This window comes from Pleurodeles waltl, chromosome 4_1 (genome assembly GCF_031143425.1).
Source record: "Pleurodeles waltl isolate 20211129_DDA chromosome 4_1, aPleWal1.hap1.20221129, whole genome shotgun sequence".
Taxonomy (NCBI): Eukaryota; Metazoa; Chordata; class Amphibia; order Caudata; family Salamandridae; genus Pleurodeles; species Pleurodeles waltl.
The window spans coordinates 566,447,051-566,519,139 of NC_090442.1; the positions used below are offsets into that span (position 1 = coordinate 566,447,051).

General features: G+C 45.6%; 1 protein-coding gene across 2 annotated transcripts; it reads left to right on the plus strand.

The window, feature by feature from the left end:
- Positions 1-24,205: 24,205 nt before the first annotated feature.
- On the plus strand, positions 24,206-47,741 carry SMIM30 (small integral membrane protein 30). 2 transcript variants are annotated; one of them, XM_069228954.1, is made up of 3 exons: positions 24,242-24,332; positions 33,752-33,832; positions 45,833-47,741. In XM_069228954.1, exon 3 carries the CDS (start codon positions 45,903-45,905, stop codon positions 46,092-46,094), a length of 192 nt encoding a protein of 63 aa, XP_069085055.1. In that variant the 5' UTR covers positions 24,242-24,332; positions 33,752-33,832; positions 45,833-45,902; the 3' UTR covers positions 46,095-47,741. The 2 variants fall into 2 exon arrangements, with proteins under 2 accessions (XP_069085054.1, XP_069085055.1); XM_069228953.1 differs by lacking the exon at positions 33,752-33,832 and having other exon boundaries at positions 24,206-24,332.
- Positions 47,742-72,089: the final 24,348 nt, after the last annotated feature.

Sequence of the window (72,089 nt, forward strand, 5' to 3'; positions counted from 1 at the left end):
TATTACCCTTTGGGCTACATGGGGCTCCGGCCACCTTTCAGAGATTAATTGATATTGTGTTGCGGCCCTATCAGGATTATGCGGCAGCATAGCTAGACGATTGTAATATACAATAAGACCTGGGAGGACCATTTAAATCACTTATCAGATATACTAAAAGCACTTCAACAGGCTGGCTTAACAGCTAACCCGGATTATTTGCAAAATAGCTCAGACTACAATCAATTATTTAGGTTATGTAATTGAAAACAGAACACTCAAACCACAGATAAAGTAGAAACCATCACACAAATACCTGTCCCAAAGAATAAAAAAGATATCAGAGCCTTCCTGGGTATGGTAGGTTATTATAGGTGATTTATTCAACACTTTTCTGACATAGCCGCTCCTCTTACGGCTCTGCTCGAGAAGAGATGACCACATCAAATAGCCCAGTTGACCGAACTAGAGAGGCAACGGTTCTTTCACCTAAAGTCCTTACTAACCACTGAACCCTTACATTGTCTAAATTTTCATAAACCCTTCCCATTACAAACCGATGCTTCCGACCTGGGATCAGGAGCAGTGCTATCCCAAGAAGGAGAAAACGGACAATATCATCCAATTGTATATCAGTAGAAAACCCCTATGTGAGAAACTAGGGCTGATTGCAGAGGCCCCATAACTTTTTGCCCCCATTTTCCACTTTATGCTGGTGTTTTCCTGACTCTGATGGTGCCCTGGGTACTGCTAACCAGTCCCAGGGCCTGTGCTCTGTGTAAAATGGATATGCAAATTAGGCTAATTATAATTGGCTAAGTTAACCTACCTATAAGTCCCTAGTATATGGTAGGGCATGTAGGTTTAGGGACCACAGCATAGGTGGTGCACACCTAGGTGCATTGCTGAGGTGCCCAGTGTCATTTTAAAAGCAAGCCTGCCTTGCTGGCTGCTTTTAAATTAAAGTTATATGCAAATTCGACTTTGGAATTAAAGGTACTTCCAAAGTCTTAAACTACCTTATTTTTACATATAAGTCACCCCTAAGGTGTGCCCTATGTGCCCCTAGGGCTGGGTGCCATGTAACTATAAGCAGGGACTTTATAAAAATTGATTTATAAGCCCTGGTGAGGTAAAAACAGCCAAATTCGTTTTTCCCTCATTGAAGTAAATGGCCTTCATAGGCTAGAATGGGCAGACTTTATTTTAAATTTTAAAGTCTCCTTAAATGTTACATACCAAGAATTTGGTATCAAATTGATTGTTATAATAAATCCCACAACTTCCAGTTGTTGGATTTAATATAACTAGTTCAGGTAAAAAGTTTAGACTTTACCTAAAAAGTTGCCAATTTCAGCTCTGCATTGTTTTTGCTGCTGTGCTCTGATTGGCCAGCCTGCAGCAGCTTCTGCCAGGCTACTTTAATGAGGTGTGAAGTGGCCTGGCTTCACACAAAGGAATGTGCTTGGGGGAGAGAATCTCCCCTCAGCAGATGGTGAGGCAGGAAGGGGGAGGGCTGCCAAACTGGTCTTCAAAGGCAGAGAAGGACATCTGGAGCACCCAGCAACACCCCCACATCCTGCAACCCCAGACAGCTAGGTGCCCCCTTGATTAGATTAGGAGAGGGCAGGAGAGGGGTGTGTTTATGATTTTTAGCCACACCAGTGGGTGGGCTCAGCCAGATCTCTCCTCCAAAAATCAGATTCATCCATGTTGGATTTTTAGAGACTGTTGCCTTCTGGGATGGATTTTTGCCACACTTCCCAGGAAGTGGTCATCACAGGGGGACGACCCTGTCCCTGATTAGAGAACCAGGGCCCCCCTGCTTTTCACCCAGGAGCAAGGATAAAACTGGCAGACCTGCACCCACGCCTCAGATCCCCTCCAGAATTCAACAAGAAAGGAACTAAAGAAGAAGAAGGACTGCCCTGCTGGACCCCTGGCCTGCACCTGGACCCTGCACTCAGAAAGACTGCACCAGCTGCACACTTGGGCTTCACCACAAGAAGGACTTTGCCTGGCTTCAACTGGTTCAAGGAGGGACTCCCTGTTTGCTACAGGTGAAAAATTGCTAAACCAGAGTCCCCTGCACCAACTCCTGAAGAAAGCAACCAGCTGACCACTGTCCAGTGGCCAAAAAGGAGTTTGCGCCAGGTGCATTCTGGGAGTTGAAGTCCGCACTTCCCAAGGACCATCACAGAACTTCTGGACCCTTGGGGTGAGCTGTGGACCCCAAAAGAACCTTGAAAGAACATCTGGGTGAAGCCCCAGAAGTTTGGAAAAGATTGGAGAATTTTTTAAAAAAAGCTCCATAAAGTGACCGACCCGACGCGGAAATTCTAGCCGGCTTGCCTCAACCGCGACCCGGCCTGACTTCGTGGTTCGTCCCGGTAAAGAAAAACATCCAAAAAAGAGACTAAGTCCGAACGTAAAAAGTTGACCGGGACCTCCCAGCCATCGTATCCGAGAAGGGCTCCATGGACGTCGGATCAAGATCCAGGTTTACCCCGGTCGAAGTATTTTCATCTCGAAAAAACGACTAAGTCCGAAGGTAAAAATCACCACCGAGGAAACCGACTTCGCGTATCCGGACAAGGGCTCCAGGAGGTCGGATTCAACTGGCAGGTTCGTCCCGGTGAAGAAAAACTTCAAAATAAAGACTAAGTCAGAAGGTAACTTTTTAACCGAGGCCTCCCGCGACTTGTAGCCGAGCAGGGCTCCATCGCGGTCGGCCTGAAAGTTTGACTTTGCCCCGGTCCTGGTGCAACCAGATGACCCGATTGGCGCTTTTTGTTTCTAAGCGCTAGAAAATAATAATACTTTAAAAATTCATATCTCCGGTTCCCCTGAACCGATTTTAATCATTTTTGTGTCATTTTAAAGATAAAAATATAAGCTATTTTTATAAATTGGTTTTGGATTTTTAAACTGTTTCCTGTGTTTTATTTAATTACTGTTTTGTGATATTTGAATGCTTTACACTTTGTCTCCTAAGTTAAGCCTTGACGCTCGATGCCAAGCTACCAAGGGTAGAGCTGGGATTAATTTACTGAGACCTAACTGTACCTATGTGGAGGTTAGTGGCTTGTTGCTAGGTGTAGGTACCTACCTGCCCTACCAATAACCCATTTTCCAACACCCTACCTAGAGAAAAACATTACCCCACTGTTGAAAAAGAATGTCTTGCAATAAAATGGGCAATTTAATCTCTTCGATACTATCTCTTAGGAAGATCCTTTATTCTCCTTATGGACCACGCCCCACTAACTTGGCTATCTAAACACAAGGATACGAATTCCCGAGTACTCAGAGGGTTTTTATCATTGCAACCTTTTTTATTTCAGGTACAACACTCCCCAGGATCCCTTCTTTCCAATGCTGACTTTCTGTCTAGATATCCATCCAATGGGTGGCTCCAACAGCCACTCTCAAGGGAGAGTGAATGAGATAGAGCGCAAGGTTTGAGGCCGGACGGGAAGTACCCCATGGGCACTTCTCAGCATGCCAACTTTGGAGAGGAAGAGGCGGCGCCACTTCAAATAACAAAACGCTGGGAAGACGCGGACAAGGCGCGCAGCATGAACACAATGGAAGACGCAGACAACGGAGGCGGCATGAATAAGAAGGAAGACGCGAACAACAGAGGTGGCGCGAACAAGGAGGAAGACGCGGACAATGGAGGCAGTACGGGGAAGGAAGGAGACGCGGACAACAACAGAGTTGGAGATGCGGAAGCAGAGGAGGACTGCGTACAGCCGAGGGAGAAGGAGGAAGGCAATCAACGAGAGGAGCACAACAGAGAGCCTTGGCGTCCGACAGCAGGGAACACGACATCAGAGCACATCTTAAGGCCGCTGGGGAAGAGACGGTGTGAAGGAACCTGCCACGTTCCAAGAGAAACGTAGCCCCACCAGGGATGGAGCACCGGCTAGGGAGGGGGGTGGGAAGGTTAAAGGGCACTAAGAGTGGGGACATAGAAAGAAGCAAAGATAGAAAATTAAGAGAAAGAAAGAGACCACAATTAGAGAAAACAAATAAAGAGTAAATTCATAAACCAACCAAAACTGCATATCACGTCTCCATTTGTACTTACCTGTCACAGGCAGCTCCAAAATTACTCATACACAAGGACATTCTTGCACCATGAAAACTCAAGTCACAGGACCAGCTACTCAAACACTTATGTCATGTAAGTTGTCAATGAAGTCCTGCAAAGGCAATCTGTTAAACAGCCCTCCCTTCCCAGGGGTAGTAAACATTTATTCTACCCCCTCTAGGCCATTACTAGTGCTGCTACCTAATGGGGCTAACTCGAGTACACGCATGATCTTAACTTTCCTCATTAGGGCACATATTTGTGCTCAGGTCACAACATTCTCTCAGTCATTTACTCACAAATATGTTTTGGAAGTACCCTGTCATAATAGTCCAGTAACTGATATTTAACAAATTCTCATTATATATGTTTTACCTTCTGGTATAGAAATGTTGATGGGTATTAATTCATACAGAAAAATAGAGGAATTGGGTCCTAAGTAGTATATAGAAATGTTGTTACTTATTGTGACATTATATTTTGGGTGTACACTTTTTCTAGTATGGCACACTGTGTCAAATAGGCACTGTTTCACAAGGTTGAGTCTTCTGTGATTTGTATCAGGCTGCTGGGCAGAAACATACTTTTTACGACTCTAGAAAAGTGGTGAAGTCTAAGGTAGTCAATTAAAATTGCTTTCCATAGCAGGGTTCCACACGTGAGAGATACATTGTTGCTGGAGGAAGTGACTGCTCATGAATAATAAAAATATTGGTAAAACCAAAGACCTTTAAGCTCATTTGTTAGAAATTAGGTTTCTGGTTGGCTAAGATATACACCCAGGCTGGGCAGAACCCACCACTCCAGTCAGGGTAAGCTAGTTACACAACTAGGACATCCAGTACTCACCCTCTGGTAGTTTGCACAGAGAGGACAGGTTTATCTCAAAAGGCAATGTGTAATGTATTTGTGCAACATACACACAGTAACACAATTAATACACCACAAAAAGACTCCACGCTGGTTTAAAAAAAGAGTTTTCTGTATTCTGAACAAACGATAAAAATCACATGTATGTATAACTTTTCAAGCAATGCGCATTTAAATTGAAAAATCGCATTATGTCCAAATTAGGAATGTCACCGGAGAACACAGTGTTAAACTTAACACTGACATCTAGTAGGTTCATTGTGATCGTTCGGAACCAGGGTGACTGGCAGGAGACCCCCACCTTGGATCTGAAATTATACGAGCAAATGCTCATCCAACAACGAAAGTTAGCACCAAGTCTCTCCAAGACCGGCACATTTAGTTAATCTCACCACTCGTGCATCCACACCAACTAAATACGGGTTTGCACCAGGCCCCGCTGTGCACTGTACCTTGTTGGTGGGGGCATCAATGAAGGGGGAGAAACCAGCATCAATGGGGCGACACAAACATAAGGGATGGTAGTGCCGGTTGGCCTCATGAGCTGGGCCCACATCGTTGAGTTTGGCTTCCTCTGGGAAGCGACAGTCAGTGACTGTGTGCTCTAGAGCAACAAGTGATACCTCTCTGGAGCGGCCTTGATCACTAAGGCAATGCGACGTTGGAAAACTCTTTAAAGTCAGCAAAGCACACAAATAGAAGGCAGCAGACAAACACAGAGAGGCAATTAGCAGAGTGGCTGTCCGTCCTGGCAGCACCGCTATTCCTTCTGGCAATGTGCAGATGTAGAGACAGCGATGTCTGGTTGCAGGTCCAAAAAGTGTTTGATTTGCAGAGGTCAGAGCCCAGTACTTATATCCAAAAGTCACTTTTGATGTAGGGTGTAACTTCAAAGGAGCCCTCTGAAGAGCACACTGATCCCTTTCAACCCAGTCCTGTCTGCCAGGCTACTGGTGGTGGGTAATCAGCTCTTTGTGTGTGGACAGGATACTAGCTATTGAAATGTAAGGGCCTGCTGAGTATAAGTACAGGGGATTTTTCCCCACAATTTGGACTTGAAAAGACTTACTTGGAACTGGATACAGGACACTGCTGAATGGACTCACCAGGACCCATCCTGACTGCTGCTGTGCTGACCTGTGACCTGCCTGGTAACTAGGAGGAACTGCCATTATCTGTATCCCTTGTGCTGGCCTGTTGTTGGGGCTGCTAGCCCTGTGCTTCCCCTCTCTTCTGTCTTCAGGGGCAGGGTGCTGTGGACCCTGACCCCTGTAACTATCACCAGCACGAGGAGGGCTTCCCTGGAGGGCGCTTGTTGGTACTTCCAGTAGAGGCAGTGCCTAGAGAAGCGCTACCCGGGGCTCTGCGAGGGAGAATCACCGTCACAGCCCAGATTACTCGAGTGCATCGTAACTGCGCACCTTGCGGCGCACCCGGGGCACAAAAAGGTGAAGAGTGGAGCAACTGTGCTCTCACCAGTACCCCCAGGGCGACGCACACGGTGAGGAGTGCCCCCGGGGCACGAACTGGCACCTCTTTTGGTGCGCTTTCACCGCAGTGGCCTGGGAAGGGCAGAAAAGCGGCTCGCGCACCGTGTCCGGTGCGGCCACTTCCCAAGCAGAGGGGAGGCCTCCTTGGAGGGGCTCCCCCAGGCCCCAATCGGCAAGGGAGTGCGAGGCGCGGAGGAAGTCTTCAACGGAAGCTCCCCCCCTTTTGTTGCACCAGAGATCGTGAGCAGGTAGACGCATCATCGGAGGCCCCCGCATTGCCAGGTCTCTTCTACCCGCTTTTTGCAGGGTTTGGATTCGCCCCCCCCTTGTGGAGAGGCCCGCAGAGGCCCAGGGAGGGGCACCCTAGAGATCGTGGGTCCCAGGAGGGGCCTGATAGAAGAAACAGAGGGGGTGCGTGCTACCCCCCTCTCCCAGGATCAACACACATCCCCTGTTTTGCACACAGAGCGCCGGGGCCCACCCACTTGTCCACATCACGGCACTAGAGGCTTCAAATGTTCCTTGTATGGACGTGGTGAATGAATTATGTTAACCTGTCTTTTTGCGCCATATACTTGCTGGTAGGTCTTTTAGGGGCCGGACTTGCTGTTATGTGTTGACTACTTGCCATATGGTTTTTATAATGCTCTTAGTATTGCCATATATTATATTTCCATGATGAGTGCATTACTTTTATAATGTGATTCCTGACTACTGCTTATGCTGCAGAATCCTGAGTACTTACATGTTCGACTACTGCTTTTTCTTGCAGAGTATTAATAACCTGCTGACAACTGCTAAGGTAGCAGGGTATTACTGACATGTAATGTTTAGTCTAATTATGTTTTGTGCAATACAGTTTATTTTTACATAGCTCAGTGTTGTGTTTACTTTGGGGTGTACATATTGTGTCACGTGTGTTGTGCAAACGCTTTACACATTGCCTCTGGGTTAGGCCTGACTGCTGAGAGGTATTTAAATAGATAAGCCCCCCAACCTAAATAGTCTGTATTATGGGACGTTAACGTAGTTCTGCAATTTTTAGATTCCTAGCCAGAAAATAGGTATCTTTCTAGGAAGCAACTTCTAAACTTTGTGTGATGCAATGTCTGAAAGCGTACAAGGTGAGTACTGCTGAATTTCGTACCAATAGGGGTGGACAATTGTTGTCTGCTTTGCAAAAGCCTTCTTTTTTTTTTTTTGTGTTTCAATTCTTTATTAATTTTATAAACAGATATAAATATAAATTGTTCATTAACTGTATAAAACATACAACAGTCAAAAAACAAAGTGCACCAGTAAAGAGTTTCCATAATCATTCCGTATTAAAGAAGAGAAACAAAATCCACAACAAGCTATTAGGAAACATTTAAACAATTTTGTTTCAATATACTCTCCCAAAACATAGTAAAAAGAAAAAGAAGAAGAAATTGACAACGGATTAGATTACAAGAAACGTATATAGTAGTTTGATGATTAAGGTCTAAAAATTAAATATTTCTCAATGAATCTTCATAAGAACAAAAAGAACACAATTATTCTAGGAAAGATCCCCAGATACTATCAAATTGTTTTAAGTTATCATTTAGTTTATATATCACTCTTTCAAACTGTGCAATTTCAAACATATCCTTCAACCAGGATTGGACCGCTGGTAAAACATTAGATTTCTAAAAACGTAATATATTAACTTTTGCCAAACTAATTGCCGTAGATAACCATCTGAACATATGTGGAGTAATTCTACCCATTCCAAAAGTATCATGTCAGAAAAACAATCAGGGTGATTGAGACGAGATATTAGGTACTATTTTTCCTAAATGATTTGCTATTTGTTTCCAAAATTGTTGAATCTCGGGGCATTACCATAAAACATGTACGATATCGAAATTAGGTTGATGACATCTAAAACAAGCAGATTTTGGACTAAGTTTAGCAGAATAAAGTTTAGAAGGAGACCAATGCCAATGATGTAGTATTTAAAAATAATTAATTTTTTATCTTACATCACGATGGCCCTGATTATAATTCTCCAGAACTTTTGCCCAATCGTTATCTGAAAAGATAACATTAAGTCGTGTGGACCACCATGTCTTTAAAGTTTCATATGTATCATCTGAAAAGGATCTATCAATTAGTAAAGAGTATAAACCAGATACCGCACCTTTGAAATGTTTCCATATACAAATATAACGAGTAAATAGACAATTGTATTATAGGATCTATACTCAAGTTTGTTGTGGAGTTTAAAATGGACGATATCAGAATAAAATTATTAAACTGTGATTTTGGAAGTTTATACGTCTCTTGCAATTGTGAGAATTATTTCAAGGAGTTATTCCGTGCGTAGAAGTCCGATAGAGTATTAATTTTATGATTTCTCCAGACAAACCAGTTAAGTTCTTTACCCTTATAAATAATTGCAGAATTATTCCAAATTGGAGCATTTAAGTGAATATAGGTGTTACATTTTATAATTTTATTGGCCTTTTGCCATTGCTAGTTGAGAAGAGTAGATGATTAGATTTGAGAATTGTGAATATTTTGGACATTTGGTAAAATAAATAGCCATGGGAGTAGTGGTTTTCAATAAAAACTGTTCAAATTCACCCATAAGGGTGTATTATTATTTATGGATATCATATATGTTGAACGCGATAGCTGTTGGGCTATCCAATAATTTTCCAAATGTGGAAGTCTTAGGCCTCCTTTTAAAGAGCATGAATGTAATTTGAACTACTTATACGACGGTTTTTTTCTCCCCAAATAAAGCGGGTTATCAAAGATGAGGTACTTTTGAAGAAGTTAGAAGAAATTGGGAGTGATAGCATACTGAACCCATAATTGAATTTTGGGATTGTATTCATTTTAATAATCTGTACTCTACCCACAATGATAGATTTAACTGAGACCATTTTATGAAATCTCTTTTAAGTTTATCTATGATAGGATTCAAATTGTCCATCATAACATTCTCCAATCCAGTATTAAGTAGAATCCCAAGATATTTAAGATGTGGAGATTTCCATTTAAATCGGAAGTTACTTAGTGAGGCTGGTGTAGTATTATTGTTCACTGGTAGGGCTTCACATTTGGACCAATTAATTTTGTATCTGGAAAATATTGGGAATTGATTTAAAATGGTAATCAAGGCTTTAACCAAAGAATCCGGGGTAGATTTTGTTAGCAGGATATCATCTGTATGATAAGAAGATTTTACCTCTCCCAATGGGGTAGCAATACCTTGCATATTAATATTTTGTCTAATCGCAATAGCTAGAGGTTCCAAAGCAATAAGAAACAGCAGAGGAGAAAGTGGACATCCTTGTCTGGTACCACGAAGAATTTTAAAATAAGAAGATGGGAAACCGTTACAAGCGATCGCGGCAGTTGGGGATTAATACATTCCATTCGTTAAAGTAATAAAGTCAGAACCAATACCCATTCTATTCATGGTTCGAAATAGATATCCCTATTCTACTCTATCAAAAGCTTTTCTGCATCCAGGGACAGTATGACATCTCCCTCTGTTTTATTACGTTGTTGCCATAGTAAGTGTAGAATTGTTCGAAGATGATTTGAAGAGGATCGAGATGGAGCAAAACCGACTTGAGATGAATGGATAAGTGATGTACTGACTGAATTTAAGCAAATCGCAAGTATTTTAGCCAGAATTTTAATATCAGAATTTATTAGTGAGATAGGTCTATAGTTAGAGCATTCTAATGGATCTTTGCCAGGTTTAAGACTTACAGTAATATGTGCTTGTAAAAATTCTGGAGAAGAATTTCCCTTTTTTTTTAAAGCTTTGTTAAAAAAAGTTTGTAATAATGGGATTATTTGAGTTTTTGTAATCTCATAAAATTCGATAGGACAGCCATCCTCCCCAGGAGCTTTATTTGTAGCTAGACAGTCAATAGTTTTTGTAATTTCTTCTGTTGTTATGTGCCCTTTCAGTCTTAATTTCTGTTCTTGGGTTAATTTTGGGATCTTTAAATTAGTGAAAAAGTCATCTTCCTCTTTAATATCTTCACAATTCAATGATGTATAAAGTGTTCATAATAGGTCTGAAATTGTGCCAATATATCTGTTGGGAGTGTAAATAAATGATTTGAAGAATTTTTAATAGCAGATATCGTTCTGGAGGATGCCTGTTGGCGTAGTTGATGTGCTAGAAGTCTTCCAGCTTTCTCCCCCCTTTCATAATTACATTGGCAAATTAAATATAGACATTTTTCGGCATGAGAAGTATACACATTTTTAAGTCTGAATTTGGCTGAAAGTAGTTTTTTTGTAAATCTTAGAAGATTCGGTTTTGCTATAATCTTTCGAGAGTGATACAACTTCCTTTTCCAGTAATATCCTTTCACTATTCAGTTGTTTTTAAAGAATATATGAGTCTCTCATAATCATTCCTCTAATGATTGTTTGCCAGCTCCCCAGAGTATACCAGCATCTGTAACTGAGTCCTTGTTTTCATCAAGGAATTGTTCAACATGCTGACATGAGTTTAATTTGGCTTGAGGTATTTTATATGAAGAGATATTGAATCTCCAATTAGGTTTAGGAGTCTGTGTTAATCCAATATCAATATGTATATCTATTAAATCATGATCTGAAAGGCTGCATGGAATAATTCCTGCATGTGTTATTGATTGTAACATTGTAGATGAAGTTTGAAAATAATCTATTCTAGAACGGACTAAATGTGAACAAGATGTGAACGTATAATCTCTATCATCTGGATGTAGCAAACGCCATGGTTCCTGCAATGCAAAATCTTCTATAAGATCTTTTAAAATATGTCTAGTACTTGTATGATAAATGTCTGGTTTGCCCGATCTATCAATGAATGGGTCTATGATAACATTCCAATCTTCCCCGATTATTACTCGTGTAGATCCAAGAGAAGACAGTAATGTACTAATCTTAGAAATAAATATTGTTTTGGAATCATTGGGCGCATATATTGTGCCTACTATCATAAAAGAATTTCTAACATGGATTTTAACAAATGCATATCTGCCATCATTATCTACCCATGTTTGAATAATTTTATATGGTAAGTTTTTATGAAAAAGAATAGCTACCCCATACTTCCGAACAGGTGCATCATCATTATTAGAGTTATTCTGGGCTATGCTAGCATGTATAACTTGACCAATCCAATCTCTTTTCAATTTTTCGCTTTCTGATTCACTAAGATGTGTTTCTTGCAATAAGGCAATATCTGTTTTTTGTTGTCCAAGAAAACGATCTTCTTTCTCCTAATAAAATGTGTCAAACCATTAACGTTCAAGGATATAACATTCAAGGGTTTCAACTTATAAACTGTCATATTGGGACTAAGAGAACAATATCAATCTGAATTATGATAAGAAAGAGTATAAAATAAAGATAAGAGAAAGAATTAAGAGATTATAAAGTTCCAAATGTGTCAGTGTGTATGAATGTTATGAATGGTTTATCAAATCAGTTAAACTTTTATAATATATTCAAATAAGAAATGATCATTTACAGGAACTATCAATTCAAAATAAATTGTACAACACAAGTGATAAGACAAATATGTACACTTAACAACTAAAACTTTAAACTGGGGAGATAAACTGATGCGTCGTGGAGAGGTGAGCAGAGAAGAGGGTGTTAGTGCCATTTCAAGTATAAAATAAAATATCCGATAGCATAAACAAATATAGTCATGTAATGAAATATATGTTAAGGAGGAAATAGTTAAAGTATCATCGCCTATGATTAATATTTCAACCTTGATCAAGGTTTCAAGGGTGATCTAGATTTATCTCTTGGTTGATATTTTTTCCAGGCTTTAAGTTTACCACCATGTGTCCAATGATGTTGAACAGTCTCCCTTTCACCTTGATTCGCATCATCTGGAGTGTTAGATGGGGAAGGATCTTTTGTTGGTGAAGGAGAAGAAGTCTTATGTTCCATCTCCGAGTCCTTTTCATCTAAATCATTCAAAAAAGATTCCAAGTCATGAGGATCTGAGTATTCCTTGGTTTTCCCTTGAAAAGTTACAATCATAGTGGCCGGCTCAGAAGACCATATTTTATATCTCTTTTCTTTAGTCTAGCTCGTAGATTTAAAAATTGTTTCCTTTTGAGATTAGTAGGTGCTGAAAGATCTGCTTGAATGATTACTTGAGAATTTTCATACTCATATGGACCAAGTTTTTTAGCTGCAATGATAATTTGACGGGTTTGTTGATGTCCTAAAAAGCAGGCTAAAATATGTTGCAGTCTTGTGGAGTGGTTTGTTCTACGTGTTCGAACACAATGGCGGTCATTACAACATTGGCAGTAAAAGCCGCTTACCGCCATGCAGAAGACCGCCAACACGCGGCCGAGGAATTCCGCCACAGCTATTATGACCCACATTTCGGAATCCGCCAAAATTCAGACACCCACACAAGTCCGCCACACCAAAGGTCAGTGATAAACTGGCAATAACAAAACCTCCATCGTCAGGCCAACAGAAATACGCCCGCACTATCACGACACACGAATCCACGCAGCGGTCTTTCAACCGCGGTATTACATTGGCGGTACACACCGCCGCGCTCAAAATACACACACTCTTACAAAACACAGCCACATTGGACAATTCGAAATACACACACCTGATACACATACACACATCACTCCCACACACCCATTACAATATAAAACACACACCCACATCTCCCACAAACCCCCATGACCAAAAATTCAGAAAGAAGGCCAGAGAGAGATAGCACCAGCAAGAACAACAGCATCCACAGGCACACAACACCATCACCCACAGAACTTCCACACACCTCACACAACACACCACTACATATCAGCACGCTTAACACCACATACTCCACCCCACACATCACCTACACCACCCCATGGCACTGCAAAGACACCCCAGGTTCTTGGAGGAGGAGCTCAGGGTTATGGTGGAGGAAATCGTCCGGGTAGAGCCACAGCTATTCGGAGCACAGGTGCAGCACACCTCAATTGCAAGGAAGATGGAGCTATGGTGAAGAATAGTGGACAGGGTCAACGCAGTGGGACAGCACCCAATAAATCGTGAGGACATCAGGAAGAGGTGGAACGACCTGCGGGGGAAGGGGCGTTCCGTGGTCTCAAGACACCACCAGGGGGTTCAGCGGACAGGCGGCGGACCCCCACCTCCTCACCCACAACTAACAACATGGGAGGAGCAGGTCTTGGCGACTCGGCATCCTGAGGGCCTCGCAGGAGTAGGTGGAGGAATGGACTCTGGTAAGACAAATCTTAATTATTACATCCCCCACCCTACCTGCATGCCATCACATACCCCCACCCTCACCCTCAGCACCCCAACTCCTCACATATGTCCCAACATCACAAACCACCCATCTCAACCCCAAGCCCTGCATGCAACAACAAAGCATGGACACCCATCACCAAAGCATGCCCACTGCACATACCCATACAACCCCCTAAACCATCCTTACACAAGGTCCCACACAGGAATGCAAGCACTGGGGTACACGGTCACCCACCCATTGCACACCATGACACACACAGATGTAATAACCATCCTTTTATACCCCTGCAGGACCCCTACCCAACGTCACCGGACAGGAGGTCCACACATGTCCACACCACCAACAGAAGAGGCCCACAGTGATGACAGCAGCTCTGTCCAACTGGATGTAGATGACCAGCCCGGCCCATCGGGGACCTCGGGACAGTTGGTTCCCCTCACACAGTCACAGGCCACTACAGACCTTCCCCCCTCTGGAAACACCAGCACAGTACCCACCCAGCGGGCCCCTACCTCCGTCCCGAGGACACGTCAATCAGCAGTGTGTACACCACTACAGGGAACCCAGGATAACCCACCACCCCAACAACAACAGGGACCTGGGGGCAGTGGTAGTGGGCACACGGTCCAGGGGACGGAGGCCCAGGAACACAGGGGAACTGGGAGGGCTGCTGTGCGACAGGGGGCAGACAGGCCCAGAGAACCCACTCTCCACGAGGCCCTCTCCTCCATCATGGGAGCATACCACCACTCCCAAGAGACAATGGCAATGGTACTGGCCAAGTTTCAGGAGACCCAGCGCCTGCAGGAGGAACAGTATATGGGTTTCAGGGAGGAACTCAGAACCATCAGCTCCACCCTGGGCACCATCGTAGGGGTGCTGAAGGAAGTACTCAACACCAGGAGGGACACTGTGGCACTACAAGGGGCCCCTGACACTAGCATGGACGATGAACTGCCCACCACCTCCGCCGGCACTATTGGACAGGATGCCCTGCCACAGGACCACCACACCAGCACCCGACCCCCTGCAAAGGGAGAACCACCCCGCAAACGATCCCTGAGATCCAGGACAAAGACAGAGCACGATGCCAAGACCCCTGCCAAGAAATGAGACCACCCTGATTGTCATCCTACTGTCCCACTTTGTCACCCTGTCCATACTTTAACTGCCCCAGCTCCACTTCCTATGCCCATTTGGGCAATGCACCTGTGAGACTAATAGACTGGACTCTGCCATGGACATTCCTCTGCCATCACCCCTCACCATTTCACTACCCCCTCCAATATTGAGCACTTAAATAAACACACTTAAAGCACAAAACAATCTGGAGTCTGTCTGTGATTTCAAAATAGTGTATTAGCAATTACAGTGACAAAATGCTCTTTCAATTGTAATGTCAACATACCTATGTCACACAACTCTAGTCCATGAGGAATCTAAGCAGATGTCACACAGTGGGACCCACATCTGTGAAATCGTAAGGGAAAGTGACAACTCAGTGACCATACACTGGGTGAAAACGGCACACAGTAGAGAGGTAGTAGTGTTAAAGTACATGTAGTAGGCAGGTAAGTACTCTTACCTGTGTCTCACTGGAAATATTGCTGGATCACTGAGACCCTGTTGTTTATGTGTTCTTCCTCTGCTTCCTCGTCTTCACTGTCCACAGGCTCCACAGCTGCAACAACACCGCCATCTGGACCATCCTCCTGCAGAAAAGGCACCTGTCGTCGCAAAGCCAAGTTATGAAGCATACAACAGGCCACGATGATCTGGCACACCTTCTTTGGTGAGTAGAATAGGGATCCACCTGTCATATGGAGGCACCTGAACCCTGCCTTCAGGAGGCCAAAGGTCCGCTCGATCACCCTCCTAGTTCGCCCATGGGCCTCATTGTAGCATTCCTCTGCCTTTGTCCTGGGATTCCTCACTGGGGTCAGTAGCCATGACAGGTTGGGGTAACCAGAGTCACCTGCAAATGGTGAGGGACAACTGTTAGACACGCACTAACCTGGAGGGATATCTCCAGACCCAGACAATCATTCCCACTGACTTGCCTCCAGGTGCTCACCTAATAGCCACACACGGTGCCTCTGGAGTTAACCCATCACATAAGGGATGCTGCTATTCCGCAGGATGTAGGCATCATGCACTGAGCCAGGGAACTTGGCATTGACATGGGATATGTACTGGTCTGCCAAACATACCATCTGTACATTCATCGAATGATAACTCTTCAGGTTTCTGTACACCTGTTCACTCCTGTGGGGGGTGGGGGGACCAAAGCCACATGGGTCCCATCAATGGCACCTATGATGTTGGGGATGTGTCCCAGGGTATAGAAATCCCCTTTCACTGTAGGCAAATCCTCCACCTGAGGGAAAACAATGTAGCTCCGCATGTGTTTCAGAAGGGCAGACAACACTCTGGCCAATACGTTGGAAAATATAGGCTGGGACATCCCTGATGCTATGGCCACTGTTGTTTGAAAAGACCCACTTGAAAGGAAATGGAGCACTGACAGCACCTGCACTTGAGGGGGGATTCCTGTGGGTTGACGATTGCTGACATCAGGTCTGGCTCCAACTGGGTACACAGGTCCTGGATTGTGGCACGGTCAAGCCTTTATGTGATAATCAAATGTCGCTCCTCCATTCTCGACAGGTCCACCAACGGTCGGTACACCGGAGGATACCGCCATCTCCTCACATGTCCCAGCGGACGGTGCCTATGAAGGACAACAGAGAGCACAGAGTCAAACAACTCAGAGGTACGTACCCACAGTTTACCCAGAACACCAATCATACACAAAAGGTGGCCTGTATGTGTGTTGAGTCTAGGCCTAGGTATGTGTGACGCAGTTGGAAATGAAGCCATGTGGGGCCCTGAAATGGCGGCTGCCTGACCTCTAAAGTGGGACAATGGGATGTGAGGTAACTGCGCTGGCATTGTACACCGTCGCGGTAGGCGGTCGAAGACCGCGGCGCTGTGCTGCATTGGTTAACATTGGACCCTATGGGTCCCAGGAGCCAATGACGATGTACGCCGGCGGTGACGGTACGCATCGCTGCGGACGTGACTGCCATTTTCTATCTGTTCAATCACTCAGTACCTGATCTTCGACAGGAGAGGACTTACACTGCAAGTGCTGCTGTGACCTCGGTCTGGAAGAGACAATGGCTCGAGTGTCTGGGGAAAGGGCCCCTGCCTTCACATCAGAGGAGTTGGAGAAGCTCGTGGATGGGGTCCTCCAGACAAACAGGTCCACCAGAAAAAAGATATTTGGCGTGCCATCGCCAAGGACGTCCGGACCCTGGGGTGTCTACCACAGACGGAGCACCCACTGCTGGAAAAGATGGGAGGACATTCGCCGCTGGAGCAAGCAGATGGCGGAGGCTCAGCTGGGGATGGCCTCCCAACGTGGGAGGGGTGCCCGTCGTACCATGACCCCCATGATGCTCAGGATCCTGGCGGTGGCCTACCCGGAGTTGGATGGGCGTTTGAGGGCATCACAGCAGCCACAAGGGGGTGAATACATTCTCATTCTGCTGACTTTGTGCGCAGTGGAGGAGTCTGGGTGGGGGAGGTGGGCTGTGAGTTTCTCTAGGCCAGGGCGAGTTCTGTAGGCAAGGCCCCTCCGTAAGGCAGGCCATGTGGCACCCCAGCCCACCTCTGTAGAGTGCCAAGTACACCTAGTCATGCCCCTGTGTCATCTATGTGTGCAGATGTTGTCCATAGCCTTGTAGGCCATTTCCCAGGAATTGAACAGTGGAGCCCAAGAGCCCGGCGTAGTGCAGGGGGCTTCTGTGTCTGTCGTGTCCGCCAACGGTAGCGGTAATGCATGCACTCAACATGTCTTTCTTCTGTCTCCCCCACCTCTTTTATGGTCTCCCTGTTCTTGTGTGCATTAGCATCATCAGGCGGAGGAGCAGTGGCACCGGAGCACGAGGGAGCTGCATCCCACATGGCCCTGGAGGGCGACACTACGGAGTCTGAATTCACCAGTGGGATGGAGGGTGAGGGGAGCTCCAAGGCGGGGACAGGAGCTGACACCAGTGACACAGACTCGTCCTCTGATGGGAGCTCCCTTGTGGTGGCGGCAACATCTGTGCCCCCCGCATCTACAGGTACAGCTGCCACCCCCCCACCAGCACCGCCCTCCCAGCAGCTCCTCAGCCTTTGCCCCGTGCCCGCTCACCCAGGAGGGTGGGCATCACCTTCGCCCCAGGCACCTCAGGCCCGTCACCCCTGCTGCCCTCAGTGAGGAGGCCATTGACCTCCTCAGGTCCCTCACTGTTGGGCAGTCTACCATTTTGAATGGTATCCAGGGTGTAGAGAGGCAGTTGCAACAAGCCAATGCATTCCTGGAGGGCATTCCTTCTGGTCAGGCGGCCCTTCAGCGAGCTTTTCAAACTCTGGCCTCAGCACTGATGGCAGCCATTGTCCCCATCTCTAGCCTCCCCCCTCCAACTTCCTCCACCCCGACCCAATCCCCTGTACCTCAGCCTATCCCAAGCACACCTACAGACCAACATGCACACACCTCAACACCCAAGGGAAGCTCAGGTAAACGTAAGCACCACACATCCCACAGGCACTCACGCAAGCATCACACACATGCAGACATACCAACATCCACTGCCTCCATTGTGTCCCCCTTCTCCTCATCTCCCTCCTCCCTCCCAGTCTCGTCTACACTCACACCTGCATGCATTACCTCTACAGCAATTACGTCCCTCTCCAGCACACCCACCACCACACCCCGCTCATGTGCAGTCACCACCCCACTACCATTCCCTCTCCCAGTGTGTCTGTGACGCCCCCTCCCAACATACACAAACACAGGCACACACCCACCCAACAGTCATCCACCTCACGACAGCCTCCAGCGCATGCACCTTCACCCAAAGTCACCAAACGTACACTTCCTACAACCACCACCTCTTCCTCCACTCCCAAACCCCCTCCAGCTACCCGTCCCAGTGTGTCCCAAAAAACTTTTCCTGTCCAACCTTAACCTCTTTCCCACACCTCCCCCACCCCGTCCGTCTCATAGGTCCCGAACTAGCACCTCAGCCACAACATCTCCGGGACCAGTGGTGCCTGTAGTCACCGGAATCTGGAGTGCACCGTCCACCAGGGCAGCCAGTGTGGCACGGAGCCACAGCACAGACAGTCCCCCACCTGTGAAGCATCAGAAGTTGGCCAGTGCCCGGCGGGAGAGGGGGAGGACTCCAGCCACCAAAGCTGCTCCCCGGGATACAGGTGGGAGTGTGGAGTCAGCTGTGACACCTTCGGAGGTGGGGAAGGGCCACAAGAAACCCGGCAATTCTGGGAAGAGCAGCACGGCGGAGAAGACCGCCATCATCCCCGATGCCCAGGAGGCCACTGCCAGAACCAGCCCACCAGCCCAGGAGGCCACCGCCAGAATCAGCCCAGCTGCCCAGGAGGACACTGCCAGCACCAGCCCAGCTGCCCAGGAGGCCACCGCCAGCACTAGCCCCGCTGGGCCATGAAGGACCGCCAGCAAAAGCCCTTCTGGGCCATGAAGGACCACCAGCAAAAGCCCCGGTGGGCCATGAAGGACCACCAGCAAAAGCCCCGGTGGGCCATGAAGGACCGCCAGCAAAAGCCCCGCTGGGCCATGAAGGACTGCCAGCAAATGCCCTGCTGGGCCATGAAGGACCGCCAGCAGCTGAGACCCTGCAATGGAGACCGCCATCTCAAGCACCGCTGAACAGGGCACCACCGTCTGAAGCACCGCTGAACAGGGCACCGCCGTCTTAAGCACCGCTGAACAGGGCACCGCCGTCTCAAGCACCGCTGAACAGTGCACGGCCGTCTCAAGCACCGCTGAACAGGGCACCGCCATCTCAAGCACCGCTGAACAGGGCACCCCCGTCTCAAGCACCGCTAGCCCATGAGCGGCAGGGGCACTGACGCAACTGAGTCCGTCACGGGGTGAATGATGCACTCTGGGCACCATGGCCCCTTCAGAACCATTAGAGATTTTCATCCACTACCTCTGTCCTTAGCAGGATGAAGCACTCTGGGCACCATGCCCCCTCCAGAACCAGTGGAGACTGTCATCCACTTGTGAGACTGTGGCTTTGCACTCCCCAGGATTGAACAGTGGGCAACCCACCCACTGTAGAGACTTGTGAGACTGTGGCTTTGCACTCCCCATGATTGAACAGTGGGCAACCCACCCACTGTAGAGACTTGTGAGACTGTGGCTTTGCACTCCCCAGGATTGAACAGTGGGCAACCCACCCAGTGTAGAGACTTGTGAGACTGTGGCTTTGCACTCCCCAGGATTGAACAGTGGGCAACCCACCCACTGTAGAGACTTGAGAGACTGTGGCTTTGCACTCCCCAGGATTGAACAGTGGGCATGAGGCCCCCTCGTGGATTTGGTGTCGTGCACTCAAGCGGCTGAGGTGCCCCCCCTTTCCCTCCCCCTGAGGTGCCTGTTTAGTTGCTCTCTGATGCCCCTGCAGTGTTCTCTCCGTCATGGTAGGGGATCTTCTGTGGGCCTCGCCCATACCGTGTGGTCCCAGTGTTCCACAGACTTTCTTAGAGCACTACCTGGACTACTATGCTTGGTATATATTTTGTACATGGTGTATATATATATATATTTCTGCCTACTTGCTTTTAATATATTACAATGGTTACACTAATTTTCTATTGTCTTTGCATTCTTCCAGGGGGTTTGGGGGGTGTAACTGTGATGTACTGATATACATTAGTGTGTGTGTTGTAGTGGGTGAGGGTGTTGCGTGTGTATGTCCCTGTTTTTTCCCTCCCCTGTGTCGTAGGTGCAGTACTCACCGTGGTCTTCGCCGCCGTCGTTGGTGCTCCTGGTAGAGGAGCAGGAAGACTATTGCAGGGAGAATTTGGAGTTCCGGGTCCATGGCGTCCTCGTTCCTCGTGGGGTGTGTATAGGTGAGCATTTTTCCTTCGGGATTCCTGTTTCCACCGTGATTTTATCAGCGGTGAATCCGCCCCAGAAAAGGTGGCGGATTGGTCTGTCATAATAGTGTGGGCGGTACATTGTCTCCCGCCTGTCTGTTGGCGGTGACCGCTGCGCTGTTTATTTGTACCGCCGTGGTGGTCGGAGTGTTAAAGTGGCTGTCTTTGTTGGCGGTTTCCGCCATGGTCGTAATTGCACATTTTTTACCACCGGCCTGTTGGCGGTATTACCGCCGCTTTAACACTGACCGCCAGGGTTGTAATGACCACCAATATGCTCTCTGAAATTCTACAGCCATTGTGAAAGTGATGTTCGTCAAGGTTGGGATTAAAGTGGTCAAAAAGTCTAGAATATTATCTTTCTCTATTTGTTCTGGAAGACCTATAATTCTAAGATTATTCCTTCTACTTTGGTCCTCTAAATCAATCATTTTTTGCTGCAGATACTTGACCTGTATCAGGTGTCTTTTCGAGGTGGGATTCAATATTCGTAACTCAACTGTCCATTGACTGCATGCGGGATTTAAATTTGATAACATTATTCCTTAATCCTTGAACTTCCGTAGTATCAGTAGAGACTGTATTGTCCAGGGACACAATGGAGGATTTTATGTCTAGTAGTTCTTTCAAAATTGTATCCATAGCTGTGGAGGGTAGTTCAGTAGAATCAGCCATTTTACATTTGGAGTCAGTGGCTTCAGGGTTTCATAATAAAGCTGCACTATATGATAGTTACCTTACTACTTTAGATTCTGACATAGGGCGTAAATCAGTTATCTTCCAAAGTTCTGTTTATAGTGATTGCTTGATTTTATTCACCATTATAATACAGTAGTACATTGCAGCATACATTCCATTTCTATTGTAATACACTTTCCATTGTAATGACTTGTTATATGCATGCAGAATAACATTAGAAGAAGGAGAAAGCAATACAGTGCTTCAATTTCCGTCTCCCTATGCGATTGTGATATCCACCATGTAGGTTGCAGTCAGCTTTTGCCAAAATTATATTGATTCTGTTAAGATGTGCATATGTTATCTTTGCGTCTTCCAAACTGTGCCATTTTAAGGTACGATCATTCGGACCAGACAGTACTCAATGTAACATACAACACTTTCCATGCTGCTCAGCACAATGAGGTAAGAAGCAAATGCGTTTTCCTGTTTTCTCTGAGCCAAGTGTATGTTATCCCGCAGTCTTGTGTGGCGCGCTCCAGTACGATATAACAGCCAAGTAAATAAAGCATCCAGAAGTGGCACATGACGATGTCAATGCTTGATACATTAAGGCGAGAAGCGCACCCTTGTATTAATTACCGCTAGGCCGCAGGCATGATCTTTTGCCGTATGCCACATTGCGCTGCATTACATAGTGATCAAACACGTCGGAGATTATCCAGAAGCCGCACATGGCCTTTCCAGGTTGCATGGTGTGACAAGGTAAGAAGCGCTCACATTCTTCATTTCTGAAATGCATAAGAAAGCGTCCGTACCAGTCAGAGTTTGAGACAAAGTTCACGCCGACATTTTGGCCTCACCGATCGACGTAACTTATAGCATTTCATTAATTTGCAGAGCGAGTTGTTCATCCTGCAGGTATCCGACAAGTACTCTCCCTTTTTCCTGACATATTGATATCAGAGAAATGTCTTTTGGCCTGTTTCCGCGTCTCTGTTCGTTCTGGCTCTAAAGAAGAGCCGCCATCTTTAACGGCTCCACCCCCTGCAAAAGCCTTTTCGTACTCTGGCCAGATGGATGGGATGGCTTTTGAGTGAAGTAGGCATTGACACCTTCCGGTTAGTGCTCATTCCACTACACGGGCAATGGCTTTAAAACCTTTTAATTTGGGTTCATGTTTAGATGATATTTAAGAGGTGCCTGATTGGTCATCAGAGTCCACATTTAAATCTTTTTTTATAAACCAATTGTGGATTTTGCTTCCTCAGTGGTTTCTCAGCTTTAAACAAGCATCATCGGAGCCTCTTGTCCCGACAAAGAATGAAATGTTTTCTACAATTCGCACCATGAATTTTCTTTTCTATTAAAGACGCGGAGGTAAAAAATATCCCACCCATTTACTTACATACTTGTTGAGTATTGTATAATTGGTGTTTTTTCCCTCCTTGACGCTGTTATGTAATTGTTTTCATATGTCCTTTTCTGGATGAGTGTTTCCGACTTTTGTTTTTTACTTTCTTATTAGGGAAAGAGAACAAGTGAGTAATGAGGCAAAAATGTTCCAGACGGCTGGGAGTATGCATTGCTGTCTCTCGTGCTCAACTGATGTTCCTGTCTTGCTGTTCCAGCCTGAAGTCGTGAGGTTCCTGAGATCTGAAGTGGAGCTACTGGTGATTTGTTCCACTAGGTTTATGAGCTTGCCGTTACAAGGTCTTGGCTGTTTCTTTGGACTTAGACTAAGAAATAAAGTTGTATAACTTCAAGAGGGTTATATAGGGCTGTGTCTCAATGGGTGGATATGTGACTATGATGTGGTCATGTGAAATGTAGTGTTATTAAACTTTTACTTGGTTGGCTACTAAAAATGGAAAGAAAGAGAAGAATAATCCTTGCCTCCGTGTCCTTCAGAGAACTGAATATTCTTGTCACGAATGCTAGAATTTGTTGTATCCAAAACACAATAAAAAGGACTAACACCTACCGCCAAGGCACTTGTTATAGCTTAGGCTGCATGAAATTGTCACACTTTTAACTTTTAAGAGTGTGACGGTTAGTAGTGTGTTAGTGCTATCTTTGCCAGCTCTGCCAGGGGCAACACGTGGTGCAAGCTGCAGTGGCCTCCTAGCGAGGGCCATGGCACTTTTTTTTTTTTTTACAAATTAAGTACTACTCCATAGCTTGTCACAGTCATGTTTGCATGTGCCCACTTCATTTACAACAAAGCCTCAGCATAATCACAAAAAGTCATCAGCATGTAACTCCAAACTGCCTCATAATTGCCTTTCTGCGACATCAATGTCCTACTTATTAAACAGATCCCATCAGTATGCAAATAGGCCCGCTAATATTATGAAACCCCATCCCAAAATGTAATAGTAAAAAAAATGTGAATTAATCAATTACTTATTTAAAGCTTTGCCTTTCTCAAAGTCGGTTTCACAAAGTTCCACATTTACTGGCCTAATTAGCAACAACTACGTTTGCTTAATTCTTTTAAGTGTTAAACGTTCGCTCTAAATCCCATGCTCCCTGATATACGCCTTGGAGTAATTCCGTCGCTAAAACGAGATAGTCCATCCTATTTCAGTGAATCGACACAAGCAACATCGATAATATGGCGGAATACTTAATATCGAGACCGTATTATGTGTTTCCGAGAGGATGCAAACAGCGTGGATTAGCTGGCGTCACTCCGCGAGACACCACCCCGCCTACAACTACACCCCATCTATAATGGGACGTCGGAAAGAAAACATCAGCCATTGGTGAATGCGCTTTATGGGAGTTGTAGGCCAATGTTTTCATGGGATTTGTAGTCAAAAAGCTTATTTCCGCGTTTGTCTGTACGCGTGAATGTACTGACTGAGAAGAACGTGCTGGGCGAGTCCTAGCCGTGCATTTAACACTCCAATTTGAAACCTTTAACGAGCAATATCTTGTAAGTGGTATTTAAGTTTTTTTAATTAAACAGGAAACGTATTTTTTTTTGCCAATGTCTTGATGAGTACATATTGCACAGAAAATGTGTTTTTATTTCTCCATGTGGCCTCGTGTGTGTACAGGTACTTCCCGTTCACTTAATTGCAGCTCTTAGCCCAGTCACTGCACTTATCTCGCCAGCGTCAGTGCTGCTTGGATCGTTTTGTTTCGCGCAGCCTCATGACTGTCGATCTTCTTTTAAAAGTGCTTGCTATTCGTGCAGTAAAGCCAAGCTTGCAGGTACACCAAGCGAGCGTTCCAAGTGGCATTTCATTCCTGATATCTGTCTAATGGTTATCCATCCAGTATATGTTAGCCTAGCTGTCTTTTAAGAACTGTTGTGGCGAGTGAGAACGAAATTTAAAGCCATTATTTCACTCTTAATTTCAGGTAAACATAGATGCCAAGTTTCATACTGCTTATGTGACATTTCATGCCTTATGCGTGACAATGAGTGAAACTTAATTACAATTAAAACCAGGCAGAAAAATCCCTGTAAACATAAATATTAGAAATCACCCCACACATGAAGCGCGAAAGTGACAACATATTGCCATTTAATTTAAAGTTTTCTGTGTCGGCAGAGAGCAGGGACTACCCACCGTCAGCCTCATACAACAATGTAAATTTTCCAAAGTTTAACTGGCAGCTGTTGATCTTTTTTGACCCTTTACCTCTCCTGGCTACTGATAGTAGTAGCAGCTAAATGCTGAGTTTCAGAGGCTTTCTCAGCATGCTGACAAATAGCTTTTGTCACTGGCACATAAAGAACTGGTTCTGAGAGCAGAGCACCTATCCACATGGTGTGACAAAATGTTCCAGTGCGGGAATGGAGTAATGACTAACAATTTGCATTAGTCTGGCACGTGATGCATGGCATTTGGCAGACTGTGTAAAATAAGTAACAAAGCCCCTCTACCAGCACCACATAATGTACGATGCGGCAAAAGACTTGAAATAAAACATGTGTTAAAATCTGGACTTTTTACATTTTAATGTTTGTAATTAGAGTGTTAATATTTTTTTACTTAATAGTCAGCCAAAGAGCATGCTACCACGTAATTTGATGATTGATTTCATGCATTGTCATCCATGCAACACCTATTGGATTTTCCATGTTTGTTTGTTTTTCTGTCATCATTTGCACTTTATGCCATTCCTTTTTAGGGTCGAGCCTGCGTTGCATGCGCTCGCGCATGCGTATCGCAGCGAGACACTTTAGTTACTAGAAAAGTGCTCGGAGCCCTGTCGACGTCACGTCAGTGACCTTCATTGGTTCATGGGCTTGCCTAGTAAAATCTGCTTGCTTTCATTAGTCGAAGGCACGCACACGTCTTGCCTTTTCCAGTGGTTAGCCCTCCTCGAGCGCAGTGACCAAGTACAGAAAACATGCGAGGCTCGCTGTTTTCTGTCTGATCGTGGACTACTTTTTTCCTCTATTTTCCACGTGATTTCACTTGGCAGAAGTCGAGCGCTTTACACACTTAATTTCACTTTTTTGGGTTACCTACATAAAAGCACTTTTGCCAATAGATGAAAAGTCGTGTTAGGAGTTTACAACGCGATCATCTCTAACATGATGCAACGCAAGACCCGTTGCATTGCAAATGCTTGTTTCTTTATGGGTTTGAGTTTGCTGCTTGTGTCAAATCTCTTTCTTTGTAATAGCACCCTAGTTGTCATTTCTGCATTAATATCGGTCTATCTCCTCATTCTTGTGTATCTCTCTTTCTTTCATTAAGTCCATTTCCTCTGTTTTTTGTATGTTGGTGTCTTTTCCTTGTTGTGCTATATTATTTTTTTTTCTTATCCACCTTTTCCGAGTAAATGCTCCGCACTGCTCCTGTGCAGGACATTTTCACTCTTGCTTCCTGTGTTTGCCTGTTTTTTTGTGTGAGCCTTGGTCTTCTGCATTCTCCTCTTGGCTATAGCATCACCATACTTGCTTCCAATATCCTGTTGTCATTCGTTAAGTGGTGTCCTTTGGCTCATCTGGTCCTTTTTAATATGCTCTTGTTCAGCGCTCAAATGAGCAGTTTTCATTTTTGTTCTTTTAACACTCTTTGTGACATTTTACTCTTACTAGGCTTGTGCGCTGTTTCTTTTGATCACTATTTTCAGTTCCCTCCATGTTTTTATAAATCTCTTACCTCCTGTCTTTATTTTCTTCCTTCTCTTAATTGTCTCTTGCCCAGCCTTTGTTTTTGAATGTTTTTTTTCTGACTTAGCATTTGTTTAACTTTTTCCTGCCCATAGTCATCTGTATGTAGGGAAGTAGACTCTGACATATGTAAACTTGCGGAGTGTCATAAAAACTCAGCCAGATTCTGCAGAGCTCCGCCCATCCCTACGATCTTTGAAATGTTAGTTCAAAGCAAAGAGTGACTATACCATGATACTTTCCATCTTTAGAAGGGAGCCTTGTGATTGTTTAGCCCACACAGATACTTTTTCATCATTTATTAGTTGTTGCTCTTAAAAGATTTCTTATTCCTGTGCAAGTGAATGGGACAATGCAATGCAGCCCATCTGTCCAAAATTTCACTATAAGGTTTTTTCCACCAGGTCCTAAAATAAAAGCTGCATGGGTTCCTTTCCGATACATCAGCATTAGCTTTTCAGAGGTTACCACCACCTTAAATATCCACTTAGAGGTCCTTCTAGTGCCAAACCTATTCCAGAGACTCAAGCAGACAATTATAACACACAAATGTATACAAGTACCAGTCTGGGATAAGTTGCTGAGTGAGTTTTCGATGGGCCGTCGGTCACACATGTACACATGCAAATAAATAAATAATGCTGATGGCACCAATGAGCTCTGATACACACAGATCTGATGCTGATATAGTCCCACCGAGTTAGGATGCACACTTACAACACAGAAATCTAAATAACGCACTCACAATGTATCCCTCACTTCCCACAATCCACAAATGTAAATATCGTACCCACAGCGCACAGATGTAGGCGTACTTCTGATAGTCTGCGAGTTTTGAGATGCTTGCTCACAACACACAGATGCAAAATGTCACCCTTGCAATGCACACATGGGTAGACTCCATGTAGTGTCCCCATGTGTTTAGAATTGGACACTTAGAACAAAAACACTTTTGTGAGGGCCGGCGCATGCACGATGGCTAACAAGAGCATTAAACACAGAGTTAAATCCAAGCACTAGTGTATTGTGCTGTAGCTGCATTTGTGTATCTCAGTCTGTGAGGCTGTGCCATACTACTCAATGTGTGCAGCGGATCGGGTGGTTTCTTGCGATCAGGTGCTCCCTTCAATCTCTGCTGCAACTGCTTATGAGCCACTCAGTGCTGCAGCCTGGAGCATTAGCAGGCTGCTTCTCCTTTCTTCTCGGCTCACAGAGGACTCCAGCATTCAGCTGTTTGAAAAGGGTGCAGCAGGTAGCTGGGAAACAGAGACGGGACAGCAGCAGAGCTTCCACTGCTCTCTCTGTAACCCATAGCAACCCCATTAGACCAACCCTGGGGCTACAAAGACGAGAGAGCAACACTGCCTCCCTGAGAGCGAGGGATACACACCAGCACCAAGCCATAATGTACATACTAACTCAGATCGCTTGGTTTCTAACAGTGGGGTTATCTAAACTCAACCAAGTGGCGGTTGGTGACTGCGCCAACACCCTCACCCCTCTTAGGAAACCACCCAACAACCACACCAGCACAAAAGCACTCTGGTTCACCGCCGAACCTGAGGCCTCCAAGAGGGAATGCCGGAAAATCAAGAAGGTATGGCGCCACAAACAAACAGAAAGCAACCACGCTGCCCTCAAGACAGCCATCCACAAGCATCACCAGCTCATCCGGACTACCAAAAGATCATTCTACAAAGACCGAATCGACAACAACGCACACAACAGCAAAGAGCTCTTCAGCATCATCAAAGAATTCGCCAACCCAAAGTCCTGTTCAATTGACCCCCCCCCCTCGTAAGACCTCTACGACTCCCTCGTCACCTTTTTTCACCGCAAGATCACGGACATCCACGGCAGCTTCACCTCCCTGATCCCCACGACCACCGCGTCCACCTCTAACCCCAACTCACCCAGACACACCAACCGCCTGAGCACCTGGACCAAAACCAACGACGAGGGCACCAACAAGACCATGAGCACCATCCACTCCGGATCACCCGCCGACCCCTGCCCTCACTATATCTTCAACAAAGCCAGCAAATCATTGCCACCTCCAACTCCGTGCCATCATAAACAGCTCCTTTGAGACCGCCACCTTCCCGCAGAGCTGGAAACACGCCGAAGTCAACGCCCTGCTCAAAAAACCCATGGCAGACCCCGAAGACCTCAAGAACTACTGGCCCATCTCCCTCCTTCCCTTCCCAGCGAAGGTCATCGAGAAGATAGTCAACAGCCAACTGACCCGCTTTCTGGAGGACACCGGCACGCTAGACCTCTCCCAATCCGGCTTCCGCAAGAACCACAGCACTGAGACCACTCTCATCGCTGCAACCGATGACATCAGGATCATGCTCGACAAAGGAGAAACCGCGGCCCTCATCCTCCTTGACCTCTCAGCAGCCTTCGACACCGTCTGTCACCACACCCTCTGCGCACGCCTCCATGACGCCGGGATTTGCCACAATGCCCTGGATTGGATCACATCCTTCCTCTCTGGTAGAACTCAGAGAGTCCGCCTCTCTCCGTTCCTGTCAAAATCCACCAAGACAATCTGTGGAGTCCCACAAGGATCCTCTCTCAGCCCAACCCTTTTTAACATCTGCATGGCGCCGCTCGCCAAAATCGTCTGCTCTCATGGCCTCAACATCGTTTCCTACGCGGACGAAACCCAACTGATTCTCTCTCTCACCAAGGACCCCGCCACCGCTAAGATCAACCTCCACAACGGATTGCATGCCATCGCCAAGTGGATGGAAACGAGCCACCTCAAACTGAACTCGGATAAGACGGAGATCCTCATCCTTGGCTCCAACCACTCTGCCTGGGACGACTCCTGGTGGCCAGCCACCCTAGGAACCGCACCAACCCCCTCCACCCACGCATGCAACTTCGGCTTCATACTAGACTCATCGCTCACCATGACAGAGCACGTCAACGCTGACTCAACCTCATGTTTCAACACCCTCTGCATGCTTCGCAAGACCTTCAGATGGATCCCCATAGACACCAGAAAAACGGTCACCCACACCTTCGTCAGAGGCAGACTGGACTACGGCAACGTACTCTACGCGGGAAAAGGGGCCAAGCTCCAGAGGAAACTTCAACTTATTCAGAACGCCTCATCCTCAACATCTCACGCCACTAACACATCTCAGCCCACCTCAGAGACCTTCACTGGCTCCCCGTCAATAAAATGATCACCTTCAAACTCCTCATCCACGCTCACAAGGCTCTCCACGACACAGGCCCTGCTTACCTCAACGAACGTCTCAGCTTCCACCTACCCACCTGCCAGCTCCACTCCGCCACCCTCGCCCTTGCTACCGTCCCCCACATCCATTGTACCACAGCCGGCAGCAGATCCTTCTCCCACCTCGCCGCCAAAACCTGGAACTCCCTCCCCGCCGAACTATGTCTGACCCAGGACCTCCTGATCTTCAGGAAAAGACTCGGGACCTGGCTATTCGAGCAGTAGCAACCACCCCAGCGCCTTGAGACCCTAACGGGTGAGTAGCGCACTTAACAAGTCATTGATTGATTGGCGGAGTATTTGCCGAACTCCGCACTCCAAGCGGAGTGGGAAAGCTCCACGAACTCCGCCGGCAGTGTGGAGATTACTGCCCAGCCCTAGTGAAAGCACCATGGTGTAGTCTGTAGACTGAGATAGAGAAAGAGACCGCTTGTCTGACCTAATGCAGTAGCTTCCCACAATTAACACCGTGGCAGATGGGAACTGGATTAAATGGGTTGTGGCTGGCTGTGGTCTTATAATTCAATTTTGGATTCAAGAAGAAATGTCCATTTATTCTCGGCTGTAATGTAACATCTGTTACTGCAATGAAAAGTGGGTTGAATATAAAATCTGGGTTCAGCCCGGTCAGAAAGTTTACATTCAGCCTCTAGAATGGAAGTCGAAATCTTCAGCAGGACAGGGTAACAGGCTATAGCCAAGAGAGCCCCATGTTGTCTGAAAGCCGCTGGATGAGCTCTCTGTGAAGCCTGTTGACGTTGATGTTGAAACAAGGAGTGGGAGAAATTTGATTTTCATTTTCAAGGAAAGTCCATCCCTGGCCTGAAACGTTTTGCACCTTCGCCCAGTGAAGATTACTACCTTTGGACTTAGTCTATTTTTTAGAGCTCAGATTCTTTACTCCACAAGGCCACATACCTTCTCTATGAGGTCTGGCTGAATTAGAATTGCTGCTGTGGAGAAGAACATAGCTGGAGTAACCTGAATGCACCTTCATTGGATCGGTTTGGTAGCCTTGACCAAGTCCCCCACCCATTCCCAGAGCAAAAAGTTTCTAAGTCCCAGGTTTCAGGATTTGTGAGGAGGAGTACACTTTGACACCAGCCAAGGGTCCAGGACCGTGGAGACACCACTTGAGGGTCAAGGATCACTCCAGCAGAGGCCAGCAGCAGGTTCCAGGGCAGATCCAGTTGGAACTGATCAGAAGGGGAACAGAAGAAAAATGCCTCCAGGGCATTATGGAATCCTAGTAGTTCAAACCGGAGATCAGCCTTATGACCTCTGGAGTCAACTGTTTTGTGAGATAGGAGGCCCAGACTTCAGGGTTCTTCTTAGGTCACAGACAACAGGTCCAGTCTCTTCTGTTCTTCCACAGGTCCAGATAGTGTTCTGTAGGGATTACTGGAGACTGCATATTTATGCCCAAAGACAGCCTGTGGGTGGAGGAAACTCCTGGCCACTCTAACCAATGGGGTAAAATTTCCTAGGGGTAACCATACCAACGTTTACAGTACCTCTTGTATGCCATACTGCAGACAATCCCACTGTGGCCTTCTCTGCCTAGAGTCAGTATGGCAGAACCTTTTGTCTCTTGAGCAGAGCTCCTTTCCCCACCTTAAAGATGTTGCCAGGGATATAAGCAACGTTCTCCTGTGGCCAGTGTAAACCAATCATTAGGGCTGCTTCCTTCCCACTGGCCCTGGTGTCTGACTGACTAGGGGCACAAAGGAATGGGGCAGGCCCAAGTGTTAGTCTCATCTGCCTGTGACAGGGTAGGCCTCTTTGAAGTTAAGTTCCTGGACAAAACCCAGATGATCAGCCTACCAGAGGAACAGAACATATCCCCACATGCAAGGCCTTTGTCTCAGCTGTGAGAGCAGGTTCACACTTTATCAAAGGAGCGTGACATCTTCTGGGTGAAAGTTGGAAGCTCATTCAAATGGGCTTCTAGAAGCTTTAGGCAGGTAACAGACAACTTTCTAAAATAGAAGTGATAAACTTGTCAGGGCAAGTGAGGGTCCAGTTTTTGCTTCTTGAGAAAATGCCTGTTCACTGGTAATGTTAAGAGGTCGTGGGAGCTCAAACCGGGGGATGGGACCCTAGGCCCCCATATGAAATAGTCGAACTGGTAAAGGTGAGTTCCCACTTGCTAATATTTATTTATAGGCGTCTCATTGCCGTAGAAGGTGGTTAGATATTAGCATACGAGGTTCCAAAATTTTGCAGAGAGAAGTAATATCCGATATGTGAGTCAAGCTTGTGGTAGATGAAGTTGTATTTATTCCAGCATGTTATGAGATATATAGGTAACAGGTAGAACATACAAAGTGCTCAGCCAACACGTGTTCTTCCACAGGTCCAGATAGTGTTCTGTAGGGATTACTGGAGGCTGCATATTTATGCCCAAAGACAGCCTGTGGGTGGAGGAAACTCCTGGCCACTCTCTAACCAATGGGGTAAAATTTCCTAGGGGTGACCATACCAACATTTACAGTACCTCTTGTATGCCATACTGCAGACAATCCCACTGTGGCCTTCTCTGCCTAGAGTCAGTATGGCAGAACCTTTTGTCTCTTGAGCAGAGCTCCTTTCCCCACCTTAAAGATGTTGCCAGGGATATAAGCAACGTTCTCCTGTGGCCAGTGTAAACCAATCATTAGGGCTGCTTCCTTCCCACTGGCCATGTTGTCTGACTGACTAGGGGCACAAAGGAATGGGGCAGGCCCAAGTGTTAGTCTCATCTGCCTGTGACAGGGTAGGCCTCTTTGAAGTTAAGTTCCTGGACAAAACCCAGATGATCAGCCTACCAGAGGAACAGAACATATCCCCACATGCAAGGCCTTTGTCTCAGCTGTGAGAGCAAGTTCACACTTTATCAAAGGAGCGTGACATCTTCTGGGTGACAGTTGGAAGCTCATTCAAATGGGCTTCTAGAAGCTTTAGGCAGGTAACAGACAACTTTCTAAAATAGAAGTGATAAACTTGTCAGGGCAAGTGAGGGTCCAGTTTTTGCTTCTTGAGAAAATGCCTGTTCACTGGTAATGTTAAGAGGTCGTGGGAGCTCAAACCGGGGGATTGGACCCTAGGCCCCCATATGAAATAGTCGAACTGGTAAAGGTGAGTTCCCACTTGCTAATATTTATTTATAGGCATCTCATTGCCGTAAAAATAACATTGGCTTAGCCTGCACACTGTAGGCCAAATAAATAGCAAAAAGTATATTGTGAGAAGAATTATGGCAATCATTTTTAAATCTGTATGACTTGGACAAAATGTGTGGAAGATTGGGCAAAAGGTTTGATCGACCATAGGGTATACACAGGTGCCATTTTGGAAGGGAATAAGTGCGCTTAACTAGTAATGTCATGGTTGCATTTTAGTAAGTGATGAATAAATAATGCTCGGGAGAGACTTATCCATGTACATCTAAAGAGTAATGCAGAAAGGGAAAAGGAATACACTAATACTGGAATACATATTAGGAAATTTTAAAGTAGATATATCTTTTACGACTTAGGTGTTGTGTACACGGGTGCCATATTGTAAAGGACAGATGCACCCTAAACTATTAAAATGCACAGAAGGGTCCTAAACTATAAAAATGATCTGACCAACACATCTATGTCCAGCAAGAGAGTAATGGAATAAGGAACCAAATGTAAGTGTACACCATATTAGGAAAGTGTGAAGTAAATATCCTATCATCTATGGCTTAAATGGAACTACCAGCTGAGTGATCTTGTAAGCTGAGCAGTGTGCATCATTCTTATAAAGAAATAATAATACTTTATCAAATGTTACATGGATCTGCCCCATACTGGGTAGATGTAAGAATAGTCCTTGTCAGAGTGCAGGCACTGAAAAAGTCCTCAAACTTTGATTATCTAGGTTGTCGATTTAATTGCAGTGCATTTTTAGAAAAAGAAATGTCATTCTTCATCCATGTGCCATCTGTATTCCACAGCTCACAAGCAGCAGATCCATCTTGCTTCTGCCTGTCTGAGTCTAAGGTTCCTGTGTTCTCCTCCGAGGTGGAATGTTTATGGTAAATTCAATGTAATGTAGCACTGCCATCCTTATCTTTGGATGAATAAATTTGTGTTGATAAGGTGTATATGATATCTTTATTTTTACATACCAGAACATGTTCCTTTCTTCTCAAATTAAGCTGTCTCATAGTTTTTCCTATGTACATTTTGTTACAATCACAAATGATAACGTAAACCACATAGGTACTGAGAAAACTGAGAAAGTGGTAGATCTTGTAATTTATTTGTGTTTTATAATTGAAGTTGTGTTTTGTTGAGACCCAATGTGAATACTGAGCATTTACCACAAGTGAAAAAAACATTAGGTTGTGGAAACCTGTTTCCTTTGGCCTACTGACAGGTGGTGAGTAACTGCAAACTCTGGTTTCTCTGATGGTGTGTCCTCAGTGATATGTGACAAAACAGTGGTTGGTAATGATAGAATCAAGACCAGGAGCTGCCTTAAAAAGGCCCCAATATTTGTTCAAGATGACTGGACCTCGAATAGGTTGCTATAAACGTAATCCTGTTGTGTGTAGTTTTTTTTTTTTTTTTTTTTTTACATGCCCGTTCTATCCAGTTATCTTGCTCTAGCCTCAGCAACAGTAAGCATAGTCATATACCCTCGCTTTTAAGCTGACCGGTATTGATAACATTCTTGCACTCCACCTTAAATTAAAGGAGATAAAGAGTTTACCTGACTCTGGCTGTCTGTTTGAAGTGACATTTCAGTATGCAAGTACAGTAACACTCCAGATGTAGTCTCTGGCAGTCCCATTAGAATACATGCCAATACTTTACAATCAATTCGTAAAATAGAAGCATTTCCTAGCTCCACATAGGCCAGAGAAAAACTCCAGAATACTTTTACCTATATTAAAAGGAGGGAGTGAAGAGGCATATTCCATCTCTGAGGCTTATGCTGCTCTTCAGAATTGCACCTGTTGGTTGCAAGGAGCCAACTTGTTGTCTCTGGTATCAATCACTCACGCCATCCGCCAAGTAACTGAAATAGAGTGAACTCCTAAGAGACTTTTATCAATGAATGTCCACTGAAGCCGACACAGATTCTATTTCCATACCTTCAAAACAGGATGCCTAGAGATAAGGGTACCTCTAGCTTGTTTCTTGGCAATCATCCACCTTTTGACTTGTCTGATAAGTAAATGTTGGGCTTCAGTTAGGAAATATGGCAATAGCATGGAAAAAAGATACTGATGAGCGTGCTTGTCATCTGTTCCTGAAAGATTAGAGGGATAATATACGAGACCTAGCACTGACTTTCCTCATGAGAAGAATTTCATACAATAGACTACTGTAATGTCTCAGTAAATGCCCTGACCCACAATGCAACCTAGAATTTGAAAGGTACGCTTTGAATTGAACATTTAAAGAATGACATGACCTTGCTACTCGTGTTTGCAAACTGGTCACGTACTGCCAATTCTGAAACTTCAGCAATAAGAAAGCAATTTCACTGAAGGCAGTAATTCCACTGCCTTATGATAGAAGCTGCTTAAAGAGTCTCTTATCTCCCCAGACTCTTCAAATGAGAGTGGAGACTTGTACACTGGATTTGTAAGCTAGATAAAACTAGACTGTATGACAGGTTCAGCAGATGTCAAAAGGTGACAAGAACTGGAATGACAAAAGAAGAGGCTTGATGTAGATGTGAATATATGCTAATAGGGTGGGTTGACTTCATGTTTATTTGTTTGCCAAGCGAGTGGCCAAAAGTGCAGTTGCTAAAATCATTTTGCAAGAATCTGTAGAGTTGGTGCTTTGAAGTGTAGGGAAGAAGAGTTTGTAAAGGGTGGCCACTTAAGACTGAAAACTGTAATTCATGTATGGCACATTGATAGGCAAAAGGCGATCTGCTGACTCCTCTGTAGTCAGCAGTATGAGTGAAAGATTCTTCAAGGTGTAATTGTATATTGTCAGACCAGCTTGAGCCATGAGCAGTTTCCTTTTTTGGGACAGCATTGAAAAAGATATAATTGAGCTGAAAATGTCTCATCATACTGCTGCCTTTGTCTTGGACAGCAGTGCAGCCTGTTGTATGAAGTGTGCCTCTGATTCTTGATTGAACCAACTCTCATACTTTTACATGTGTATGTATTACAGTTAGAGGTAAACAAGCTAGCGATCAGCCTAAAAAACGTTTTTTTTTATTTTTTTTAAACTTGCTATGTGTTTCCTCCACTGTACAGGAAGACATCAATGTTTTGAAATGTGAGGTTCCTACTATACGTCTTGAGCCATGTAAGATGTTTTTGTGGACATTGTAATAATGAAAGATGCACAGAGTACACATTGACAAGAAATTTCAACAAGTTGCCCAACCCATCGACTTGTACCAATGCATCCTTAAAAGCAGGTGAAGAAAAAGCTCCAAAATCTGCTTGACAAGGCAAAAATAGAGCCATTGTTGAGGTTACACTTCATGAGTATCTCCGATTGTAGCTGTGCTGAAAAGGGTAGCATACAAATTTGCATGTGCCCAACATGGTGATGGAAATTGTGCGACATCCAAGCCCATATCTCAGTCTGATGATCAGTTGTTTGAATGAAACATCTGCCTTCTCCTAATCGGACCTCTTTAAGGGCAACCATCAGCTAGAGCTAGATGAACAATCCAGGTTCATGATAACTTTTTTAACACACATGGAACTCTTTAGATTCAAAATTCATAGCTATGGAATGTCCTCAACTAATAACAGTTTGCAGAATTCATCAGGTCTACTAGAACTTGGTTCAGCTACAGTGATGACATTTTTTGTGTTTGGCCCCATATCAGGAAGAGCATGACCACCACCAGAAACAGACCTCCCTACAAACAGTGTAGCCACTGCTTGAGAAAGTGGGACACTCCGTGAATGCTGACAAATGCAAGCTAGATAGCTATTTACATTGTTTTGCTACATGTTCTCTAGATGAGTCATGCAGCTGGATCTAGAATCTTTCTACATTTCACCAAACCCCTGTTCCATGGAATGTGTCAGAAAGTTGACCTTTGTTTGACATGGCAGCTACTGCACTTAATACATTCCACACTTCACAACAAGAAGCTTCCCACTAACAAAGCTGACAAAGAAAGGTAGATTGTTTGGTACACAGAGTGTTTTGAAGTGTTCAAATCTGGGTTGAAATACACCATGTGACTGGCAGAGGCGATGGCCTCTTTAATATTCTTGACCACCAATATCACTGTGAATACCAGTTCGGTAGGTCAAGGGGATGTAAGTGCAAAGTAAACCAGGAAATGTCTTGCCTTGTTGTATTGTGTTATAAGCAAGCCGCATTTTAAACGAAATTGAGAAAGCATACTGTCGGCCTGAAAACGAAAGGTTAGTGCTGCAATATATGTTTTACTAAGGCAAACCTTGCATACTGGTCACTGAGCGCTGCTGACCATTTATGGACATCTTTGAGCCAAACGCCACCCACTATTGAGGGGTGGGACATGTGTATCATGAATTATAACTTTACATTTGTGCACAAACCAGGACAAGACCCTTATCAAAAGCTTCACAGGAAGACCTCACTTTAGAATCAGTCAAGAGAGTCATTTTGAACAGCTGACCTGTTACAAAAGTCATTCAGTTTTCAGTGGCTGTCAGAAAAAAACATGGCCTGCAAAGAAGTTCAAGATACACTCATTATTACACCTGGAGGTCTGCTGCTTGAAGAAACTCTCATTGCAATACGACTAGATCTGCACAGGCGAGTTGTGAACTTTGCCCACGAAAATCATCATGGTATGTTGCCAAACAAGTTCCTGCGATAGGTGCGGTTCCCTGGGTTAGAAGCACTGTTTTATACAGTTAGCAAGTCCTGCCTCCTAAGCAAAAGCACTAGGACAATTGTACAGTATCACAAGCTAATCATGTCTGACGAACTTGTGTGGTCAAAAGTAGCCAGTAATTTCTATGGACCATTGACGTATAGGCATTACTTGTTCTCATTGACAAGTTCGTCAGATTCCTCATTGTGCAGTAGTTCTCAACCACTCTGACTGCTACTGTACTTATTAGTACTTGATGATTTTCTTTGCAGCGTTAGGTGTCCTCTCTATATTGAAGTCAGACAATGAATCCCCTTTCAGTGGAAGTAAGTTGAAAAGATTAACGTGCCACTTGGTTATTATATGTTAAAATAGCTACAATTGAGCTGAACGTGGCTCATCACACTGCTTCCTTCATCCTGGACAGTGGTGCACCACCGCAATGTGACTTCGAAAGAACCACCATTTGCACCTTCAGATGTGGCTGCATTACAGTGGAGGTAAACATGCTAGTGATCAACTTAAAAATAATTATTGAACATTGTAAGATAATGTCCTTGTGGTGTCAAGTTGATGGTATGGCTGTGAATTTTATAGCATCATCAAAAGGATAATACAGTAGGCCAAACAGATACACATTTAGGTGAATCAGGTACTGCACAAGGTGCTCTGACAGCCATGACACCCCCACATGGATGAACAGTGAAATAAATGGTTATCAGAATGATGAGATTGCCAAAGCTGACAAAAATACAAAAGAACAGGTGAAACAATATGCCATCAAGAAGTGGCATACAGTCTTATCCAGACAGAGAGCTAGATCTTGGGTCTCCAGAAACAAATATGGAAATCTGATTCTCATTTACAAAGCACTCTCATGTAAGTGGTGCGCTTGAAAGGGACTCTGGTCTCAACTCAAGTATGTCAGAGATTAGTTATGAGGAATGCTTCATATTTCAGAAGGTTTAAAGGGCAGGTGTTTAGTGATGCACCATCACCCCTTTATAAGGAAGAGTTATCCTCTCATGGAGAAGTCCCAGTCAAAATATTAGGAAGTGAACTATTCACCTCTAGTTATGCGCTCCTTCCAGAGCGAGGATGATAAACATTGCTGCTCTACCAGAACTATTTGTCACCTATTTGTCATTGAGCAAATATAAACTGTATAGCTGCCAAAGTTATTTTTTAATGGTATTCTTCTTTGTGTTCTTGTTCTTTCAGGGGTGGGAAAGAATTGAGACCAAAGGGTTAAAACCTTATTTCAAATGTCCCCACCTCTGACTCCAAGGCCACAAAATGCTCATATTCTCTTGTGCTGAAGACCAATATAGTGCCCTAAAAATATGTTTCAAAATCGCATATCAATATAACCCAAAATCATGCCCACAAAATATAGCCCTTTTAAAAGTACTTTATATCATAAGTCAAAATACTGACATAGCCAAATCTAGCCTTGAAGCTTTGTGAAAACACAAAAATTACACTTGTGATCAAAGCCGTCCAGCCATAAATTAATCATCTATATGTATTTGGGGTCAACTGATTTGAGCATGTCTGACGAAACATATTGTCCACCCAAAGTCAACAACATGATGTGGGGATGATGTAGAAGATACTATCCTTGAAGGCTGAGCTTGGGATTTGAGAGTATGTAAGAAGGATGTAAGAGATGGCCCTCTTCTGCTTGTCCCAAAAGCACTTGAACTACGAAATGTAGGGTTCACATGACACTTCTTCGGTGTCATGCAGACATCCATACTCTTAAACACTTAGTAATCAAAAAATTGTCATGAACAAGTTCTACTTCACGTATTTTAATAATCAAATTATTTTTGTATTGCAGTTTTTGCATTTGTTATCCTAAAGCCATTGAACCTAAATAAACAGTAATATCCAACATCCACTTAATATAGCCTTACATCCCGCTGCTAAGGGCTACGATGAACCTGAAATATAGGTCAAAGCTGCCGGCAAGGGACTATGAGGATGAGGACCTTTAACAACAAGCATATCCAGAGGCAGAAGGCTAAAACATTCCACCCACTAAGAGTAGAATGTGTTAAATTAAAAAGGTAAAAACAGAAGAACAAACATTGGATGGTTGAAGCAAGAGCCATTATACCAACCATTATAGACTGGGAGCTACTCCATTGTCTTCAGTGGAGCTCTCAACATTTCAAAGTTCTAATACATGTTTGTGCTTCACTGCATTTCTTTCATACAATAAACAATTTAATAACATGCATATCTGTAACTAAAAGTGGAAGAAAAAGGCATGTTCTTAAATACAAGAAAATAAATTGGCATCATTCAAAGAGACAACAATTGACTGCATCTAAAAAGGGATTACAAACGTCTTGAAATGTTGTACAGACACAATTTATGAATGAGCAGACCCACCATTAAAATGTGGAGTCTTTTAACATTGATGATTATGTCACTTAGGTCGTGTATTTTTAATTATGGCTCATTTCTCTCAATGGTACCGTCTATAAATTAAGGTCCGAGTTCAAAGGTGTATAAAGTTTCCTTACAGATCACTCCACTCAGCAGCCAAAATATGCCAAGGAGGCGACACTAAATGATTGTCCTGGGCCTTATGCCATTTACATAGACACATAACACCAATCTGCTTCAACCCAGAACTCTTCCCCAGTGCTAATGGGCATATTGTTTTGACAATGGAGGAAGGTTATGTTAACCAGGAGAAGGATTAAATCATTTAACAAGTGCAAGAATTAGACTGAGAGAGACAAATATACTCCACCATTGGGCGATGAATCTGCCAACAAGGCAGCTGTGGCAACGAAGAAAGTGGCAGTCTTTGAATAATTGCTGAATAAATGCACCTCTTCTAGAGGGGTAACCTCCGACATATACAAACTGCTGAAGGAGGGTAAAACATGGGAATTGGAGATACCAAGCATCCTGGAAGCAGATAATGGGCAGGGAAGTTTGTAATGAAGAACAAGACATACTTTGTGCAGATATTGCAAAGAACTGTGCCCAACATAAGGAACAATGCTTTAAACGCATGTACAGTTGGTACCAGACACTGCCACGCCTAAAGGCAATACTCTGAGGTAGCGAAAATATGTTGACTATGTGGCTTTGAGGAATGCCCCCATCCCAAAATAGTGGGTATGGCCAAAAATACAAGGCTGCTGAAAAGAGGTGCTTATATGTATTATTAGAGAGATAAGGGGCTACCCCATTGTGGAGTATCCACTCTTACTGGTTAGACGGTGCATGACATGAAAATGATAGCTTATGCTTGCCATCTGGTTAATAAACAATCAGCAGCATTTGGCACCCATTGATGGACTATCTCCACTGTGTAAAGAAATTTAACATTGAGGCCCATTTGAATGAGGACATTAGATTGAATCTACTGAAAGTGCTGCAGGTGTTCCAGATACATTGTGCAACCACCGAGGCAGGTTGTAACTCAACTGGAAGCAAGAATGGGGCCCGCATTTAGTGTGAGGAAGGAGGCAAGGTGGAATTTAAGGTTTAAAAGTTTGGTAAGCGAGGTATCTACTAAAAGTCATTCTAAAAAGCAAATCTCATAATTCTGAAAGGCTGGTTTATATATGGAAGCTGGGAGACCATTGTTTTATGCACCATATATTATTCCCTAATAGCAGTACAATGTCGGAATGATAGGTTATGCTGGTGTGCTGACATCAGCTTCCTTCCTGTCTGTAACCAATTAGCACTACGTTGAATATCATAATTCTTCTGCAGTGCGGGGTCAGTTGCTACAGTTATGAACCAGACCCATCCATATCAGACTGAAAATCCATGTAAACTACCTGTAGTAGGGTCTTAGCATTTATAATTTCCAACTAATAACAGAAAGCAAGGAGTTCAAACTAGATGTACTTGCAAATTGACAATTATGTAAATTAAAAAAAAAAAAGTAATATCCACCATCTTATCGCTGGCTGCCTAACATTGTAATTCAAACTATTTCTCTTTGGAGGAGATACTTGTAACAATGTATATTTTTTTCCAGTCTGTTCAATTACTTGATATTTCAACTGTTCCTGTTCTCAGAAACTTGAGAAACACAATATTGTGAGGTCACAACACGGCTCCTTATACATTGGTTTGGTTGCTTCTTGTTCTACTATAGGTCGTGGCTGTTTTATTTGATGTGAATGGGGCTGTTTAATTATGACCAGAACTAAAATCAACATCTGTGGATTGCGAGTGTTCTTTCAACAATAGAAAGGATGAGAGTAGGCTTCACTCATAAAGGTTTGCTGGAGAAGGAAAGTTGAGAGAAGGAACTGGACATGCAAGAGACTGAATGAAGGAAACAAGAAGTAATATTCCCCTTCTTTCACTTTCAATGCGTATGAATGACGGGCCTGCGATGACCTGCTTGTGGTTACTGTAAACATGTCTGCCAGTTTCAAACTTTATTTATCCTGTGGCCTTGTACACTGTGACGGTCCAATCAAGTGCAACTGGAGTGATATGTTTAAACATAGACGTTAGAGGGAGAGAGACATTAAAACTAAAACATTTGAGCCCAACTTTATTCCCTTCACTCCACAACCAGAATCTTTCACTGCCACGCAATTATGTTAAACGTGCAGTATGGCCCTAACATGATTAAGATGTACATTTGGCAAGGTTGAGTATGATGGTGCAGTACTTCGGTGGATAATAATTTATGCTACTAACCTCAGGATACTTCTGTGGTGTGAACATCTTAAGGGCTTTATAATGTTTCACTCCATGAACAAGACGTCCTATAAAGGCATAAAAATACGAATTAAACACATCAGTGATGTTGTAAGTGTCTTACGTATTTCCTTTTCCCCACTTTCCTCCCCGAAAATGCGGACTCTCATGTCATGATGTTACTGGATGTGTTTCAGCGTTCTGTGAAAAAGTTGAACAAATTGAGTATGCCAGTCACCACTAACAAATTACTTGCCTTGCCATATCGATAATCATCATTCTAACACACCACTCTGTAAACACAAAAATCTACCTGTCTAGCTTACGGAAGATTGTGCATCTCTTACTGTTAAGCTCTTCTGGTCTAATGACCAGAACCATATATAAACTCCTTACGTCTGAAAAAGATGCCGGGCTGTCTGTTAAACACTGAGCACAGGAAGGTTAAAATAAACGTTTCTGCTTCATACAATGTAGTATATTACCCTAGCGTGGCATGATTATGAAATACAGGGAGTGCAGAATTATTAGGCAAGTTGTATTTTTGAGGATTAATTTTATTATTGAACAACAACCATGTTCTCAATTAACCCAAAAAACTCATTAATATCAAAGCTGAATATTTTTGGAAGTAGTTTTTAGTTTGTTTTTAGTTTTAGCTATGTTAGGGGGATATCTGTGTGTGCAGGTGACTATTACTGTGCATAATTATTAGGCAACTTAACAAAAAATAAATAAATACCTATTTCAATTATTTATTATTACCAGTGAAACCAATATAACATCTCAACATTCACAAATATACATTTCTGACATTCAAAAACAAAACAAAAACAAATCAGTGACCAATATAGCCACCTTTCTTTGCAAGGACACTCAAAAGCCTGCCATCCATGGATTCTGTCAGTGTTTTGATCTGTTCACCATCAACATTGCGTGCAGCAGCAACCACAGCCTCCCAGACACTGTTCAGAGAGGTGTACTGTTTTCCCTCCTTGTAAATCTCACATTTGATGATGGACCACAGGTTCTCAATGGGGTTCAGATCAGGTGAACAAGGAGGCCATGTCATTAGATTTCATTCTTTTATACCCTTTCTTGCCAGCCACGCTGTGGAGTACTTGGACGCGTGTGATGGAGCATTGTCCTGCATGAAAATCATGTTTTTCTTGAAGGATGCAGACTTCTTCCTGTACCACTGCTTGAAGAAGGTGTCTTCCAGGAACTGGCAGTAGGACTGGGAGTTGAGCTTGACTCCATCCTCAACCCGAAAAGGCCCCACAAGCTCATCTTTGATGATACCAGCCCAAACCAGTACTCCACCTCCACCTTGCTGGCGTCTGAGTCGGACTGGAGCTCTCTGCCCTTTACCAATCCAGCCACGGGCCCATCCATCTGGCCCATCAAGACTCACTCTCATTTCATCAGTCCATAAAACCTTAGAAAAATCAGTCTTGAGATATTTATTGGCCCAGTCTTGACGTTTCAGCTTGTGTGTCTTGTTCAGTGGTGGTCGTCTTTCAGCCTTTCTTACCTTGGCCATGTCTCTGAGTATTGCACACCTTGTGCTTTTGGGCACTCCAGTGATGTTGCAGCTCTGAAATATGGCCAAACTGGTGGCAAGTGGCATCGTGGCAGCTGCACGCTTGACTTTTCTCAGTTCATGGGCAGTTATTTTGCGCCTTGGTTTTTCCACACGCTTCTTGCGACCCTGTTGACTATTTTGAATGAAACGCTTGATTGTTCGATGATCACGCTTCAGAAGCTTTGCAATTTTAAGAGTGCTGCATCCCTCTGCAAGATATCTCACTATTTTTGACTTTTAGGAGCCTGTCAAGTCCTTCTTTTGACCCATTTTGCCAAAGGAAAGGAAGTTGCCTAATAATTATGCACACCTGATATAGGGTGTTGATGTCATTAGACCACACCCCTTCTCATTACAGAGATGCACATCACCTAATATGCTTAATTGGTAGTAGGCTTTCGAGCCTATACAGCTTGGAGTAAGACAACATGCATAAAGAGGATGATGTGGTCAAAATACTCATTTGCCTAATAATTCTGCACTCCCTGTACTTATCCTCATTATAACAACGTGAGACGTGATATAATCATGTTTTCTGGGACATCTCTTTGCCTTCTGGCAACACAAAACATTTATTTACTTAAGGCAACATAGTATTGAACATGTGACCTGTTGGCAAGAAATATTGTTACCCTGACTCCCATCTGACAGTGCTCTGATCTGCAACACATTTTATTTCTTTGCTTTTGTCCATGTGCTTCGACTTCCGAAAATGTACATATGGCTAACCATGTCTATAGAAGAACACATACTCTCTTAAACTGAACATCCTAGCCTACCAGGAAAGGAACAAAACTAGCCTATAACAGAAGTATGACTGCCCAGACATGAGCCCTCATGGCCCTCCGTATTGGTCCTGATGTGCGGTGTATTTAGAACAGTTTTTCAGCTTGATGTACAGTACTCACATTTAGGCACCCTATTATGCTTACTGCATGTACAAATTATGTACTACGTTGCCATGAGGTAGGTATGACACAACCTTCTGACATCTCCGATTTAGTTTCACTATTGAATTGTATGCAAAGGACTAAGGTGTGGCGGAGGCTACATGGTTTGAATGCAACTCAGGGTTCCGATGGGATTGCATTGCCATGGTACTTACACCTGTTCGGTTCAATTGTTATGGTCTCCCTACAGCTGATATAGACGGACAGATGTTAACACCTTGTCTTTTATGGGACCTTGAGACTACGCATCGCAAGCATCGAAACGTTGGCATCCAGTACAGGATTGGATATTTGGAAATCAGTTGACTCGTATGACCTGACTGAGACTAATCCCTGAATAATACCAATTTTTGGTCCATATGTACCTCTCTTTTTGCATCTTGTGTACTTCTTCACGCACTTTTCAACATGTACTTGACCGTCACTGCTAACACATCTAGAGATGTACCTACATCACTATTAACATGCTGAATAACAAATGTAGAACTGTACCAATTGACTTAAATTCTGTGTTTGTCCATGTAATATCTTGAATGATGTTTGCTATCTGGATCACTAAATGCATTTGGTTAGTGAATTTAATAATTTCCAGAGCGTTCTCTCCTGTTTTATTTTTAACATAATTCATATCACTCTCTTAAAATGAATCTTTGGGAGCCGTTGTTTCCTTTCTTATCAATAAACCCAGGTTTCCTTGGGAGAAAAGGTACCCCGTGGTGCAGATTCCTGATTGCAGAAGAGGCACCTCCTCCTTGTACCCGTTTAAAAGCAGTATCTTTTACTAGACTTTCACAGACTTAACTTGATGTCCTTTGTTTTCAAAGACAGACAGTTAGTTTCCTATTAAAAGTGATATCAGTCATATTTTGACCAATTGAATCTTGAAATGTAAGGTATTATTACAGTGTAACTGTATAGACATTGCTAATGAACGGTTCAGTTTTGGTCAGTGTTGATAAAGTGCGTATTTAATCAGACTTTTTATTTAATTGTTTTTTCATAGCTGAAATTGACCTCCTTTATTCAGTAAAACCTGAAAATCTGCAGCTGCCTAGCTCACAATCAAGAAGAACATGACAGCGTTTGTGAACATATTTAAACTATTACCACTTATCATCTCGTTGCTCTCTGTGCTTCCTGGAGCAGAAGCCATGGATGGGGGAGACGCAATTGCTTTTATCCTTGGAGTTGCAATTAGTGTTGTTGGTCTTTGTGCCTGCCTGGGGTTCTATGCCAGAAAAAGACGTGGAGATGTAGGAATGTGAGGAGACGTTGGGAAAAGCTCCAAGCCAAAGCTCTTGTAATGTGCATTTGCAGTGCACATAAACATGCACGGAGGGTATAATGTATGTCCTGTTCATATAATATGCAAAGGAAATAAATGTCTCATTGTGTTTGCTAAGGGACAACAGTTGCACTGTTTTAACAATTAATAATCTCTGTTTATGACACTTTTGATTATATAATTTGACACTTTGTTGATTGTACATTTACAATTATCTTTTTCCATAAGATCAACTCTGTATTTAAACTTATATTTTATTTACCTCTTGTGGCTTCCTATGCTTATTGAGAGAAATATTTCCTGTAACAAAGTCAGCTGTCGCACAAGAATTTGCAGAGACCTAGGCAACATGACGTTTTGTCAGTTGGGCGTTTCCTCTTGATTATCAAAAACCCCTCTCTGATGCCATTTTTTGCAATCTTGTGTACCCTTGAGGCTATTTGTGGTGGTGTCGTAGGACAATTGACTACATTTACAACATATCAGTTGACTTTAATGGATTTCATGTTTTTTGTGAAACGCTGCATATTTTTCAACATTTCTTTTTAAAAGTCTAAAATAATGTTGGTATGTAGATCACAGTTGCAAAAATCCAGAACGCAGCAGATAGATGGCACCACATAACCCTAGATTCACACAGGTTTTTCAGTGAGTGTGTCTCATTCCTGACTTGGGTGGGACTTGCTCCATAATTTAATGGAGTAAGACACACAGGATAAGGTTTATTAAACTGGGCTAAAGATTTCGTTCATTGTTGTGTCTGAATTCCAGACATGTGAATTTCAGGAGATAAAATAATAATCAATTAAACAAAGTCTAGTTTTTCTTTCTGAGTGAGCCATACAGCTTGTAGTTTCCTTGTGCACAAATCAACCAGTGCCTAATATGCAGCTTTTGTTAGTCTGCACCTAGTATGCTTTGCAGTTGTTCCATATCATACCTTTTCAAAATGTTTTCTAAGAGGAACTCGTTGGCTTTGTACTCCTTGGACTTGCTGCTTTGCTCATTCGAGATGGATGGACTCCAAATATCTATTGGAAATAGCACTATATGTTACTGTTAACATATGTATGAAACAGTCGATAACCAAACAACATTTCTAAATTCACTGGCTGCTCCACCTCACATAAACGATTATGGTCATTGTGCAAATTTGTGTTGTTTTGTTGATTCACACCATACAATATATTTACTCTGTGAATGCATCTGGTGTGCAACTACATATGAACTATATCACATCAAGTAAACATCCCCAGTGAAGTCTGTCATTGTTTGAAAGAACCCTAATATAAAAATGTGCATTTTAAAGTTGAGATTTACTGGATTTAACTGCAAATTAAGAAACCGCATTGGGCCTTTTTTCTTTATCGACTTGCCAACTTCTTTGTTTAATGATAATGTAGCATTAAAAACAGGTATGTTGTGATTTGCTTTTTCGAGTAATTAATGGGGACTGTTAGGGAAATGTAATTGTTTAAGCCATACGACTGGCAGATTTGGTATTTTCTATTGTATAAAAAAACCTTTACAGGTATTTAGATATTAATTTCTGTTATGTGACTGCAACGTCTGTTCCTGAATAGCTCTCTTGTATTATTAAAAAAGTGCCTAATTTGTTCCAAGAAAACTGACTTGTCTACGATATATATTTCATTTTAAAAGTTTGTCAAACGGTCTGATAGAACAAATGAGACCCTGCTTGCTCCAGATCTAAAGTGTGCACATTTTTAACTATCCAGGCCCTCTCTCTTGTAATAGTGTTAAGGCAGGCCATGACTTTTATTTTAGGATGAGCCTCTGTTTGCTTGAGAGTTAAGGTATTTATTTTATTTTCACATTTTTCCAAAGTGCGCCCACCAAAAGGGTTTCATCGGGCTGAACAATAGAATAACCTTAGATGCCTGCCATCTATTACAAACAGCAGGAAAGTGGTGCAAGTAGTTTGGAACCATTAATATGTTGTATCAGTGTGAAAGGGGACTTCAATGGGCGTAAGGGTGAGTGTTAAGTCAGAGGGAAACATTATAGTTAGAAAGTGCAGACGTTAAGAAGCTGAGATAAATGAGTGGAAACAGTGAGAAATTGTCTTGTCTTTGGACTACATGTAGGAAACCCACCTTTTCTGCATGTTTACCCCAGTTTTTGCACCTCTTTGCTGTACCCCACCATCTTTTTTGCTTGCTTTAGAACTCTGTAGTCTTTATCCCTAGGAACCAGAAGTAAAATGCCTATGTGCCCTCTCGTTACTTAGTGAAATTGGAATACTCCTAATTGGTATATTTAACTTCACTATAAGTTCCTGTTATATGGTACAGAGTGTATGCAGGGACCAAAAGTTAAATGTCGTTAGTAGCTTTTGTGCCATCCACTACAGTGGCAGTGTAGAGATGGCTTCCGGCCTAACTTTGTAGCCTGACTATATAAGTTTAAAAACTGCAGTTTGACTTGTCAAAATAAACCCTTTTTATAGGTCAAAACCTCCCTTTTATATGTTAATAGGTTACCCCTATGTAGGCCTTGGAGCGCACAAGGCAGTTTACATGATATTTAACCGTATGACATGGAGAAATCTAATGTTAATGTGCTCACAGTGACTAGCACCCAAAAGCTATTTTTCATTGTAGCAGGCCTAGCTGACCTATGTAGAAAACCAGAGTACAAGTTAAAATCCCAAAACTGTAATAGAATAAACTACTCTTTTTAATAGTTCTTAAAAACCCAATTCAATGGTGAATTCCGGTTTTTAATAAATATTAAAGGAAAAGTAACTTTTTAGAAAGTTACTATATCTCTTCCAGAGGCTAATTTGCATTTGCTGTTCAACTTCTCCCAGCCAGGGATTAGCATTTGAATAGGGATGAAAAACATGAATTGCCTCTCAAAAGCTTACACAGTAGGTCACTGTGACTAACAGGTCAACCTGAATCAGCAGCAATGACCCCTTTAAGCCCTGTGGAAGTGTGGACGGCCATGAGCATCCTTTTTGACATTACAGTGTCAAATCCTGCTTGAGTCTAAAAACCTGCTTGACAGGTCTGCTGAGTTTATATATAACGCTTTGGGGTGCACTTAAAAGGAAGAAACCGGATGCCAAGACAATTGTTGTGTATCCACTGTCAGTTGCTAGAAAACCCCGCGTTTGTCCTAGCAGACTAATGTCTCTGTTTTTTTTTAGGGCTACAGTGGTTGTTTCAAACTAGATTTTGGTATTACATGTGCGAGGACAGTAGGATTACCATAGTGCTTCTCACACACTTCCCCAGTCCTCCGAGCCCATGTTTAGTGTGGTAGAATTCTTTCACCATCTTGGAAATGTCCAAAGTGGGTAGGGTTGGCGCTGGGATTTTATACACAATGGGTTAGAGCATGCCCAGGAGTTAGTCGCATCCACTATCTAGTGCCAGCAATAAATATAGCACCTCAAAGCACCTACTTCAGAACACTGCTGGAGCTGATGAGGAGCATTAGAGGACTGGAACTGCTGTCTGTGAACTTAAAGGAGCCCTGATTGACTAGACCTGCTCCCTGTTGTGTCCAGGACAAACAAGAGGATTTTGAGGGTCATACGCTGAGCTACTGTTCAAGCTATATGGATACAGCAAACTGCAGGAGGCCTTTCCTGCAGCTAACAAGTGGTAACAGGACCCTGCTGTTGGCCTCCGCCTGACACACTGTGAGTCACCAAGTAACACCCCAAAGGTAATGGGGGACACTTTAGAAGTGTACTCCTATGGTAGATTCTGACTAAAAGGATTCTTGTCTGATTTTTGATGGACCGGTGTATACACCATCGGGACTACATAGTAAAGTACTCTGTCTCCATAAGGGAGTACCGGCCTGACAAATTTTGAGATGTCTGCCAGCCCAGTGGACATCTTTTGCATGTACAGGAACTGCAGTCACAGCAGTTCATGTAAGTTCACCAAAAGTTCAACAAATGGCCCCCCTCTCTCCAGGCATGGGAGTTTTCTTCCATGATGTTGAACTAACTTTGCAGTTTTTGCTGTCCCTTACCATCAAGTTTTACTGGACAGTGAAAACTGGCAATTTTTCCACCGAGTCTAAATGTGTGTGTGTGTGTGTGTGTGTGTGTGTGTTTGTGTGTGGGGTGGACAAGTGGCCCATCCTCTGACAGCTCTTACTCTAACGAAGTAGTCTCCACTGTCAAATTAACTCAAAACAAGGTGGGTGCATGGCGAGTTCACTGCCCCCAATCGTCCAGCTATAAATCAGGCCCCAAGTCAGTAGGTAACATTTTTGCCCAGGAGGAACCTGGTTGGCATATCCGATGGGTGCTCCATTGCAGTCAGCCTCAAACTGGTCCCGTCTACCGCGATCACTGACTGTCATTGGCACTTTACGTTTTTGGCATTAGTCCAACTTAAAACTTAAAAAATTCAAATCTCTATTTCCCCTTATTGGATTTTTGTCACTTCATTTTTACTCCCTTCTAATTTAGTGTGGGATTTTTATTGTTTTGTATTTTGACTTCATTAGTGTTTTGATAATGCATAAATACTTTACACATTGCCGCAAGTTAAGCCTATCTGCTCTGTGTTAGTTACCAGGGGGTTTGAGTGCAGGGTAATTTAGTAACTTTAAGGGGTCACTCTGACAAGAGTTGTGATTATTCCTTGAAGTGGGTAGGCACCCTTGCCAGTTAATCATCCAATTTCTTACAATGTTGTTCTTTGATGGTATCCAGGACTTGTGTTTTGAAGTACCACACAGTGATTTCATAAGTTGAAATTAAGAACATTTTTTTAAATAGACAGCAAGTATTGACATTGGTGATTTTTAGTTAGCTTTTGGTCTTAATTGGGTATTTTTTTTTTTTTCATGAACTCTTTCTTGGCCTCATTTGTGCACCTTCAGTTTTTAGAGAAATGGAGGTGGATGGGCTAAAGTGGCGAGTCTTAGCGCCACGTGGCTGCAGCTTGTGCAAGCAAAGAGCAATGAAGCTAAACAAGCAGTCCAAGAAAGCGGAATATCACCTTGCCCTTGGAGCCTGGGACAAAGTCCATCAGCCTTAGTGCACCTCAGATGAGAATTAGGAGGAGGTTAAAAGGGAAGGTGAGACATAGTGCCAGAGGAGTGTGCCTCTCAAGGAGGAACATCACATTGCTTGCATCGGCCAGGGCAGGGAAGTGTTACAGTCCACAGTTTCTCCCCATTAGAGCTGGAGGACAGCCAAGCGGAGAGGAATCTGAAGTTGGGACTGGCTACCCTAGCCTTGGAAGAGGAAAAGCTGGATCCAGAGGAAGGATATTGACTCTGGCCCTGGGAAAAAATAAAGTCACAGTGGCCCACGAGAGAAGCCAGTAAGAGCTGGACTTGGAGCTAAGGGGGCCTCTGATTCCATTGAAGATGGCAACCAATGTGAAGTGCCTAGGAGAGGTAAAAGAACCCACATCCTCGAAGACAGGTTGCCTATTTGTGTGGTGGGGGATGACAAAGATCAGTGGCTTGCAGCATATGAGGTGGCCCAACGTATGCACAGTTCCAGAGGGGAGCTGAGGGGGGCAGTCTATGGAAGGACATGCCAATGCTGGGAGAGATACTTCATTGTCTCTGGAATTGAAGTTTTGTTGGAAAGTGGATTATTGGTAAGGGCAGGCAAGTACCTACACTTAGCAATAGGCCACTAACCCCCTCTAGTTCCAGTTAGGTCTCAATAAATTAACCCCAGCTTAACCCTTGGTAGCTTGGCAATAAGCAACAAGGCTCAATTTAGGAGGCAAAGTGTGTAAAGCATTCAAATATCACAAAACAGTTGTAAGGAAATGCCTCCTTGGCATGGTTACCCCCTGACTTTTTTGCCTTTGCTGATGCTAAGTTATGATTTGAAAGTGTGCTGAGGCCTGCTAACCAGGCCCCAGCACCAGTGTTCTTTCCCTAACCTGTACTTTTGTTTCCACAATTGGCACACCCTGGCATCCAGGTAAGTCCCTTGTAACTGGTACCCCTGGTACCAAGGGCCCTGATGCCAGGGAAGATCTCTAAGGGCTGCAGAATATCTTATGCCACCCTGGGGACCCCTCACTCAGCACAGACACACTGCTTGCCAGCTTGTGTGTGCCAGTGGGGATAAAACGACTAAGTCAACATGGCCCTCCCCTCAGGGTGCCATGCCAACCTCACACTGCCTATGGAGTATAGATAAGTCACCCCTCTAGCAGGCCTTACAGCCCTAAGGCAGGGTGCACTATACCATAGGTGAGGGCATAAGTGCATGAGCACTATGCTGATACAGTGTCTAAGCAAAACCTTAGACATTGTAAGTGCAGGGTAGCCATAAGAGTATATGGTCTGGGAGTCTGTCCTGCACGAACTCCACAGCACCATAATGGCTACACTGAAAACTGTGAAGTTTGGTATCAAACTTCTCAGCACAATAAATGCACACTGATACCAGTGTACATTTTATTGTAACATACACCCCAGAGGGCACCTTAGAGGTGCCCCCTGAAACCTTAACCGACTATCTGTGTAGGCTGACTGGTTTTAGCAGCCTGCCACACACCAGACATGTTGCTGGCCACATGGGGAGAGTGCCTTTGTCTCTCTGTGGCTAGTAACAAAGCCTGTACTGGGTGGAGGTGCTTCACACCTCCCCCTGCAGGAACTGTAACACCTGGCGGTGAGACTCAAAGGCTCACCCCCTTTGTTACAGCACCCCAGGGCACTCCAGCTAGTGAAGTTGCCCGCCCCCTCCAGCCATGGCCCCACTTTTGGCGGCAAGGCCGGAGGAGATAATGAGAAAAACAAGGAGGAGTCACTGGCCTGTCAGGACAGCCCCTAAGGTATCCTGAGCTGAGGTGACTCTAACTTTTAGAAATCCTCCATCTTGCAGATGGAGGATTCCACCAATAGGATTAGGGATGTGCCCCCCTCCCCTCAGGGAGGAGGCACAAAGAGGGTGTAGCCACCCTCAGGGCTAGTAGCCATTGGCTACTAACCCCCCAGACCTAAACACACCCCTAAATTCAGTATTTAGGGGCTCCACAGAACCTAGGAACTCAGATTCCTGCAACCTAAGAAGAAGAGGACTGCTGAGCTGAAAACCTGCAGAGAAGACGGAGACACCAACTGCTTTGACCCCAGCTCTACCGGCCTGTCTCCCCACTTCTAAAGACACTGCTCCAGCGATGCGTTCCCAGGGTCTAGCAACCTCTGAAGCCTCAGAGGACTACCCTGCATCTAGAAGGATCAATAACTCCTGAGGACAGCGGCTCTGTTCCCCAAAGACTGCAACTTTGCAACAAAGAAGCAACTTTGAAACAACACACATTTCCCGCCGGAAGCGTGAGACTTTGCACTCTGCACCCGACGCCCCCGGCTCGACTTGTGGAGAACAAACACCACAGGGAGGACTCCCCGGCAACTACAAGACTGTGAGTAGCCAGAGTTAACCCCCCTGAGCCCCCACAGCGACGCCTGCAGAGGGAATCCCGAGGCTCCCCCTGACCGCAACTGCCCGCTTCAAAGACCCGACGCCTGGTAAAGACACTGCACCGCGGCCCCCAGGACCTGAAGGATCCGACTTCCAGTGCAGGAGCGACCCCCAGGTGGCCCTCTCCCTTGCCCAGGTGGTGGCTACCCCGAGGACCCCCCCCCTGGCCTGCCTGCATCGCTGAAGAGACCCCTTGGTCTCCCATTGATTTCTATTGCGAACCTGACGCTTGTTTGCACACTGCACCCGGCCGCCCCCGTGCTGCTGAGGGTGTACTTTCTGTGTGGACTTGTGTCCCCCCCCACAGTGCCCTACAAAATCCCCCTGGTCTGCCCCCTGAAGACGCGGGTACTTACCTGCTGGCAGACTGGAACCGGGGCACCCCCTTCTCCATTGAAGCCTATGTGTTTTGGGCACCACTTTGACCTCTACATCTGACCGGCCCTGAGCTGCTGGTGTGGTAACTTTGGGGTTGCACTGAACCCCCAACGGTGGGCTACCTTGGACCCAAACTTGAACCCCGTAGGTGGTTTACTTACCTGCAAAAACTAACAAACACTTAACTCCCCCAGGAACTGTTAAAAATTGCAGTGTCTAGTTTTAAAATAGCTAAATGTCATTTATGTGAACACTGTATATGCTATTTTGCTAATCCAAAGTTCCTAAACTACCTACCTGAAATACCTTTCATTGGAAGTATTACTTGTAAATCTTGAACCTGTGATTCTTAAAATAACAAAAACCTATTGGCCTGGAATTGTCTCTGAGTGTGTGTTCCTCATTTATTGCCTGTGTGTGTACAACAAATGCTTAACACTACCCTCTGTTAAGCCTACTGCTCGACCACACTACCACAAAATAGAGCATTAGAATTATCTCTTTTTGCCACTATCTTACCTCTAAGGGGAACCCTTGCACTCTGTGCATACTATTCCTTACTTTGAAATAGTGCATACAGAGCCAACTTCCTACATTGGTGGATAAGCGGTGGGGTACAAGACTTTGCATTTGCTGGGCTACTCAGCCAATACCTGATCACACGACTAAATTCCAGAAATTGTCATTAGAAACTAATTTTTGAAATTTGAGCAATTTTTCTGAATTTTTAAATGTCCTGCTAGGGCCTTGTGTTAGTCCCTGTTAACATTTCTTTTAGAGTTTAAAAGTTTGATTAAGTTCTAGAGAAAATTTTAGATTCTTAAAAAGTATTCCAACTTTTAGAAACATAATGTCTAATGCAGAAGAGAATGTGATGGAACTTGACATCACCCCTTACCTACATCTTAGGATGAGAGAGTTAAGGTCTCTCTGTAAATTAAAAAATATTAAAACTGGTTCAAACCCTACCAAATTACAGCTCCAGGAGCTTTTGGCAGAGTTTGCCAAGAACAACCCCTCTGAGGATGACCTCACAGAGGAGGAAACTAGTGATGTGGAGGAAATCCCACCTCCAGTCCTAGTTGGGGAGGCCATTTCTCCTCTAACCCTGACTCCAGATATGATAGTCAGAGATGCTGCTTCCCCCACAGGAGGGTCCAGCACCTCTGGAATCACTGAGGACAGCCTCAGTGAAGATGACCTACTGTTAGCCAGGATGGTCAAAAGATTGGCTTTAGAGAGACCGCTCCTAGCCATAGAAAGGGAAAGACAAGAGATGGGTTTTGGTCCCATCTGTGGTGGCAGCAACATAAATAGGGTCAGAGATTCTCCTGACATGTTGAAAATCCCTAAAGGGATTGTAGCTAAATATTAAGATGGTGATGACATCACCAAATGATTCACAGCTTTTGAGAGGGCTTGTGCAACCAGAAAAGTAAACAGATCTCACTGGGGTGCTCTCCTTTGGGAAATGTTCACTGCAAAGTGTAGGGATAGACTCCTCACACTCTGGAAAAGATGCAGAATCCTATGACCTCATGAAGGCTACCCTGATTGAGGGCTTCGGATTCTCCACTGAGGAGTATAGAGTTAGGTTCAGGGGGGCTCAAAAATCCTCGAGCCAGACCTGGGTTGATTTTGTTGACTACTCAGTGAAAACACTGGATGGTTGGATTCAAGGCAGTGGTGTAAATGATTATGATGGGCTGTACAATTTATTTGTGAAAGAACACCTATTAAGTAATTGTTTCAATGATAAACTGCATCAGCATCTGGTAGACCTAGGACCAATTTCCCCCCAAGAATTGGGAAAGAAGGCGGACCATTGGGTCAAGACTAGAGTGCCCAAGACATCCACAGGGGTTACCAAAAGAAAGGGGTCACAAAGACTCTCCAGGGGAAGAGTGTTGAGACATCCAAAGGGAAAAATAGTAAAGAGTCTTCTACAGGGCCCCAAAAACCTGCTCAGGAGGGTGGGCCCAGAGCCTCTTCACAATCCAATTTTGGGTACAAGGGTAAAAACTTTGATCCCAAAAAGGCCTGGTGTCGTAGCTGTAATCAGCCTGGACACCAAACTGGAGACAAGGCCTGTCCCAAGAAAGGTTCCACTTCTAACTCTACTACAGCTAACGCTGGAATGGCCAGTCTCCAAGTGGGATCAACAGTGTGCCCAGAGCAAATCAGGGTGCACACTGAAGCTACATTAGTCTCTGAGGGAGGGGTGGATTTAGCCACACTGGCTGCCTGGCCCCCTAATATGCAAAAAATACAGGCAGCAACTCTTAATTAATGGGACAAGTGTAGAAGGCCTGAGGGATACAGGTGCCAGTGTCACCATGGTGACAGAGAAACTGGTTTCCCCTGGTCAATACCTGGCTGGACAAACTTATCCAGTCACCAACGCTGACAATCAGACTAAAGTACATCCCATGGCTATGGTAACTTTAGAGTGGGGTGGGGTCAATGGCCTGAAACAGGTGGTGGTCTCCTCAAATATCTCTGTAGACTGTTTGCTTGGAAATGACCTGGAGTCCTCAGCATGGGCTGAGGTAGAACTAAAAACCCATGCAGCCATGTTGGGTATCCCTGAACTGGTGTGTGTCAAGACAAGGGCACAGTGCAAGGCTCAGGGTGAAAAAGTGGTGTTGGAGCCTGGAAAAAGGGCCCAACCCTCCAAGAGAAAAGGAAAGAAGACTGGGGAACCAGCCTCAACACAGCAAGAGAAAGAGAACCCCTCTTCCCAGGAAGAAGTTCTGCCCTCTGAGGGAACTGAGCCTCTGGAGTTAGAACCTTATCAGGTTGAGCTCCTAGGCCCAGGGGGACCCTCAAGGGAACAGTTGTGTAAGGGGCAAGAAACCTGTCCCTCTCTTGAAGGCCTTAGGCAGCAAGCTGCTGAAGAGTCCAATGGAAAAATGACAGGAACACATAGGGCGTCATTCTGACCCTGGCGGTCCAAGACCGCCAGGCCACGGATGACTGAAGCACCGCCAACAGGCTGGCGGTGCTTCGCCGCGGTCGGAAAACCGGGTCCGGCGGTTTCCCGCCCGATTTCCCCCGGCTGGGCGAATCCTCCATGGCGGCGCTGCAAGCAGCGCAGCCATGGGGATTCTGACCCCCTTCCCGCCACCCTGTTTCTGGTGGTTTTTACCGCCAGGAACAGGATGGCGGGAACGGGTGTCCTGGGGCCCCTGGGGGCCCCTGCACTGCCCATGCCACTGGCATGGGCAGTGCAGGGGCCCCCTAACAGGGCCCCAGCCTGCTTTTCACTGTCTGCTATGCAGACAGTGAAAAGCGCGACGGGTGCAACTGCACCCGTCGCACACCTGCAACACCGCCGGCTCCATTCGAAGCCGGCTTCTGTGTTGCAGGCCCCTTTCCCGCTGGGCCGGCGGGCGCTACCTTAGGTAGCGCCCGCCGGCCCAGTGGGAAAGTTAGAATGGCCCCAGCGGTCTTTTGACCGCGGTGCGGCCAAATGGCGGTTCCCGCCTGGCGGGCGGTGACCGCCGCCCGCCAATGTCAGAATGAGGGCCATAGTCTATTGGGAAGATGGACTCCTGTACACTGATGCAAGAGATCCCAAACCTGGTGCCACTAGGAGAGTGGTAGTGCCTCAGGAGTTTAGGAAGTTCATTCTGACCTTAGCTCATGACATTCCTCTTGCTGGGCATTTGGGACAAACCAAGACGTGGGAGAGACTAGTCAACCACTTCTATTGGCCCAATATGTCCCAGAAGGTCAAGGAGTTTTGTGTCTCCTGTGCCACCTGTCAAGCCAGTGGTAAGACAGGTGGGCACCCAAAGGCCCCAGTCATTCCATTTCCAGTGGTGGGGGTCCCCTATGACAGAGTGGGTGTGGCCATAGTGGGTCAACTTGAACCTCCCACAGCCTCGGGACCAATACATACTAGTAGTTGTGGATCATGCTACTAGATACCCTGAAGCAATTCCCCTTAGGTCGACTACTGCCCCTGCAGTAGCTAAAGCACTCATTGGTATTTTTACCAGAGTGGGATTTCCTAAGGAGGTGGTGTCTGACAGAGGTACCAACTTTATGTCAGCATACCTGAAACACATGTGGAATGAGTGTGGGGTGACTTACAAATTCACCGCACCATACCATCCACAAACCAGTGGTCTTGTTGAAAGGTTTAACAAGACATTGAAAGGCATGATCATGGGGCTCCCTGAAAAACTCAAAAGGAGATGGGATGTCCTCTTGCCATGTCTGCTTTTCGCCTACAGAGAGGTGCCTCAGAAGGGAGTAGGGTTTTCCCCCTTTGAACTTCTGTTTGGCCATCCTGTAAGGGGACCACTAGCTCTTGTGAAAGAAGGCTGGGAGAGACCTCTTCATGAGCCTAAGCAAGATCTAGTGGACTATGTACTAGTTCTACGTTCCAGGATGGCAGAGTATATGGAAAAGGCAAGTAAAAACCTTGAGGCCAGCCAACAGCTCCAGAAGTTTTGGTATGACCAAAAGGCTGCTATGGTTGAATTTCAGCCAGGGCAGAAAGTCTGGGTTTTGGAGCCTGTGGCTCCCAGGGCACTTCAGGACAGATGGAGTGGCCCTTACCCAGTACTAGAGAAGAAGAGTCAGGTCACCTACCTGGTAGACCTAGGCACTAGCAGGACCCCCAAAAGGGTGATCCATGTGAACCGCCTCAAGCTCTTCCATGACAGGGCAGATGTGAATCTGTTGATGGTAACAGATGAGGACCAGGAAGCTGAGAGTGAACCTCTCCCTGATCTCCTCTCCACAGACCCTAAAGATGGCTCTGTTGATGGAGTGATCTTCTCATACACACTCGCTGGCAACAGCAATCTGACTGTAGGAAGGTCCTGCAACAGTTTGCTGAGCTCTTTTCCCTAACCCCTGGTCAGACACACCTGTGTACTCATGATTTGGACACAGGAGACAGCATGCCTGTCAAAAACAAAAAAATATTCAGACAGTCTGACCAATTTAAGGAAAGCATCAAAGTGGAAGTCCACAAGATGCTGGAATTGGGAGTCATTGAGCGCTCTGTCAGCCCCTGAGCTAGCCCAGTGGTCTTAGTCCCCAAACCTCACACCAAAGATGGAAAGAGAGAGATGAGGTTTTGTGTGGACTACAGAGGACTTAATTCTGTCACCAAGACAGATGCCCATCCCATTCCAAGGGCAGATGAACTGATAGACAAACTAGGTGCTGCCAAATACTTAAGTACCTTTGACTTGACAGCAGGGTACTGGCAAATGAAAATGGCACCAGGAGCAAAAGAAAAGACAGCATTCTCTACACCTGATGGGCATTATCAGTTTACTGTTATGCCCTTTGGTTTAAAGAATGCCCCTGCCACCTTCCAAAGTTGGTGAATCAAGTCCTTGCTGGCTTGGAGTCATTTAGTGCAGCTTATCTTGACGATATTGCTGTCTTTAGCCCCAGCTGGCAGGATCACCTGAAGAAGGTTTTGAAGGCTCTGCAATCAGCAGGCCTCTCTATCAAGGCATCCAAATGCCAGATAGAGCAGGGAACTGTGGTTTACTTGGGTCACCTTGTAGGTGGAGGCCAAGTTCAGCCACTCCAGCCTAAGATCCAGACTATTCTGGACTGGGCAGCTTCAAAAACCCAGACTCAAGTCAGGGCATTCCTTGGCTTGACTGGGTACTACAGGAGGTTTGTGAAGGGATATGGATCCATAGTGACAGCCCTCACAGAACTTACCTCCAAGAAAATGCCCAAGAAAGTAAACTGGACTGTAGAATGCCAACAGGCCTTTGACACCCTGAAACAAGCAATTTGCATAGCACTAGTTCTCAAAGCTCCAGATTACTCCAAGCAGTTCAGTGTGCAGACTGATGCTTCTGAACATGGAATAGGGGCAGTTTTGTCCCAAACAAATGATGATGGCCTTGACCAGCCTGTTGCTTTCATTAGCAGGAGGTAACAAGGAGGAGTCACTGGCCAGTCAGGACAGCCCCTAAGGTGTCCTGAGCTGAGGTGAGACTAACTTTTAGAAATCCTCCATCTTGCAGATGGAGGATTCCCCCAATAGGATTAGGGATGTGCCCCCCTCCCCACAGGGAGGAGGCACAAAGAGGGTGTAGCCACCCTCAGGGGTAGTAGTCATTGGCTACTAACCCCACAGACCTAAACACACCGCTAAATTCAGTATTTATGGGCTCCCCAGAACCTAGGAACTCAGATTCCTGCAACCTAAGAAGAAGAGGAATGCTGAACTGAAAACCTGCAGAGAAGACGGAGACACCAACTGCTTTGGCCCCAGCTCTACCGGCCTGTCTCCCCACGTCTAAAGACACTGCTCCAGCGATGCGTTCCCAGGGTCCAGCAACCTCTGAAGCCTCAGAGGACTACCCTGCATCTAGAAGGACCAAGAACTCCCGAGGACAGCGGCTCTGTTCCCCAAAGACTGCAACTTTGCAACAAAGAAACAACTTTGAAACAACATACGTTTCCCGCCGGAAGCGTGAGACTTTGCACTCTGCACCCGACGCCTGCGGCTCGACTTGTGGAGAACAAACACCACAGGGAGGACTCCCCGGCGACTACGAGACCGTGAGTAGCCAAAGTTGACCCCCCCTGAGCCCCCACAGTGACGCCTGCAGAGGGAATCCCGAGGCTCCCCCTGACCGCGACTGCCTGCTTCAAAGACCTGACACCTGGTAAAGACACTGCACCTGCACCCCCCAGGACCTGAAGGATCTGACCTCCAGTGCAGGAGCGACCCCCAGGTGGCCCTCTCCCTTGCCCAGGTGGTGGCTACCCGAGGAGCCCCCCCCTTGCCTGCCTGCATCGCTGAAGAGACCCCTTGGTCTCCCATTGATTTCTATTGTGAACCCGACGCTTGTTTGCACACTGCACCCGGCCGCCCCCGTGCTGCTGAGGGTGTACATTCTGTGTGGACTTGTGTCCCCCCCGGTGCCCTACAAAACCCCCCTGGTCTGCCCCCCGTAGACGCGGGTACTTACCTGCTGGCAGACTGGAACCGGGGCACCCCCTTCTCCATTGATGCCTATGTGTTTTGGGCACCACTTTGACCTCTGCATCTGACCGGCCCTGAGCTGCTCGTGTGGTAACTTTGGGGTTGCTCTGAACCCCCAACGGTGGGCTACCTTGGACCCAAACTTGAACCCCGTAGGTGGTTTTCTTACCTGCAAAAACTAACAAACACTTACCTCCCCCAGGAACTGTTGAAAATTGCACTGTGTCTAGTTTTAAAATAGCAATATGTCATTTATGTGAAAACTGTATATGCTATTTTGCTAATCCAAAGTTCCTAAAGTACCTACCGGAAATATCTTTCATTTGAAGTATTACTTGTAAATCTTGAACCTGTGGTTCTTAAAATAAACTAAGAAAATATATTTTTCTATACAAAAACTTATTGGCCTGGAATTGTCTCTGAGTGTGTGTCCCTCATATATTGCCTGTGTGTGTACAACAAATGCTTAACACTACCCTCTGATAAGCCTACTGCTCGACCACACTACCACAAAATAGAGCATTAGAATTATCTCTTTTTGCCACTATCTTACCTCTAAGCGGAACCTTTGGACTCTGTGCATACTATTCCTTACTTTGAAATAGTGCATACAGAGCCAACTTCCTACAACAGTAATAAAATAAAACACAGGAAACAGTTTTAAAAATCCCAAACTAATTTATAAAAAGTGGAAATATTTTTTATCCTTAATTTGACACCAAAACGAATAAAATCAGATGTTTTTTAGCACATAGAAACTAAAAGCGTTACTCGAGATATCTGGTCGCACCTCGACCAGGGCAAAGTCAAAATTTGAGGTCAGCTGGGATGGAGCCCTGCTCGACTACAGCAAGCAGGAGGCCTCTGTCAAATGTTTACCTTCGGGCTTAGGCCCTCATTACAACCCTGGCGGTTGGGGTTAAAGTGGCGGTAATACCCCGTAATTCAGATGAATAACGGAAGGACAAAACGATTTCGAAAAAGTGAATGTAATGAGATCAACACAGCATGAAAAATAAGTTAGGCAAGATAATAGATATATACATATGTACAGAAAAAGGGACACAGCCCAGTCCACAATGTCGTAGGCCACATGGCCACAGGCCAAAGTCCAAGGCCACACATTTCACCTGCACCTACACAGAGAGAACACTGCAGGGGCATCAGTTGGTAAATAGGCAGGCACCTCAGGTGGACGGGGGATGAGAGGGGCACTTCAGCTGTGAGATGTAACTAGAACACCGGTTCTAAAGGGGGCAAAATGCCCTGTGCTCTTGATCCTAGGGAGTGTTGGGCATGTGGGTGTCTTACCCACTGGTTCTGGAGGGGGCCTCGTGCCCTGTGCTCTTGACCTGGGGAGTGTTGGGCATGTGGGTGTCTTACCCACTGGTTCTGGAGGGGGCATTGTGCCCTGTGCTCTTGATCCTGGGGAGTGTTGGGCATGTGGGTGTCTTATCCACTAGTTCTGAAGGGGGCCTCGTGCCCTGTGCTCTTGATCCTGGGGAGAGTTGGGCATGTGGTTGTCTTACCTACTGGTTCTGGAGGAGGCCTTGTGCTCTTGATCCTGGGGAGTGTTGGGCATGTGGGTGACTTGCCTACTGGTTCTGGAGGGGGCAACATGCCCTGTGCTTGGTCCTGGGGAGTGCAGGGTCACAGTCTCTCAGGTGGGTGTCATACCCACTGGTGCTGGAGTGGACAGGCCGCACAGCAGCCCATGGAGGCAGGATTAAATACCGTCCGCCAGCGGTGATGGCTGCTCAGTTGAGGTGGTGGTGCTCCTGGTGGGGGAGGCTTCTGCACATCCCCTGCAACCTCGGATGGCTGCTCAGTGGAGGTGATGGTGCTGTGGTTGGGGGAAGAAGGCTCCTACCCATCCCCTGCAACCTCAGACTGCTGCTCAGTGGAGGTGGTGGTGCTGCGGGTGGGTGGGGCTCCTGCCCATCCCCTGCAACCTCGGATGGCTGCTCAGTGGAGGTGGTGGTGCTGCTGGGGTGGGAGGAGGCTCCTGCCCATCCCCTGCAACCTCGGACAGCTGCACAACCATGGTTGGTGGTGGGGGCTCCGTCACAGTTCCTGCCCCAGGCCCCTTGGTCTTCCTGCCTGCTGGTGCAGGCTCTATGGTCTTCCTGGCAGCTTGTGCAGGATCCTTTCCCTTCTTGCCTCCTGTGGCAGGCTCCTTGGTCTTCCTGGCAGCTGGTGCAGGCTCCTTTCCCTCGAGGCTGCCTGGTGCAGGCTCCTTTACCTTCAGGACATGTGGCCTGGATCCTTTTCCACCACGAGTGTGTGTGTAGTGACGACTGGGCGTGTGGACTGGGTGGCTGAGGTGCTTGGCTGGGTTCTTCCAAACCTTGCCCATATGTGAACGTATGTGGGAGGGGAAGGGGTAGCGAAGAGGTCAATGGTGGATAGGAACTGTTTCTTAGGGACATTGGGGCGGGAAAAGGGAGAAGGAAAGGGAGTGGGGTTTTTTAAGTGTCTGCTGCTTTTGGGTGCAGGTGCATGGGATGTATGCTGTTGTGAGGTGGATGGCTGTGTTGAGTGCTTGCGTTTGTGTACCTGAGTGGGGGGGCAGACACAGGGGGAGAGGACACAGGGGACGTGTGCATGGCTGTTGTGATGATGCTGGTAGTGGATGATGATGTAGTGCATGCAGATGTGAGTGTAGACGGAACTGGGAGGGAGGTGGGGGAGGCGGGGGAGCCTGTGGAAATAGTGGATGTTGGTGTGTCTGCATCTGGATGGTGTTTGTGTGAGTGCCTGTTGAAGTATGGTGCTTGTGTTTGCCTGTTCTACTCTTGTGTGTTGTCTTGTGTGCATGCTCGTCTGCCTGTGTGCTTGGGATGGGTTGAGGAGAATGGGAATGGGAATGGGAATGGGCAGTGGAAGTTGGAGGGTAAAAAGAAAGACAATGGCTGCCATCAGAGAGGAGGCCAGGGCCTGGATCGATCCCAGTTGGGCCACCAATCCAGTGTGAATGCCCTCCAGGAATGCATTAGTCTGTTGCATCTGGGCTGCCAGCCTCTAGATGGCATTCACAATGGTTAACTGTCCTACAGAGATAGATCTGAGGAGGTCATTAGCCTCCTCCCTCAGGGCAGCAGGGCTCACCAGGGCAGGGCCTGAGGTGAAGGTGAAGCCCACCCTCCTAGGTGAGCAGGCACGGGCAACTCAATGAGTGGCTGCTGGGAGGGCGGTGCTGGTATGAGGGGTGGCGGCTGTACCTGTAGCTGGGGTGGTCACAGAAGTATCCGCCACCACCACCAGGGAGGTTCCATCGGAGGAGGTATCTGTGTCTGAACTGTCCCCTCCACCCTCCGCCATGGTGCTCGCCTCGCCCTCCGTCCCACTTGTGCCCTCAGCGTCAGTGGACTCTGCCTCCTGGGTCCCGTGGGATGCAGCTACCTCCATCGCCGGTGCCACTGCTCCTCCACCAGTTGGTGCTAATGCACATAAGGACAGGATGACAAAACAAAAAGAGGTGGGGATGCAAAGGATACACTGGGTCAATGGCTGCACCAACACCACCGTTGGTGTACACAGTACCCTCACACACAGGGAACAGGCCTACTCAATATGCCATAGCACTAGCAGAGAAATAGCTTGCCAACAAGGCATGGGGAGGGTCACACACTGCCAAATGCAGCACGCCTGCGACCCAAGCAGCCCTACAAGCTAGGTAGCAGGATTATCCCTTCAGAACCCTAACCCCCAGGGGACCTACACTGCAATGTCAGGCCTGGCATAGCGGCACCCACTGACACACATCCCCCACCCAGATACCACCCTACCATGTGTAAGTTGTAATGATGGGCACTGTACTCACCCCCTTGTGGCTGCTGCACCCATCCAGCTTAGGATAGGCCACCACCAGTATGCAGGCCATCAGGGGGGGTCAGGGTTTGGTGGGCACCACTTCCTTATTGGGAGGCCATCCCCAGCTGGGCCTCTGCCGTCTTGAGTGCCAAGCATCTCAGGTCCTCCAACTGTTTGCGACAGTGGGTGCTCTGCCTGCCATAGACCCCCAGAGAAAACCCCAGAGAGTTAGTTTGGCAGTACCCGGGCTCTATGCTGGAGCCCCAGGGATGCATGGAATTGTCCCCCCAATACCAGAATGGTATTGGGGGCACAATTCCATGATCCTAGACATGTTACATGGCCATGTTCGGAGTTACCATTGTGACTGCTACATATAGGTGTGGACCTATATGTAGTGAACGCGTGTAATGGTGTCCCCGCACTCACAAAGCCCGGGGAAATTGCCCTGAACAATGTGGGGGTACCTTGGCTAGTGCCAGGGTGCCCACACACTAAGTAACTTTGCACTTAACCTTCACTAAGTGTGGGTTAGACATATAGGTGACTTATAAGTTACTTAAGTGCAGTGTAAAATGGCTGTGTAATAACGTGGACGTTATTTCACTCAGGCTGAAGTGGCAGTCCTGTGTAAGAATTGTCTGAGCTCCCTATGGGTGGCAAAATAAATGCTGCAGCCCATAGGGATCTCCTGGGACCCCAATACCCTGGGTACCTAGGTACCATATACTAGGGAATCATGAGGGTGTTCCAGTGTGCCAATCAGAATTGGTCAAACTAGTCACTAGCCTGCAGTGACAATTTTAAAAGCAGGGAGAGCATAAACTCTGAGGTTCTGGTTAGCAGAGCCTCAGTGATACAGTTAGGCACCACACAAGGAACACATACAGGGCATACTTTAGGAGCACTGGGGTCCTGGCTAGCAGGATCCCAGTGACACAGTCAAAAACAAACATACATACAAGTAAAAATGGGGGTAACATGCCAGGCAAGATGGTACTTTCCTACAGCAAGTGTCTCTGGCTTCTGTCTGGATCGCAGGGAACGTTTGTGGGGTGGTTCTCCTGCAGGGTGAAGGGTGCTGGTGGCCTGTGAGTCCTGTGGCAGGGTCTCCTGGCCACCAGCAGAAGTGGAAGGCTGTTCAGATGTCTGGCTAGTGGCAGAGGCCCGCTGGTGCAAGACTTCCTCATAATGTTGGCCATGTCTGCCTGCACCCCTGCAATAGAGATCAGGATGTTGTTAATGGTCTGCAAGTCCTCCCTGATCCCCTGGTACTGTCCTTCCTGCAGCCACCTGTTCTTCTGCACATTGTCCAGGATCTGGCCAGTTTCCCTGTTAGCCTGTGCCTCTGTCCCCTGAACTGTGTGCCCACTGCCTCTGACCCTAGGTCCCTGATTGTCTTGGGTATGAGGTGTGGCCTGGGGTCCCTGTAGAGTTGGACACACTGCTGATTGACGTGTCCTGGGGACAGAGTTGCGGGTACGCTGGGTGGGTGCTGTGGTGGTGTTTCCTGGTGGGGGAGGCTCCGTGGTGGTGTGTGACTGGGCCTGAGTAACTGCCTGTCCAGAGGTCCCTGATGGGCCAAGTTGGTCATCCAGATCCTGAAGGCCAGAGTTGCTGTCATCACTGTGGGCCTCTTCAGTTGGGGGACTGGATATACTTCTCACCACTGACATTGGCTGGGATACCTGTGGGGATGTAAATGATGTGTTATGGTTTCTGTTTCTGGCATATTATGCTTCAGTGGCTTCCCCTCTATGGTTGTATTTGCCATGTCAGCTTTCACTTGTGTATGTTGGTGTATGGTGGGATTGTTAGTTCCCTATAGTGTGCATGCTTTAGTGATGAGTGCCCATGCAGGGCTGTGAGTGGTGTCCATGCATTGGTAGAGCATGCAGGGCTTGGCACTGGCGATGAGTGAGATGTGATGGTGGGGTGTGTGGGAAGTGGTGGAGTGATGGGAGTGTGGGCGAGGGTAGGGGTATGTGATGGCATGCAGGTAGGGGGGTAGTAGTAGTAGAGAGTTGACTTACCAGAGTCCAGTCCTCCTCCTACTCTGGCCAGGCCCTCAGGATGCAGGATTGCCAAGACTTGGTCTTCCCATGCTGTTAGTTGTGGGGGAGGAGGTGGAGGTGTTGTAGTTTAGCAGCGATTAGATTAAGCATTAGCAGAAGACATCTTGTATTTAGTAACTATTGTGAACATTTCACGGAATCCATTTTGTATTCATGGCAGCCATTTTCTCTGCCATGTGCTCACCATGTGCTCTGTCCTACCTTTCTGTCCACCACTCTAAGAAATCTGCCTAGTGACAAGTTATATTTAGCATCTCCCACTTTCGCACATGCTCAGTAAGGTCTGCAGCTGTTAGTCCTTGAAAACTGTTAGCTCCCCCTACCTGTCGAATGTGCATTTCCACATGACCTTATATGTATAGAAGTCTTGCTTCTATCATTGTACCACCTCCTTTTAGCCCCTGCTTGGGAATAAAAGGACCATGCTCTCTCAGTTCAGTGTGCTACTTCAAACATTACCAAAGGGTGCTGTTTGAACTGTAGTACCACCTCATGAGGTTAATAAACTTTGTCTTTTATTTCAGTTTCTGTGCCAAGATCTATTGCTCGTAAAACAATTCGTAGCGTTGTCTCTGCTTCTGAACTTTTAGACAACATGAAAGGGTGGACGGAAAAGGAGCAGCTATATTTTACTGAGACATTTGGCACAAACGTTACTGAACTATTTCGGAAATATTCTGATGAGTTAGAGCCCGATGATGTTGCAACTGATCATAAGCAAATGCATGATGGCCTTTTTGTCTTCTCCCAGGTGGCTGATGCAATCAGGCGTTTGGTGAAATTATGTGTTGCAGCAGACCGTTTGCGAGAGGAGAAAAGGGCAGTGGACGTAGTTGCACGGACATCTCAGACCGGCGGGGTGCAAGCTTCCATCTTTGGAACAGATAAGACTATGATAGTTCATGTGAAACCAATGCGGGAGGCCGTGCCTTTGTATGTTCCGCCTAAAGGATTGGGTACAAGTGATGATAAAACTTCTGTTGATGCTAAGGGTTATTTTATTTATAATTGGGTGTATACTCCTTGGAATAGGGCAGATATAATGGCACTTAAAACAACATTACCTGACCCGCGGAAAAATACAGCCGCCTTTTATGAGGAAGTTGAGGGAGCAATTAGTTCTTGTACTATGACTTTGGACAACTTGATTCTTTTGTTTAGCCTGAAGGTGTGGCTCTCATACAATATGTCGATGATATTTTGTTGGCGGCTGATACCCCTGAGCAATGTGAAAAGTGAACTTTGTCCTTACTTTCTCTTCTTGCTTCACACCATCATAAAGTGTCACGAAAGAAATTGCAATATTGTAGACCAAAGGTAACCTATTTAGGTCACCTTTTGTCTATGGAGGGCCGTGCACTTACATCATATCGTATTCAAGCAATTTTAGACACACCAGTACCCTCTACTCAGAAAGATGTTCGGGCATTCCTTGGTCTTACTTCTTTTTGTAGGCAATGGATATTAGGGTTTTCACACATTGTCAAACCTTTGCTAGCACTTTTGACTAAAAATACTCCAATGCCCCTCCCATGGACAGATGAATGTGAGACTTCTTTCCGGAAGCTACAACAAGCCATTTGTTCAGCACCAGTGTTAGGTACTCCAGATTACATGAAGCCTTTTGCACTTTACGTACATGAGAAAGATGGATGTGCAGTCAGTTTTAGTACAGACACATGGCGATAAGCAGCGTCCCTTTGCATATTTTCAGCAATACTTGATCCTGTCGCTCGAGCGTTGCCTGGGTGTTTTTGTTCAGTTGCGGCAACAGCTGTGTCAATACGTCAGAGTGAAGGGATAGTTTTCTCACATAAGCTGTTGGTGTTAGTTCCCCATGCGGTTGATGCTCTTTTAAATCAAACAAAGACACAACATTTGACTAGCGCCCGTATAACAGGATATGAATTGACATTGCTGGCTCCTCACATTACACTGAAGAGATGTGCAACACTAAATCTAGCCACTTTGTTGCCATATCCGGTGACTCAGCCTCAGTCACAAGAAACACATGATTGTATATTCCTTACCGAAGAACAGACAAAGGGTCGTATTGATTTACAAGATACGCCAGATTTAGATGTAGACGGGGAATTGTGGGTTTATGGGTCTTGTTTGAAGTTGCCAGATGGTACGACCTCAGCTGCATATGCAATCACCATAATACACATGGTAGTGGAGACAGCTCGTATACCACAGAAGTCAGCTCAAGCAGCTGTACTAATAGCTTTGACACAAGCATGTGAGCTTAGTACTGACTTATGTGTGAACATTTATACAGACAGCCGCTATGCTTTTGGAGTGGCTCATGATTTTGGTTTGCTTTGGATGGAGAGAGGCTTTCTCACATCCCACGGGATGCAGCTAATGCACAGAGAATTAGTGCATAACCTCTTGACTGCATTGACATATCCAAAGAAACAAGCTATTGTGAAATGTAGTGCACATAAGAAAGTGACCGATAAGATAGGGCAAGGTAATGCTCTTGCAGACCGCGTTGCACGTGACACTGCGATGCAGCGAAGTACTACTTCTATGTATGTAGTGAAGTCACAAGCTGAACGTTGGCATAATGCTAGACAAGACGTATTAGATATACGGAAATCTGCTTCTGTGAAAGAACGTGAGCAATGGTCTGAAGAAGGAGAATCGGATGATGAGGGCTGTTGGCGGAACAAGCAGATGGATAAATGGAAATTGCCTATAGCTTTTGTACAACCTATGGTTCAGATGGCACATGGGCTGGCACATGTTAGAGCTTCAACAATAACGAAGTTGCTTACGCAAGTTTGGGAGCATCCAGAAATTTCCAGTACAGCTACGAGAGTAGTACAGTCTTGTTTGATCTGTTTACAATACAATCCTGGAAAAGGGACACAAACTCCTGCGGGAGGGTTTGCTACACCAAATGCACCTTTTGAAGTTCTACAAATGCATTATATTCAGCTTGAACGCTGCAACAATTTAATGTATGTCTTGGTGGTGGTATGTGCCTTCTGCAAATGGATAGATCCGTACCCCACAAAGGATAATACTGCCATTACCACAGCAAAGGTGCTTTTGAAAGAATGTTTCCCTAGGTTTGGTGTTTGCAGACTTTTATGGAATGATAACGAACCTCATTTTGCTGGGGAAGTTATTAAGTATCTCCTGAAAGGATTAGGGATCAAACAGAAGTTCCATGCGGTTTTCCACCCACAATCAGCAGGGTTGGTGGAAAGGTATAATGCTACTTTGAAGCTGAAGTTAGCGAAGATACAGGCTTCCACATCCTTAACTTGGACGGATGCATTACTGTTGGCATTATTGTCTATTAGGTCAGTGCCATACTCTCGAATTGGCCTTACTCCCTAAGATATAGGGCCTCATTATGACCCTGGCGGGCGGCGGAGGCCGCCCGCCTGGATCCCGCCCTCCAAATTACCGCGCCGCGGTCAAAAGACCGCGGCGGGTATTACGAGTTTTCCCCTGGGCTGGCGGGCGGTTCCAGTAAAACCGCCCGCCAGCCCAGGGGAAAACGACCTTCCCACGAGGATGCCGGCTCGTAATCGAGCCGGCGGAGTGGGAAGGTGCGACGGGTGCAGTGGCACCCGTCGCGTATTTCAGTGTCTGCAAGGCAGTCACTGAAATACTTTGCGGGGCCCTCTTACGGGGGCCCCTGCCGTGCCCATGCCATTGGCATGGGCATGGCAGGGGCCCCCAGGGGCCCCGCGACCCCCCCCTACCGCCATCCTGTTCATGGCGGCTTTCCCGCCATGAACTGGATGGCGGTAGGGGGGGTCAGAATCCTCATGGCTGCGGAGCGCGCTCCGCAGCCATGGAGGATTCCAAAGAGCAGCGGAAAGTCAGCGGGAGACCGCTGACTTTCCGCTTCTGACCGCGGCTGAACCGCCGCGGTCAGAATGCTCATTGGAGCACCGCCAGCCTGTTGGCGGTGCTCCCGTGGTCGGTGGCCCTGGCGGCCACCGGCCGCCAGGGTCAGAATGACCCTCATAGTGTTTGGGAGACCAATGAACATTTGGGAAGTTCCTAAGCCAAATTCTGTATATGATGTACCTTGTGTCCTGATGAATGATTATTTGGCACAGTTAACCGACAATTTGGTTTCTATTCATCAACAGGTTCAAGAAGCACTTCCTGACAGATCTACAGGTGAAGGCCATACACTCCGACCTGGTGACCAGGTGATGATTAAGTCTTTTGAAAGATCAAGCAGCTTGGAACCAATGTGGCGAGGCCCAGAACATGTGCTCCTTGCGACAAGGACAGCAGTTCGAGTGACGAACCGAAAGAATTGGGTCCATATTACTCACTGTAAGAGAGGGCTACCTACCTTGGTGGGAGATTTTGACTACGGAGAAAACCATGCTATATCACCTGACGAATCTGCAGAGGCCTTCCCAGACCATACGACTTCTGGAGTGTCGCGATATAATTTGAGACCGAGGAAAGAATCTGAAAATGTTTTGAAAAAAAACTGGTTGAGCTACCGCCCTGGGTTAGTGAAACGGAGAGACAATGTGGCAAGGGGGTGGGGGGGATCAGCCATGCATTAGAGTAGTGACACCCGTCTTGGCCCATGGTGAAGAAATCAGCGGGTGCCCAGGGATAAGAGCTCCAACAATTGTTTTTAATTCATTTCTAAAAGGGTCGATTATCACTGTTGCTAAAATGAATAACAAACTGATCATTACTACTTTGGGGTTTGTTGTTGTTTTGGTGGTTACAGAAACAATCACTTGGTTTGTTGAAAAGAAGGCTCCTGCTCGTGAGTTTTTTGTTGCCACTACTCCAGTACCAGAGGATCACTATTGCTTTACGCTTCCCTATCAGGAGCAGAAGCACCGTCAATCGTACTTCAGTAATACTTTCATTCAGATGTTGCATCATACTCATAATGCTACAAATACTACTAACTGTTGGGTATGTGGAATGATACCTGCGCATCAAAAGAAAGGAGGAACACCTTTCATTCCTCTTCCTTTTTCACACAATGGTTCTTGTCAAGCTTGGTACACGGTTTTGTTTGCATCTGGAAAACGAACAGAGGGCGGACTTCTTTTTCGCCTTAATAAAGTATGTTACCAAGACAAAGATGGATATCCCCAAGCCAAAGGAACTAAATGGGAATGGGAAGAGTATCAACCGGTCAATGTTTCAATACCATATGTCTTTACAAATATAAGAGACTCTAACAAGAAAGAACAATTTGTGATTTATGTTACAAAAACTAAAGTAGATTTATGTATACGTAGCATTGGGTGAATTCCAGTAGGG

Bases quoted from the DNA above. Each gene is read 5' to 3' on its own strand.
- SMIM30 (XM_069228953.1), top strand. From the start codon at position 45,903: ATGACAGCGTTTGTGAACATATTTAAACTATTACCACTTATCATCTCG.